Here is a 71,164-nt window from a genome sequence, read left to right as displayed (position 1 = left end):
GAAGGATATTATGATATGAGTTATTATCTTAACCCCCCCCCCCGGCCCAATATTTTAATATATATATATTTTTTTTAAAATTTTAGGTGTACTCTAATAATAAAATGAAAGTAAAGAGAAAATCAAAACGGCCGCACGGAATTGCTGAGCTGGCAGAAAACGACAAGATTGGTCGCCTAATCGGAGGGCGAATCATTACTGCTATCCTGTCAGTCCAGCCTGTGATATTTTAAATCCCTCTCTCTCTCTCACTCCCTCGACTTGATCTACTACTACTTTCTCCCCCCCCCCTCTCTCTCTCTCTCTCCTTGTAACGGCTTCCCACCCAATTTCTTTTCACACCTCCCATCACACCTTTCTCTCCTTCACCGGCTGTAACCTGTAACCGGTCAGTCGGTTACCTCTCTCCCACTCCTTTTTCATGGAGTAGTACACAAAAAATCAAGTAGCACTCCCTAACCCTAGAAAAAAAAAAGAAAATTAATAAAATTAGAAAGAAATTGTACGGATTCAGGTAATCCCACGCTTGCATACACGGTTCCCAAAGCCCAGCGACTTTCCTACAGCCTTCCTCCTCACCTTTAATTAATCAATCCCCCCCTCAAATAAACCCAACATAATTGCTTTGATTGATTAATTTATACGGATTCCATCGCCACTAAATCTCTCTACTACCCCGTACAATTCAACACCCCCGGCCCTCCCGCCCCAAAAAAATAATAAGAACTAAAAAAATTTGCGTCTAACATACCTAAATTTGTGAGTAATTGACAGATAAAACTTAAAAATGAGGGAGACAGTGGCGGAGGGCCGGGTTTGGGCGTTACGGGGGCAGTAGAGCCGAAAAATATGTTAGAAGTGGTCGGTATCTGCTACTGCAACTCGTAGTCGTATGTAGTGCCTACAACCCACCTGCCTATTACTCAAGCCCCCTACTGTTTGGTAGCTCTACACTTTTTTCCCCTCCTACTAACAATCTACTCCCTAAATTGATTCATGGATTATTAATGGGTTTGTTTGGATAGGGTATTATTTGAAATATAATTTGGAATAATTACTGTAGCATTTTTTGTAATGTGATGTATGTGAGATAAAAAGGTGGGTTGAAAAATGTGTTTATGATGCAAGCGAAATATTATTTGAGTTTTTTTATAAAATTATGTACTGTACTAATTTAATGTATGTAAAATAAAAAAAGTGATTGAAACAATTTAATCCCAAAAGATATATAACTCTTTTAGAAAAAAAAATGACAATTCAAACAATATCGTTTTCAATTTAAATAGTAATATAGATCCGAGCAATTGAATCCCTGTAAAAGTTATGAAATTCGTGTATAGTATCCAAACACCTCCTACTTGATTTCTTTTGAAAAATACTACTCTTATGATTAGTTCTTTGTGTGGACAGATTTACCAATCACAAAAAATTATGAATTCCTATGGCACGGTGAAATACTATGTTGAACAATGATAGAAATAATACAAAAATGTGAGTGATTGATGTCTCTATTTGTTAAAACAGAGAGCTTTTAGGTTTTGTTGATATAGAACTCGATTTGTTTAGTACACCTTTGATATTTGGAGAAGGGAAAATCGTTTAAAACACCCCTCACATTCTGTAAAATAACTTTTTTCGTCTCTCACTTTTAAAAGTGTAATTTTACTTCCCTTACAAATTCACATTGATCAAATTTGATCCTTACCTAAATTTCTGACTAGTTTTTAGTCGGAACCCACCATGTGCCTTGCACATAAGTATTTTTTAAGGACAAAATTATCAAATCAAAATTTACATAATCTGATCCATAGTCCCTCACATTTCACAAAATAAATTTTTCATCCCTCACATTTCATAAAATAAATTTTTTTATCCCTTATTGACCATGTGTATGAATAGTTTTTTTTAATATACGTGTATGTGTATTTGATTTCACCTGAATAAGACGAATAACATGTAATATATCTCTATTTGATTTTACATAAACAGGTTAATTGTAATTGTACACATGCTATTTAAAACTAACAATTTTATTTTAAACCCATGTATATATTTATTTGAGTTCGCCATGTGAATTTGTTCAATATTTGTGGTCTTTTCTCTTTTAGTGATAATTTATTTATTGAATTGTATAATAAAGCCATCTAATTAATGAGTCCTAACTCGAATTCTATAGTCATGCTAATGAATTGCAATTTAAATTTGAAATTTCTACTCGCCACTTTTAAAATTAATAATTGAATTATTTGCCTTGTGATTGTCTTAAAATTTGAAAGTGTCAATTACTTACTTTTTTTATCATACTTTTTCTTTGATTATTTTTTTATCCAAATTTAATTCGATATAAACACTAAATAATGGCCAAATTATTTGATTACATCTAAATAAACTAATTATAGTTGTACACATGTTATTCGTATTATTCAGGTGAAATTAAAATATATATATATATATTGATTAAAAAAATTATTTATACACATGATCAGTAAGGGATGAAAAAATTCATTTTATGAAATGTGAGGGACAAAAAAATTCATGTTGTGAAATGTAAGGGACGAAAAAATTTATTTTGTGAAATATGAAGGACTATGGATCGAATTGTGTAAAATTAATTTGACAACTTTACCCTTAAAAAATAATCACGTGCAAAGCATGTGATAGATTCCGACCAAAAACTTGCTAGAAACTTAGGTAGGGACCAAGTTTGATAATATAAATTTGTAAGGGACGTAAAATTATATTTTTAAAAATAAGGGACGAAAAAAATCATTTTGTAAACTGTGAATGACGTTTTGAACTATTTTTCTTTTGTAGAATATCAATATCTTCTTTAAAATATGTAAAACGAAAAAAAATTAATGGCTAATATCGCAAATTCGGACAAATTTCGTGCACTGCTACTACTTTTTCGTGCACACTCTTTTTCTTTTTCGGTTGCATAAGGTCCGAACTTTTGACTTTACCTTTCGCTGCCTGCTGGTGGTGGCATCGGAAAACGAATTCTCAAAAGGGATATTTTTCCGGCCTCAATTTCAGATATTCTCTCCACAACTAACTAACATGATCGGAAACCAGAAACTGAATTAAATAGATGCCCAACTGAATTGTTGTCTCCTGTTTGATGAAGACTGGTCTCTCTTTTTCTTTTGTTTCAATTTCTACCAGTTTTGATCCTTATGAGTCTCATCTGACCGTACATTGCTTCAAGTATTAAACCACCCAAGGCAAAGTCTGCCAATCGGTCATGACCAATATATGAGCTGCAGCATCAAGTCATGAATCATATGATACATTTACCAGTACTAACATTTTAACACCTGGACAGGAAAGTAAAGCACTGAAGATCAACTTTATCGGTACCCCTGAAATTTGGCCTGTTAGCGTTGAATACAGCACATTTTCATCCTGAAACATGCAACTGGAAGCTTTTTTTTTTTTTTTTCTTTTTATTTCTTCTTTGAGTTAGTTCTTGCTTTTCTCGTTACAAATAAGCATCTAGACTACGAAATTCCTATTATTTACAGAGTAACTCTTATATACACTGACAGTGTATATAGTATCATTATTGAATTCATGACACATATGCGAAAGTTAGATTTTAAATTCAAATTTTATATAGTTGTCATTCATCCAATATTGATGGTGTATACACTGTCAATGTAGAAAAAATTAATCCTTATTTATATGCAATACAAAGGTAATTAAGGGTTTCTTGTTTTTCTTTTTTTTTTTTGGGATGAAAATTTTCCAAATTTTGTCCAACTAATAACTGAAATGAGGCTAATAAAGCACCAATTTGGAAGATAAAAACATTTTTATTGCTATCAACGAGTGGCAATGAAATTGCCAATAGCCGTTGTTGAGCTACTTACTACCTTTCAAGTGATATAAATAGCCAGATGAAAAATCAAATAGATAGACTTTGGACTGACAAAGTTATACAAAAATGAACAGAGTGGAGCCCATCCATGATCCATCCTAGTGCCTCATGGATAAATAAATAAATAAATACGAAAGTACAAACTTTTGGGAAGAAAACAGGAAAAAAAAAAAAAAAGAAAAGGGGGTGGGGGTGGGGGTCTGGAAAGTATAGAGGAAAATCAACAAAAAGAAGAGAGTGAGAGAGAGAGAGATACAGAGGGGAAATCGTATTTGAACACCTCACCGTTGCAATGAGACAGATGTCCGTGTCAGGCTCACGGACCATCTTTCGTGTTCTTGTAAGAAAATGTCGTTAAAGGGGCAAAAAAAAGGGTTAATGTCGTAAACTTGTTGGGTTTTGTTTTCTAAACCGGTTTTTTCACAACAGCCGATCCGTCTCTTTCTTATCTGCAAGGAAATCCCACAGACTAACCGTAACCGCAGGCATGTGCAAATGGTACTTTTATCACGTGCTGGAGACATTCATGAAAGGAGACACACGTGCGGGTTGCGTCCTCTATTGGAGCAGCAGAATCCATTTCCCCAAAACGCCACCTCCCACCCCTTCCCACGTTTTAAAGTTTAAAAGGAAAAAAGAGAAAATCGTTTCAAACATATTCTTTGTACTTTGATAAACAATTTTCTCCTCGTTTTTAAAATATTAATTCTACGTGCTTTATAAATTTAAATTAATAAATTTGATCTCAACTTAAGTATTTGTTAATTTTTTTAATCTAAAATCATTACGTGATTTATATGCAATCATTTTTTATGTATAAAAATGTCAGATCGCACTTTTTTAGTATTAAAACTAAATATGAACATAGTCAGATTCTATTTTTTTAGAGAAAAAATATGACTCAGGTCAAAATTATACTTTTTAAGAACAAAAATGAATATAAATCAATTTATTTATTTAATTAGAAATGGGATCTAACATTTTATCCCTTTTTTTCAATAAATACGGTGGGTTAGACAAGAGCTGCCCACTTACTGTCTAGGTTGTATCAATATTGATGCTACACACACACAAAAACAGATACATAATAAATTGAAAAAAGTTTTTGGAATTTTTAGTTTGTATTTTCTTCTTTCTTATTTTTTTTCATTTTTATTTTATTATCCTATATGTTGGATCAGTCTTCCATGGACAAAACTCTCAACATTTGAGTGCGAATCGCGGGCGAATGTGTTTGGATTGTAAATTATTTGAGATATTTTTACTGTATCACTTTTTTTGATGTGATGTATGTGAGATAAAAAGGTAATTGGGAAGATAAAAATATATATTGGAAATTGTAATGGTGATGTAAACAAATATGTTTGGACGAATAATCTCCTGTCCAAACGCACTTCTGGTTTTCACATGAAATACCAAATTCTTTATACGTATTTTCGAGATTTGATATCTCTTGTAAGCAACTTAAGGCATTGTTTGGACAGCAATTGTTACGTTTTTCGTGAACACATTTTTCAATCACCTTTTTATTTCGCATATATCAAATCGCTACAGTAATTTTTCTACAAAAAAATTTAGAAAAATGCAATCTAAACACAACCTAAACTCGTGAGTTCTTCTTTGAGGAGAAAAAAAAAATCTATTTTAACAAGTGTTTATTTGAAGCTTTACTATAGGTATTGTGGTTGTGTTGGAACATTGTTAATGCTTTTCTGACGATGCGTATGGCAGTTTGCAATGTTTCAATGTCGATTTTGGAGATAACATATAGACAACTTTTCTCAAAACAATTATCTCAATGTGTCCAGTGGCAATTTAGATTGACTTTGTGGTATATGTGGGTTGCCCTTTCATGCAGAGAAGGAAAACACACACACATATATACATATATATATATATATTCATGGATTAAAAAAAAAAAGATTGAGCATCGTATCTTCATAGGCTATTATTCTCGGACATAATAATGCTAATAAAGGGAAGGCAAAAGTCAGAAGGGGTTTACCTTTTGAGTTTATGTGACACCAAAAAAAGTTTTATATAAGACAATAAATGCATGTTAGAGAAGATTGAGAGATTTCTTCCTCATTAGCTAGCAATTTATCTAATCCAACGAGAGGAAAATGAAAATCCAATTGCTGTTCTGTTGCAGTTCTTGCGATTCAAATTGCTTCACCGGTCCTAATCTGGCGAGTCGCTGCATTATTGCGGGTGGGGCAGGAACTTTTAAAGCACGTGAATATATAGCGCAGGGGATACAATACAATACTCCATAGCGATTCCCGAAGGGCAAAGGGCGCCGACGAGACGGCAGTGGGGTTTTCTCTTTCTGAGGAACTCACGCAAAACACATGGCGGAGGAGGTTTCCGAGCACCACGTGTCCGACTATTGAAACTCAACCTCAGACAGAGCCGTCCAGCTCAGTCACGTCGGGTTTTTCCCTGTTCAAAAGCCACGTAAGCAAAGTTAGTTGACAACATTGCCCACCACCATCTTGTCGTTTTGTTAGATGACGTGGTACTTGTCACCTCACTCATTTATTAAACCACAAAATTCTCTTTCACCTCTCTCCCCCAACTGGCTCGCGGGAATGTGTTACTCAGCAGTCAGCACTACTGTTCTTTCTTTCCTCCCCCTGCGTTTTTAGTTAAGGCGACGTTAATAATTTATGTAAAGGTCCTTTGGATTCCGAATTTTTCAGAAATTTATTTTTTTTAATTTTATATACATCATATTCTTTTCTATTCTGAAGCATATTTTTCCATCAAAACAACGGGACATTTAAAAAGAAAGAAAAAAAAAAAAGAAATGGGCTAAGCGTCGCAAATAATAAACACATTTGCACGGTGTCTAGCAGCTCATCCGCAACAACCTCGACTTTTTCTTCAACCCCGTGATGCAAAATAAAAATAAACGAAACAAAAAATGAAGATTTTTTTTTTTTTTTTTCAGAGTAAACTGCAGCTGTCTGCTTTTGAACCATCATTGGAGATAACTATGCCGAACAATACTAGCACCAGTGGGCAGCAGGCAAGAAGAAAGGCAAAGGACGACCAACGTCACATAAAAAAAAGGGGAAAAAAGAATGGGGCCATCGCCAGCTATATCGCATTAAACTTTTGGCCGGGAATGATAATAACAGCAGCAGAGAATGGAGATGAAGATTTGTTAGTAATAATTAATCTTTTCCTCCTTTATTGGTAGCACCCACACATCCCATGATTCCCGCTATCGTAAGCCGTATGCATCCTTCCTACCCCCGCCCCCAGTCTCCCTCTTTCTTCTAAGCTAATCTAATTTCTAATCCAGCGCTCCTCCACTCTAACCACTTTGATTAAATCCTGTTCACTTTCTTTTTTGGAATGCTTTCCTTTCCCCTATAATTGGACTGGGCTTCTCTCTCTCTCTCTCTCTCTCTCTCCGGGGGATAGCGATCTAAATGATTAGTTAGATTAGAATGGCTTATTAATTTCTCCGATATTGCATGGGTATTTATTAATAAGGTGTTTTTGCTGGGGGGCAAAATAAAAATTGTCCACGTAATCCGATAAGACGCCAAGAGAACAAAAAAGCAAGGCAAAGCAAAACGCTTTCTTTCTAAAGTGCTGAAGAAATTGCATCTTGTCAATTGATTTGATTGAAGAAATCAATAATAATAATGTATTGGGGCACTTGTGTTTCACAATTTTGACCATTTCTTCTGAATTACTGTTACTAATTATTGCTGGGAAGAGAGAGAGACAAACGCGAATAACAAAATAATAACAAAACGTTTGGTTTTCTTGGAGGTTTTTCGTTAACTCATTCTCTTTCTTTCTTGAAGTAATTTTTTTCTTCTCCCTTTTATCTAAGTTAAGAGGACAGCATAATGCAAATCAACTTGGATATTGAAGTGGCCTTTTTCCTCCTAGCTTCGGGAAAATCAAAGTTCATAACGAATTTTGCCGGAATAAGTCGTACTCCATAAAGTATAGCATAGAAGCCCCAAGAAAGAAATGGTCTTTTGTCATAGTGCCACGATCTATTCAAGTTCTTTTCTTTTTTTTTTTTTTTGGAAGGAGATTTATTCTTTTCTTTTTTTTTTTATTGTCATCTCCACTCCTACTCTATCTACTGGGAAGACTCAACTGAGCCTATAGAAATCGATAGAGACAGAACCATCACCGGACCAGACGGGTGCGAGTGCACCCGAGCCACAAGAGTGGCATTTTTGATAGGAGGCAAGGTTTGAACCTTGCTGGAAAGAGATCTATTCAAGTTCATTGTGCCACAAAATCATGATGGCTTAGCTGGGAGATCTAAAACCCCTTGATCTTCTTGGTCCGTATACATGTCAGAAAAGCAACTACTGCAGTCACAATATTATGGTATTCTTAATAGTCCAACATTTAAAAGCTGCTAGCTTTTGTTCCACTTTTAAATGATCAAAGTTTGAATATCCAATCTGGGGATTTGTTTGCCTCAATTTGCGAAATTATTAACTGAAAAGTATGTGCTAAATGCTTATTATATAGCAATCTTAGTAACTAAAGTCGCATCAAAACAGATGGAAAGCTACCAAAAAGCCGCATTTCAATCCAAAACTGTCATCCTCCAACTGCATACCACCAGACCTCAAGACAGGGGAAGCCGTTGGTTTTTATCCATTTCATTTCTTAAACAAAGACAGAGACAAATATGACATGATCTGAGGTTTCCAGCATAACCACTTATTTCAACCATCTTCATCATGGACCCTTCTTGAATGACAAGGGGATACCATTCTGACTCTGTTTCAAAAGCTTCTTTAAAGATTTAAAAACAAGAAGGTGTGGGAGTACTTTGTATTTTGTAAGCGCCTTGTAATACATGCATTTCTTCTGCATCATCCGGGGTTTCTGTATCCATTGCCACTGATAAATCACACTGAAACACTTTTGAAACAATTAATATTGTGGCAACCATTTGTTTGACCTTTCTGGTCATCGTACTCTACAGTAACTGGCATTTTCTGTTGTGTAAGGTTGGTCTATGTCTTGCATCTATAAATCACCAAAGAAATTCGCGTACTGCAAAACATAATAGGAACAGATGACAGGTCTCTGGCGATTATGAACATGACACACGCCTCACCAAATTGTATCATTAATAAGTATTCTTTTCACTAAAAGGAGAGGTGCTCTAATTTTCTACCTCTCTCGGTAGACATGCGCATCTAGTACCAATTGTAAGAACAGGATTAAAAGCTCGAGGATGGCACTACAGGATTCTAGTCATCGTAACTCATATATCTTCATTCTTGACAATAAAGGTGAAAAAGAAGTCCTTTGAATTTGCCGAGATGTTAGAATTGATATCATACCTTTCTGCTAACTCATATTCGAACCACTCCTGTCACATCCGCCCGTCACACAGTGCCTGGCTAGATTTTTTAATGTACAAAAATTGAATTATGAAAACATAGTAGTGATTTGATGAAAAAGGGTTTCCATTTAACGATGAAAAATGAAGGAATATTCCTTTCTAGTTCGATCAATTTTGGAGAAAATCACAAAAGCACGAGATTTTTATTAATGTAGAAAAAGTGAACTAGGATAAAAAACAAATGAAGATACGGTTGACTAAGAAATCTGAAGAAATGCTTCAGATCTTGCATTAATTAACATTTGCAGTTCCGTACACAGCTTTACCATTTCAACTTGACTATATTAAGTTAATTGTGCTAAGTTGAGTTTCTAAGATGTAGCTTACCGCTAAGTGTTTATCACTGTGGCATGTTTTTTTATCCTCGAAACTTTGGTAAGCTTCGTCAATAAGGCTGTGGCTTCCAGCGTGATCACTAACAGTAGCGATCATTCATCGAGCTTTTGACTTAGTCCACAATTACTTTCTGAAAATCATCGAGGTAAGAACATAGAGCTTTTACCTAATTCGTAATCTGCTCTGGCCAATTTTGTCTCAACATGCATGGGGTTGACTGGCAATTCTTGCATGGTTTTATCGTAACAATAAATGGTCCTAGCAGCTGCCAAAGTCGCCATCAGCGTTATATGTTTAATCCCGTGTATGTCATTGCCTACTTCGGCATGGGGTCATTATTTCTTAGGCAAAGCAAAGAGGGATTAGTTAACAGATAGCAGTCAAAAATGTTCCACTTAAAAAGAGAAACAGTTGTGATGGCATCATTAAAGTTAAAAACATGGTTCGCTGATTAGACAGTTCAAGTCGATAATGGCTTGCATTATTCATCTGATAGTATAGTTCAAAATTCTTTTGCGGGCTAGCGATCGAGGAGCCCAACTCCTTAATTATGTCATCCAATTATTGAAGTGCCATCAACCAAATCCAGAACAGTATCCATATATCAAATGGGATTCTACCATATTTAATTCAAGCGCAAGCCATTCCAAGCTAGAGGCAATCAAACATGACCAATCTCCAACCTCAGACCTTTGCAAGCGTGAGATAGTAAAGAAAAGTTTTACATACAGCTTCCTGCATTTTGTGTCGTAAGATTGCAAAGAAGTTTAGTCGGACATAAAATTTTTTTGTAACTACCATTAATTTTTTTTTATTTTCTCTTAAATTTTAATCAAGAGTCAAGGGGTATTGACTTAGCTCCAAAAAAAAAAAAAAAAGAACGAGAAAAGAAAAGAAAGTGATAGTGAGTTTCACTTTCATGCATTTGATTTTCTCAGTAGCTTCATGGAGAGAGATGAGAGAGTTTCCACTTCCAGTGTAGTACTTCTCACGAGAACATATATTATAATTACAAGTAAAGTTTTGGGCAAGTATTCTGGCTTGTCTTCTTTTCTCCTAGCTCTTATCCTTCTAATGAAGAAAACAAAGGGCATGCAGAAAATTAACCAAGCCGAGCAGTTTGGAAAATGGAAGCCGCCATTAATTCTTCCAAGTTCTCAGGGACCGAAAACTCAAAGCAAGCAAAAAAATATACATGCAGCGTTAAACAAGAGCTAAAAGTCCCACGACAACATGGAAGGGAATTTGTCCAAATGGGTGGAGCCCCTTAATCTTCAGAGTTAGGTTAAGAGTCACCGTCTATCTTGTGAAGAAGGATAGAAATTGGAGAGAGAGCTTTTCTGACGAGATATCAGCTTCCATTTCGTTGTAGCATCTCATTTCAACAGCAAAGTACTTAAAAACCGATGATGACTTCTCACCCGCTACAGCTACACATGCTACCTTTTTCCACGAACACATCCAAATATCAGTGATCGACATTCGACGCAGCCTAATTGGACAGAAATCAGAATAGCTACTTGTTCACCTGTCTTAATTATCTGGCCATATTATTAATCAAGAAATGCATTTATTTCTTTTTACTCCCCCCCCCCCCCCACCTCCACCACCCATTTTCTGGTCTTTTGGTATCGGTGTTGCTTTGTTTCATCCATTAAACTCATAATTGCGCTAAATATACGTGTTCTCGTGTAAATTGATCGAATTCATGTGCTTATGCTACGATTGCTTTTTTTTTTTCTTTGTATGTTCTTCATCTCGTGTCAATTATAAAAATGCGCCAATGAATCAGTTAGGACCAAAGTGCTATGGAAAAGGATCGAAATTTCATGTTTCAATTTGGCTTTAAACTTATATTTGGTGCCAGTCCCACCAAGCTAGGGAGTGATAAGTTGGTATAAAAGCCGGTTTATTGCCTTTTCTTAACTAGGAGCATTAAAGCATTTTGTAAGACTGCTAAAATTTTGTCCATTCGATTTGTGGGCGTTCCGGCTTTTATTGATGACAACCGCCCAAACACATTTTATCTGGACGGGGAATTATTGTCTTACACCCTTTTGTTCTTTGTTGTAATAATTTTGCCCGCAATTCAACTACTAGGGTTTGAAGCTAAGAAGATGGCTTTGCGACTTGGAGGACCGTAGACTTTTGCCATTTGTGGGCCGCGGGCGACTGTGATTTTGATGTTAACTCTGGATCTGTGGGTCCTTATGCGTGACCGCCCATTTCTGACTCCTGTTTGGTGAAATGGGCACGAGTAAATTGAGAATGCATACAAAATTTTTCTGCCAAAAGAGCTTTTTTTTTTTGGCTTGGAATTTTTCCTGCTTGTGGTGGTGGGGCGAAGATTAATGCTGATGGTTCGTGGAGGAAGAAGCCAGGCATGGCAGGCAGAAGAGTTTTGATACAAAATGAGCAGGGGAGGTGGATCCTTGGTTCCATGGTTAATACTTAATACAGAGGATGCATTTTAGTAGTTTTTTTTTTTTGTTTTTTTTGGGGGTGGGTTATGGCACCTAGCGAGCTACTTTGTCGAGATTGTGAATGTAAATTGAGTCTATTTTAGAGGTAAATGAAATTATTGCAGATGCTTTAGCAAGAGCAGTCTTGGGGTACGCAGCAATTCAAACTTTTAACATTTCCATCCAAATCCATGTTTTTTATTTTTCTTTTTGGATTACGACGTGATGCTACAACTGTTCCGTTTGATTTCACGTGTATGACTATTTAAGGTCTTTACGGGAGGCTTTGTCGGCGAACGCTTTCAAAGGCTCTTTTTTTTTTTCTTTTTTTTTTTAAATGAAAAGTCTTAAAATCAATTTTTTTTATTTACAATTTCTCCTACTTTTCCATCTAATCCAACCCTTTCTCAATACCTTTATATTTTCTTAGATACTCAAGGGAGAGTGTAACCAAATTAATTTTATGGATGATTGATTTATGAGGAACAAGAGGCAAAAAAAAAAAAAAAAAAACGCTCCCTGTAATTTATTTTAGTGGATGGATTGCTGCAGATTAACAATTTCCTCAAGAATCTTTGCGTCAATTAATTTAAGCAAGATATTTATACTGGCTTTATCTCAACGCCCACAAAAATGAAAAGCAAAAATAAAAAAAGGTTAGTTTGGACCGATAATAGAGGTGTTAGATCATGCACCTAATTCATGCAGTCGAATTGGCAAGCACTAGTTTGCTTTCTTTAAGTGGTTAATGGCATTTTAATAAATAATAAAAAAAAAGAAGTCGTTAATGGCAAAAACTAATCATTCCTCTGATGATGTAAAAGAAGAGGGAATGGCTAATGTTCGGCTAATGGAATTTCTGTCGCCTTAGTTTAGTGGCTACTGTCTTAGACCGGCGTAGCTTTGAGATAAGGAGGGCCCTAAGACTAAGAGCTCCGCATGCCTGGCAACAGCAGCTGAAAGTTTTGAAAAAGTGCTACTGAGACAACTTAGAAACAAATGAGGCGTCTTTGCTTTTTCTTTTTGATGATATCAGACTAGATACATAGCATTTTGGAATGTGCTGACGATTTTAATCCATAAAATTATGGATTAATCCGAATACATAACGGACCATTTCCCACTGATTTTCCTTTGCTTGGAGTTTTATGATTATCAGTAATATTGACGGGTGATAGTGACTTTGAAGCTGCAAGCCTATGCTATATTTATCCCGTGGTTCCATTGCGGCAGCAGTTGCCATTGGTTTGGTCTAGAATTTTGTTGGTTTTCAATATTCTGTGCTCTGGGAAAAGAGAGAAGAAGTCAAGGAATAATCAACTCAGCAGTGACGTCCCAGATTGCTATATTCGTTCGTTCGTGGTGGTTTTTGGAACCTTCTGGAAAAACTAGAAAGTTGAAAAGGGATTGTTAAGCAAATTAGTAATATAATCTACAGAATTAAGTTGAGATTCTTGAGAATTTTCGGACTTGGGTTGATAAAAATGCAACACTAATTCCTTCACCCTCTTGATTCCTGTCCAACTTCTGGAGCAAGGGTATTCCTTCTGCCAATTTTGCGAGAAATCCTCCGTCGCCTGTGCTGCCTCAGGCAAGGCTGGAGGCCCCTCTCGTCCCTCGCACCCCCCAGCTTCAATCTGGTTCTCCACAGCTTACTCTCCGAGGAGCTCAATGGTCCCCAGTCGTACGGTTCCCGTCCCCTCACCACCCTCAATCTAGCATCATCGTCATCATCTTCGGGGAGCCCATTGTATAAAACTCCAGTGTCAAAACTCCCTTCTTGGATCGACGGCCCACCCAAAAGCCCCAGGACTATCGGTACAACGGAGACAACGGCCCAAGTGCATCCTCAGCTCTTCGCCAAAACGCTTTTAAACAAGGCGATTGAGGAATATGGCCTTGAGGTGGTGACTGGGAAGCTGGAGGAGGTGGAGGTCGTGCAGGGTAGAGCTAGGGCGGCGGTGCTGGAGGGAGGGACAAGGATCAACGCTAATGCCGTTGTGCTGCCTCTCGGGCCTTAAAATTGTCGCCGTTAAGCTCCTTATTTAGCGTGTCTGGGCTTAAAGCCCACAGTATCGTGACGTCTTGAAACCCAAAGATCCATATGCTATGACTCCGCATGCACTGTTTCTGAGTTATTGTATGGCCCAAGGTGGGAGCCCATGGACCCAGAAGTCTATCCTCGTCCAACAGGCGTGCTGTGTCAGTAATTTTCGAGTTCCAGTATACGACCACGAATTTCCAATCGTACCAGCAAAACTGTCATTGGTCATGTATTTCTAAACATTTTCGCATTTTCTATGGACGGTATAATTTTCAATCATCTTTTCATTCCTCATGCATCAATTATTACAGTATATTTTTCTATAAAAACTCTTAAAAATACCGAAAAAACAATCCTAAATTTGTAGTAAACAAAAATGAAATTAGTAGTGATTATTGAACAAGTAGTTCATTCACTGAAGGTGACAATTGCCAGTAATGAGTATGATTACAATTTATTTGGTGTTCCCTGTTGTGTTGATTAAGAAGGTTGTGGTGTTTTTTGGTGGTTAGATTTTTGTCCGGGGAAGTTTACATATGTGGAATGTCAGCAGAGGCTGAGGTTCCGGATGATCCGGAGCAAAGATCACCTGTCCCAGAATCCACAAGGAGTGCTCAAGAGAGTAGCTGGCAATGTATCAAGCCACCTAACGGAAGGTGAAGCAACAGTAAAGGCAGAGCAACCGTGCTCTTTGCCGTGCACGGATGATGGAGTGCCAGTTATAGGGGAAATGCCTGGTGTTTTGTGGGGACTGGACATAGCTGTTGGTGAATGGCCCTGCCACTGGTGCCGCCTTGGCTGAGCTTGTGGTTGGTGGTCGGTCATTCCAGCATTGTTGATATTACCCCGTTTAGTCCATACAGATTTGCTCTTGTTAGGAAGCGGTAGAAAAGGTGCTAGCCTAAATAATTGAGATGTTGTTGCAGACTAGGGAGTGAATCCGTCGTCTCTCTGTTTCCATAGTGGATGTTGTCTTGTTGTACGAATTGTCATGCACGGGCTTAGGCCAGTGTCACTGATCAATGTTGCTGCCCAGCCCAACTCGTTGTGAACATTTAGCCGTAATTAATGCATAGATTCAAGTGAGTAATGGTGCAGTTTAAAGCGTATTCACCATGGTTAGTAAATATCAGTAGTGATTATGGGGGTATTGGGAAGCTGATTTCTCCAATGAAGAAGGGAACAGACACAGCACAGACGGCTCAGTCATTAGTGATGTAATCTAAATTCTAAACTATTCATCAAACGGACATCAGAGCCAAGAGTAGTGCTTTTTTTTTTTTTAAACTGAATCTGTAATCTGCATTTCATCGCTTCTTTAAAATGGGGGACAAGTTAGCTCATAGCTGAAACACGAGATTCAGGGAGCGAAAATGGTGGTGATGGATGGCGTAGGAGAAACGTCATGCACGATGTTCGATACAAATGGACTGGTCAAATTTAATTAGTGTGTTCTGTACTCTCAGGATGTAAAAGTGATCCACTTCCTTTGTGAACTCCTTTATTATTGTTCTTTTAACTAATTTGGCACCGGTTTCTGGTCTTAGTTCTTAAATTAGTGTGTAAGACCCTTTACCCTTTACACCAGACCAGATAATTGAATATCAATTACTACATCACTAGACTCGTACGAGTATTTTCCCATTTTTCAGATTCCAACGCACAAATACCTATTTGTAACCTGATTTGGATGAGGTCTCGTTTGGCAAGTTCATACGCCCGCAACACCGACCAATTTATGTCCCCTTCGCATCCAACTTTGTGTTTTGGGGAATTGGGGAGATTAATTTACCTTAAGTGGAGGGAAAACAATTCATTCTCATCTGTGCAGAATCAGTAATTGTCTCATCAGTAATACTACTATTTAGTTTTCCACGAATTCTGGGATCCGTATATTTATCCGCTCCGCTCGGTAGCGCCAATACCACACTAACAACATATGTTGCTCCAAAATTTGGGACAAATTCACAGGCTGAAACGTCTTATATCGCACTTAAAACAGTTGCCTGAGTTTTGATCTGAAAGAAATTGATATATATTTCTTTCTTTCTTCCTGTGAAGAGCTCGTTGCCTCAAAGACACCATTAGGAGTCCGGACAAAAAAGTCACCACCGAAAGTCGCAAGTTTTAAGGTTGGGTGGTCAATAAAACAGACACTCGCATCACATGATTCAAGTCCTATTTGTTGAAAAGCGAACTTCAATAATCGAAGCTAAGGCCAATGGTTAACTGCATCTGAATCTGATATTGTCCTCTAATGGATTCCCTTAATCCTACTTCATTTCAAGTTCAGGCTACGACCTGCTGAAGCCAGCTTTCCTGGTCTCTTCATTTTCACCAATACTCGTACGCATTTGAAGGCTAATGTACTTGTTAATAAACTCCTACTCCGTAAAGAAGCAGCAACCCACGTGCACTTACATCTCATTTTAGCTTTCTTTTGACTTTGCTTTAATTGGATTAGCCTTTTTGAGAATAATATGCACTGTGGACTCGGTCCTAGTTAAGTCACATCTGCCTTGTAATTGAATATTGATACTTTTGGCTTCAATTCATCATATCAAGGAAAACTCCCAAGTCCCACCATGGCAATAAGACTTTAAGATGGACGTCTCTGCTTTCTTTCTCTTTTCGTACTAATTTCTAGTGCTAGAGAAAGAGAGAATGAGTAGCCTATTGATCCAAATATCTGGACTGATAATTGAGCTTCGCTTGTATTCTTTGTGTCTATATCAGAAGAGACTCTTTGGCCGTTTCAGCATATATCTAATAAATATGACGATTCAAGGGAAGTTGCAGTAAGTGGCCCCTCCTGAGTAGCTCGGTTGGCCACGTACCCTCCTCAGGAAGCGTTGTCTATCTCCCTCACCAGGATTTGACTCGTGTCCGAGGGGATGGGACCTCTCCTCTCAGGTCACAGAAGGATTTAGTCGGGTCGAAAGCCCCAATACCCCTGCGTCCGGAAAAAAAGGGGGAAGTTGCGGTAAGCTACATTGCTCCAATAATTCGTTCAAACATGGTTTGATGGTTTCGGAAGTGGTGTACAGACATGGGCTAGTTGTGGAATGTGCCTTTATGTGTCGGTGCAAACGAATAAACCATCCGAGAATTGGATTCCAAATGCATTCTCTCTCATCCCTACTACGCCTTTTCTTTTCATCCCAAGATTGATTTCCCTTTTACGGAGTCTTTTTCAAATACATGGCGTCATATTATTTTTGCTAGACATTTTTTGATAAATGAAAAAGATACCGGCAGAGGATAATAGTTCGTGAAATTCTTATTGTGGCATCTTGCCGCTCAACAAAAGCTGTCTTAAGCATTGATAGGGATGGAAGATGATGGCCGCTTGACATTGAACGAGTCTCTGTTAGCATGTCACTAGTGTGTTATAAGTCAACGAAGTTATACTAAAATCCACAGGAGTGGATCTGTAGAATCCCGGCTGCAGGAATCTGCAGTTTCTGAATGTTGGAATGTTACAAATTTAATGCTTTAAGAGAGATTTTAAGACAACGTATAATTCTATGACACCGGGCATCCCCGCATTTGTACCCCATAGTTTCATCCCCGTCCTACTCTCATAATTTTGCACGAGCTTATGACATCGAGGATGATTTTTTAGCTTGAGGCTATCGTTTTCTGTCATTTTTTCCTCGAGTACGGTTTGATTTTTTGGAGTGTCTCCATTGTCAATGATTTTCCCTGCAGGATTGTAAAATTTCGTGTTCTAGTTTGTCCTATAGAACCCAAAATTCAATGACTGATGGAGAGTACTTTTGTGTCTGTTTTCCAAATAGTCGTCAGGGAAAGAAAAAATTAAGTATCATTAAGATGGGTTTGGAGAGAGAGCTTGAATCAGTAGGGAAGCTTTTCTTTCCCTTTTCCAATTAACACTTGTAGCTTTTTCCCCTTGAGACAGCAGATCCACAGACGTCTAACACTAGTGATATAAATATATATATATATATATATTTCAGTACTACTACTATTCTCTGCATCAAAAAAGGTGAGCGGTCCACCAAATTAATTTATTAGCCTAAAGACCCTTTCAGCTGGACTAAATGGAAATCTTGTTAAAGGTTTGTCATGTTCCTAATTGACTGATTAGTACACTATTAAAGTAAAAGCTGAAACAACCACTTTTGAAAAGGGCCAAGCGAGGAAAACAGGGGGTATCAAAACGAAGTACGTAGCATTTCACTTTGGCGTATACATAATCATCTGTGGGTCGAATTATAATGCAAAAACACAGACTTTTTGTGTACTGCAACATCTGATCACCACACATCCTGTCCGGGGAGTGGTATTTCCATCAGAAAGTTTTCGAATACAGACCCAACAGACATCTTTGCTGATAAGGAACTCAAGTTTGAATCTTACCACTGGAGCCAAATGCTAAGGGACAATAAGTATTATGATTTTGTACTAAGGTCCACACTATTTTTTGGTGGTCCAAAATTTTATCGTCCGTTAGTAAGTGAAAGAAGCCAAATCATTGAAGTCCCCCAGTGTCTATTTCAAGTGAATGCCTCACTTTTTCTTTTCTGGAATTTATGGACCAAGAAGAGGAAAAAAGGCTAAACGTGACCAGAAAAGGGCATGTCCTGGTGGATGTCCGTTTGCGATGAGGTCGTCCATCTAATTTTTTTTTCTACTCTTACTCTAAAGAGGTGGCCCAACCAAATCGAGAAAATCTACGGGAATTGAACCATTATTGAACCAGACGGATGCATCACATACTCGTATGATTTTAGAGGAAGTCACATATAGTGACACATTGATGAGAAGTAAGGTTTAAATTCTTAACCTTCCACCCGACAATACATGTGGTGGTCAACTCTTTTAGAAAAAATTAGTTAGATCGTCCATCTAATTGGATGACGATTTAAATGGTCTTCGAGAGCCAAATGTCTGTGACCAGTAGCAGGCGCTAGCTCTTAATAATGTAATACATTCCCTAATTTAATGTGTTAATACAAAGTCAAGTTCAGTTGGTGGAGAGATAATCCATCATGCATCAACTTTGACCACTCTTATTCTAGATATCCAGTCTGTGAAAGAAAATGAGGAATTGCGATGCATGGGGCGCGGTAGTCTCGTATCAAGGATTTGTTCCACAAGATTTGGTCAGTGGAACGAGTCAATTGTCTTGAAAATGTTAGTAGATTAATTGAGCGGGTTCTTGATGCTCCAGCCAATTGTTTCCTGATGTAGCTCGTGCACATTGTGCTCACTAAGCACATGAATGGCATTAATTCAATTTTCTACTACTGGCGCTTTCCATTTGGATTGCTATTTTTTGAAATTTTTGTAAAAAACTATAGGGTAAAAAACAAAAAAATTACTATGGTAAACTTAATACATAGAAAAGCCTCTCGTTGTTTCAAAATTTACAACACGATATCCCGTACTTTGAACTAAATTGTAAAGGTGACGGAATCCGTTAAACTTAACGGAATTGGATGAAATGACAAAAATGCCCTGATATAATTAAGTAAAAGACAGCTTAAAAAATCATAGTTTTATTTTCTAGATAGAGAGAATTGAGCGTTAAGAGGTAAAACAAGTATATTTGTTAAAAATTAGGTATAAATTTTTTTTTTTTAGGTTCATTCCGTTAAGTTTAACGGATTCCGTCACATTTATAATTTAGTTCAAAATACGAGTTGTCGTGTTATATATTTTGAAATCATGGGAGGCTTTTATGTGTATTAGATTTATGACATGGAATTTTTTGTATTTTACCCAAAACTATATTACAATGATTCGATATATATAAGGTAAAAAAGAAATTTAAAAATATAATAACGAGAAAAGCATAAAAAAATTTTTAATAGAAAATTGCAATCCAAACTCTAGTTTTCCTAGCCCCTCAGGGTTGGTTTGGATGGCATCGGGGTAACACCTTTGAATCCTGAGGTCATGTGTTCGAGTCGTCTCTCTTATTGCTCTATGTATCCTTGGGGGCGGGTGTACGGGCGCAGGAAGATTAGTCTGTCAAAATTGAAATACTCTTTATGTCGGAAAAAAAAAATTAAAAAACACCATAATTTTCCTAATTTCCGAAAGAGAGAAGCCTACCAAGACTAGGCCCTATGTGTTTTTTCGTCTTAGATGATAAAAAACGCATCTTAAATCAGCATGCTTGAGTTCCATAGCATGGCATATTTTTGGAAAATGAACGTAACAGCTTCGTGCAATAAAACTGTGCCACCCAATTTCTGGAGATTATTTATGAGGGCAGTAATGAATGCCACACCCCTTTACAGCTACGTTTAACGCCGGTGACTGCACTACACAAAAGAAATACAAAGACCCAAATAAGCAAAGCTAGTTCCCTACTGGCTTTTGTCACCAGTAGCTTCATCAGAGGGCACTACTTATAACATTTAATACGAATGATTCCTTAAATTTCAATCAGATTTTCTTGGCACTTTCACAGGCCTGCTAAAATTCAAGAAATCACAGGCTAGAAGGGATGCTACAATATAAACGTGAATACTTTTCAGTTCCGGGCTAATGCTGATGCGAATAACAACAGAAGTACACACCAGTAATCTTTAATTATTTAAGAAGCATCAGCAAAGTCAATAAGTGCGAGTTCTGCACTTTCCAACTCCACCTTTCTGTCACCTAGCAAAGATGCTATCTCCCCCGTCCCCCCCCATTATCTCTGATGTAATCCATTAAAGAATCCTGTGCAAGTCTGTGAGACTTTGTAATTTGTTTTCACCAATCTTTGCAGGTAAGGCATGGCACCAAAATAAAATTAATGATAATAATAATAATAATAAGAGACAGGGAGCCAACAACTATGAGAAGATTACTAGTATAAGATTTAATATCATATTTGTTCTAGTACGATATCATATTAGTATGGTGACTAGAATATTAATTTGTAGATTTAACGTAGCCTGAAGTCTGGAGCGAGAGCATATTGGTGAGGGAAGTTTGGTTTTGGGTGAGCTGTGCGTCTTGCTGCACTTGCTCTCAATATTATACAAACTTCCCTCACATGGTCCCCTGAATATCGTAAATCTCAGTTATTGTTAGTCTCCCCCACCCCTCCCTCAATTGCCCCTCTTTCACAGTTGTTTTAGTAGAAAGTACAGAGATGTGGGATCGCTGTGAGATGACATGATGAGCTCCTCCTCCTCCTCATCCTCTGCCTCCTGCAAAAGCTTTGATCTCCATTTATGGTGGAGAGTTATTGCACTTGTTCTTCTTCTTCTAGAAATTCAATTTTCTGCTGGGCTCAACGTAGATGGAGTTTTATTGCTATCCTTGAAGTACAGCATTCTCAAGGACCCCCTTGGCGTGCTACAGAGTTGGGACTTCCACAATGAGACACCTTGCTCCTGGAAAGGAGTCACCTGTGGTGCACCTGGCTCACCTGAGGCTAACCGAGTCACCAACCTCTCTCTTCCAAACTCTCAGCTTCTTGGTTCTCTCCCTGCTAATCTTGGTATGATCCCCCACCTAACAAGTCTCGACCTTTCCAACAATTCAATTAACGGCTCTCTTCCTTTGTATCTATTCCGTGCTTCCCAGCTTAGAGTTCTTGATTTTTCTAATAACCTGATTTCTGGTCCGCTGCCGGAGAATATTGGAGGTCTAAAGAGTCTCCAGCTTCTTAATCTCTCTGAAAATGCTTTGGCGGGTAATATACCGGAAAAATTGTCTGCTCTCTCTAATTTAACCGTGATTTCTTTGAAAAATAACTACTTTTACGGCACACTTCCTGGTGGTTTTGAATCAGTCCAGTTTCTAGATCTGTCCTTTAACCTTGTGAATGGATCACTGCCCTCAAATTTTGGAGGCAGTGGCTTTCGTTATCTCAACCTGTCGTTTAACAGGTTTTCTGGAGAAATCCCACCAGAATTTGGTGACAATTTCCCCTCAAATGCAACTGTTGATCTTTCTTTCAATAACTTTACGGGTGAAATTCCAGATTCTAGTGTTTTCTTAAGCCAAGATGTGAAGTCATTTTCTGGGAATCCTGAATTATGCGGTCTACCACTGAAAAATTTGTGTCCTATTCCTTCTAGCATTGACACCCAGCCAAATACCTCTGCTCCAACATCCCCGCCAGCAATTGCAGCAATTCCCAAGACCATTGACTCCAGCCCTGCGGCACTGTCCCCCGGTGGAGCTGCTGCACCAAGTCCGCAAAGGGGTGGTGGGATGAGAATCACCACTATTGTGGGTATCGTCGTGGGTGACATCGCGGGAATTGGGATTCTTGCGTCGGTTTTCATCTACCTGTATCAGTTAAAGAAAAGGAAAAGCATCAAAAGCAGCATAAAGAAAGAGGCCGAGAGTGCCAAGGACTTTGACTGGGCATCATCGTCATCGTCATCGGCATCCTCGGGAGAGTACAATTGGTTAAGGGCGTGGACTTGCTTGAGAAAGCAAAGACAAGAAGAAGACGGTGAAGAAACATCACAAGCCACCAATTCAGAAAGTGAGGATCAAGAAGATTTGCAAGGGGGTCAGGAAAATAATGCCAGTTTGCAACAGGAACAGAAAAATGGGGCACTTGTTACCGTTGATGGGGAGAAGGAACTCGAGCTAGAGACGTTGCTTAAGGCCTCCGCTTACATTTTGGGTGCCACGGGGTCCAGTATCATGTACAAGGCCGTTCTTGAAGACGGGACTACTCTAGCTGTTCGAAGAATTGGCGAGAGTGGCATGGAAAGGTTCAGAGACTTTGAGAACCAGATCAGAGTAATTGCCAAGTTGGTGCATCCAAATTTGGTGAAAATTCGTGGGTTCTACTGGGGCGCTGATGAGAAATTGATCATCTACGATTTTGTTCCCAACGGGAGTCTTGCCAATGCACGTCACAGTAAGTCCTCTTTCCCTCGACCCTCCCTTGATGCTCAAATTAGCAAATTGCTCCTCCTCCTTTTTTCTTGGTTAATCTTACATGGTCAAAATAATAAACACTAAGTAAGAGAGTCAAGTTGAGGATCCCTTTGTTTAAGATTCATAATAATGTCACACATATGTGCGCCGACAATAATTTTATGTTTCTGCAAAAGCACAGATCACAGAGTCTGCAAGTTTACTGATAAACCCTTTAGGCTGCTGTTTTATTTAGTAACGTGGTGTTAGGGAAATGTCTGTCATGTGGTTGGTTTGTAATAAGTGGGCATGGAATGACCAGCAATGGCCATCCTCGTGCCTCTAAATTTTTCTCCCCACAACCCAGTGACCGCAACAGCTACAACTTCCACGGCCGTCCGTTCGAATGTGTGCACCAAAATATTTTATCCCATTCCCATATGGACGGTACATTTTCATCCGGGTACGCTGCACAATGAAGCAAAATCTGCTCTGATGAAATTTCGTGAATCTAGTCAAAGTACACTACACATTAAAGGGGTCGGATATGATAATAAAGGAATCTGACCAAAATGAGAGAATTTTGACTCAAGTTTTCACACATTAGTAGTACAAGAATTGTATGTAGCGTAGCATAAATTCTTTTCCTATTACGGTGGAGTGGTTGTATCTGAAGCTTGTTTTTAAATGCACTGAAAGGTGAATAGGCGAACTGCTACTACAAGTCAACCATATCTGTAGCCCGTGGTTCGCACTTCCTCCACCGGGCCCACGTGCCCGATAGTGATTGATACACGTATCCATAAATACTTAATACGCCAGGCTCATTTTCAGTGGTCACTTGCATGGAAAAGGACTGTGCATAACCTTTTTTTAAAAAATATATTTTGGTATAGTTTATCATTTGATTTCTGTGGATCTGTGTCCACCTAATTTGGCTAATCTGGAAACCTATCTTTTTGTTTTGGCTTCTACTAATTTTTAGGGAAAGCCGGCTCTTCTCCTTGTCCTATGCCCTGGGAGATGCGGCTCAAGATAGCTAAAGGAGTGGCTCGTGGGCTCTGTTACATCCACGACAAGAAACATGTGCATGGGAACTTGAAGCCCAACAACATTCTCTTGGGTGTCGATATGGAACCGAAGATTGGTGATTTTGGGCTTGAAAGACTGGTCGCTGGGGATAACAGCTCCAAGGCAGGTGGATCTTCGCGCATCTTTGGTAGCAAGAGGTCAACAGCTTCACGAGATAGCTTCCAAGACCTTACATTTGGGCCTACTCCAAGCCCGAGCCCTAGTACATTGGGCATTTCGCCTTATCACGCACCTGAGTCTCTCCGTAGCATCAAACCCAACCCCAAGTGGGATGTTTTCGCATTTGGTGTGGTTTTACTTGAACTGTTGACAGCGAAAATCGTTGTTTCTGATGAAACAGGCCCAGGCCCAGGCCCGATAACCGGGGCAACTGCACTAGATGATGAGGAGAAGAGTAAGGTACTGAAGATGGCTGATGTGGCAATTCGAGCTGACCTGGAAGGCAAGGAGGAAGCTTTGTTGGCCCTTCTGAAAGTAGGTTACGGTTGTATCTCTACTGTTCCGCAGAAGAGACCAACCATGAAAGAAGTTCTTCAAGCACTTGACAAGTTTCCTTGTTCAAGTTCTTCCTCGTATTATTATGGGCACTAGTCCAATCATAAATTGGCCCAATTAGAGAGGACTGTGTATGTAGATTATTGACTGGTAGGTGGAGGTGGTTTTCTTAGGGAGTGCGGTTGATTGTGAAGATTGGTGATAGGAATTTGTCATGTCCAAAGCCACACTCAGATATTGTTGTCTTCTAACATCAAGTAACTTTTGCTAATTTTGGACTCAACCCATGTTTCTCCCTATGATATTCATTTTCTTTTTTGTAAAATTCCAGTTTTGTCTTGTTGGACCCCGGAGAGTTATTTACCTGTTTTTTTTTTTTTTTATATATATAATAGAGTTATTTACCTATTTGGGGGTTAAAATGATAAGAAAACCAAATACAGAAAAGCAATTGTCTTTGTTTGGATTGCATTTTTCTGTACTTTTTATAGAAAAATTACTATAGCTATTTGATATATGTGAGAAAAAAAAATAATTGAAAAATATGTCCACGAAAAAGTAGCAATTTTTCAAGAAAAATTGCAATCCAAACACACCCAATCATATACAAAAATCTTGTTAGAGTGACAATCTAAAAAGTGAGGGGAACATCAGTGAATCAAATAAGGAATGGACAATGAGTTGAGCGGTTTGAACTCTATGACTCCTTTCCAGTAGTTGGGGATTCGATTCCTAGCTCGCTCTGTCAGATTTGCAAATATCATCACAAATTTATAGGATAATAGGCAAGTGCCACTCAAAAGACGCACGAAGTGTCATCCTTTACAATAGAATAGGATTAAAAAAACAGAAACAAAAAAAGCCTCCCCCTTTGTAATAGAATAGGATGTTCCGCCATCCCCAAAAACCCCTCCTTGTAATATGATAGGATAAAAAATAAAAAAAAAAAAGCTTCTCCCCGTATAATAATATAGGATTTCCCCTTTTCCAAACCTCTCTTTGTAATAGGATAGGATTTAAAAAAAAAAAATTAAATTGTAGTTGGGCTTTTGGACTCGAAAAGTCTTCGGGTATGTGTTTGTAATTTGACCAAGAACAGTATGGGAATTGTACCAGTAGCTTTTTCCGATGGTTATGTCACGGGCAAAATGGCACACCTTGCTAGGTGGTTTTAGACTTAAAATGCACTTTGACATAATTGACTAGATACGCAATGCGGATGAAGAGATCGCTTAAAGGTGACGACTAATGGGATTTTATTTAAGATAATCCTCTTATTAAGCATCCCGGACAAGGACTTTTAATGGCAGGAATGGGTTTATGGTAATTGGCATGGATTACGTGGGAATTATGTTTACTAGATGAACAAATTTGATGGTTTAATGATGCATAAAGCTACTATAATGGCACTAATAAAAAGAGTTTGGCATCCTCCTAAGCGCATCATTTTATCGAGGTCAAGGGATTACGAGAAGAGGATAAAATATACTCCACTACACTACTAGAGCTCAGTCCTCCAATATGTATAGCCACAGGACTTTTATGGCTACTGCAATGAGGAAAGCAAACATGTGGAATTTCTTTGTTGTTGGTACAGTTTAATGGGTGGTGCAGTTAACGCCTGTTTGAGGAAAGTAAACTAGTAGTAATGGGACGCCACTGTGTTTTGCATGTACTGTAATATTTACCAACAAAAACTTGATCTTTTTAGGTCACCATTAACAGCATTAGGGAAACGTGGAAAGAATTAACCCGTCTTTTTGTGACCAACTATGAAAGTATCCGGCGGCCGCCATATCTTATCTTCAAAGGAAATACATCTATAGCAATTTTTCAGATAATATATTTGATGTAAACTTTCATACAACAAAAAAAAAAATTACTTGCATACATGATCGTACATAGCAATAAGATGGCCTTTTTTTTTAAATCTTAAAAAAAAAAGACAGGATCATTTTTAAATGTCACGTGAGTGTGCTCGGAACAGTAGATTATTTGGAATGATTTTTTTAAAAAAAAATACTGTAACAATTTTTTGATATGATAAATATAAGATAAAAAAATAATTAAAAAATATGTTGACAATAATGCGAGCAACTAAGAATTTACCAATAATCTACAATCCAAACAAACCAACTCGATTATGGAATAAGACCCATTGTTTGTTTCCGAGAGAGGCATCCATGAGGCTGGGAAAAACAAAACTATCAGTGTCAAAATCCCAAATGGTGCCTAATAAACAATGGGCCAGACTGAAGATTGCTTGACTTGTTGGGCCTTGAGATCATTACGGCCCAAAACTAGTATAAAAACCACAAGAGTCTCTCAGTGTCAAAAAAAGTAGTCCACCTATAATCATAATCAAATACTAAAAAGAACACTCCATCCCGCTCTCCCCTCATTTCAAATAACACACGCGCACCCACACATCGCCGATATCGATTCAGGAGAAGGAGCAGAGAGATTCGAAGAGGAATGGCGACGAACATAGGGATGATGGACTCGGCTTACTTCGTCGGCAGATCGGAGATCTTAACTTGGATTAATTCCACGCTACATCTCAATCTCACCAAAGTCGAGGAGGTACACTACTTTCCCATTTCCCTCTCGACATGCCTTACGAACCCTAGATCCTTTTCGCCGTTCTCTCTCTCTCTCTCTCTCTCTCTCTCTGTTGCTTTTTTTTGCCTTGCAAATTGTGAATTTTCGTAAAATCATTTCTACACAGGCATGTACAGGTGCGGTCCAGTGCCAGCTGATGGACGCCGTTCATCCAGGAACTGTGCCGATGCACAAGGTCAATTTCGATGCCAAGACCGAGTATGAAATGATTCAGAACTACAAAGTCCTCCAGGACGTTTTCAACAAGCTCAAAATCACCAAGGTCCTCTCTCCCTCTCCCCCTTTTGCTCTAGTTTTTAAGGATTTTTTTTCTTGGGGGAAAGGTCCTGTTTGATCTCATAGAAGAACATATTTATTGTCTCCTAGAATATGAAATTGGACAATTTTACAAGGTTCTTTGCTTTTCCTTTTTTGGTGCTGAGATTTGAAGATGGTAGCAGTTTCGTTTTCTCCTAAAATTATGTTTAACCAGTTGATTAATAGTCTTTGTTTGTCGTAGTATAGCACATTGAGGTTAATAAGCTGATCAAAGGAAGGCCTTTGGACAATTTGGAATTCATGCAGTGGATGAAGCGCTACTGTGACACTGTTAATGGAGGATCTATCAACAGGTTTTCTCTGAACCTGACTGCTCCCTGACCTTTCTGTCTTACCTCAATTGAGGAAAACTATCTCTGTGGTTCACTCTGCTGTATTCATTTCATAATTTCTGGTATATCTAGCTGCTTTATTTCTTCTTCTTCTTCTTCTTCCTCCCTTCTTTTGGGGTAATGTTGTATCATCTCTTTTCTTTGTACTGTTTATTTGGTTTCTAATTTAAAGATCTCCTAAGAATCAATGCTCTGTTCCCAGCATGAATTTGGATTGTGAATTTGCTGAGCTTATGGGATGTTTTATTTTTGGGCTGTACGCCAATCATTTGATAAGCACTTTGTGTTTGCTACTTTAGTTTTCTTCATTCTCAAGTAGGTTAGATCTGCCACTACGTTGGTATTGTGTGTGAGTATTGTAAAATTAGTAGCTCGTAAGTTTTACTTATCACCAAGGTACTTGAACTCAGAATTATGCAAAACAAAACAAGAATGTAAACATGTTGCACATACTTATATATTTATCTCTGAATCTCTGTAATTGCTCAGAAATAGTTAAGCTACATGACACTACTTAATCATGTGGTCGGAGCCTCAACTATCCATGTCTAATTGAGAATTTCATTAGCTGTTATTTTAAAGGACTCCGACTCAGCTTTTGACGAATGTTTTTTTTTTTTTGTAACTCTTGAATGTCAAACAACAGTTACAATGCTCTTGAGAGGAGAAGAGAGGCCTCCAAGGGTGGAAAAGATACTAGCAAGAAATCTGTTCCATCACAGCCTTCAACTAAAAGTGCAGCTCCTGCTGCTGCCAAACATGCTCCTCACAATGCTCGAAGAAGTGATGCACCCCATGTCAATATTGCAAGTCAAGCTGTCAAGTCCTCTAGGCCTTCTTCAAGCGGAGGGTCTTCAGTCTATTCTGAAGCCGAACGAACTGCATATGAACAACAGGTACTATACTTCATCCATTATGAAAATGATTTTGATCTGAAGATATTGAGACTTCAAGGGGTAATGACTATGTTCTAACGCAGATAACAGAGTTGAAATTATCCGTGGATAGTCTTGAGAAGGAGAGGGACTTCTACTTCGCCAAGTTGAGGGACATTGAAATCTTGTGCCAGTGCCCTGAGATTGAGAACCTATTTGTAGTATTCTCCGACCATCTTTATTTCAGCAATTGTACAAGCATAGGGTTTTGTGGTTTAAATGTTTCATCTGATAGCATTCTATGTTGCAGGTGGTTGAGGCAATAAAGAGGATTCTATATGCTACAGATGATGATGCTTCAGTGGTTGCAGAAGCTCAAGCTATGATATCTCAGAACCAGCAGCAAATAGAACCATTGGATACCATACCTGAGGAGGAGGAAGACCTGCTGAAACTAGAAACTCAAAAGAGGAAAAGTTTCATCAATGTTGATGTGGATGCAGCTGCAAACAGTACCTTGTCCCCGAGGCAAAGGATTTCTGATGCTTCTGATGTCCATTGCAGTGGATCACCCCTGGTGACATATTGATTGTCTATGAGAATTTGGACTTCAATGGTGTACACAATCTAGCAGCTATGCTAGTCGTTGTTGTCTGTTCAAAAACTACTTAGTGTATCTCAAAGTTTTTGCTTCTTTTAGTTGCAAATAGTCCTACTTAGAACATAAAGTAGGAACAACTGTCTGGGTATATCTTAGGGACATGCTGCATAACTGGAAATATATTTTTGTAAGAAGAGGTCCTTGAGCACTTCATTTAGGATTTATTAGCAGAATAAGGCTTACTTCCATGGTAGCTCTAGGCGATACCTTACACCATTTAACCTAAGGTCTTAAAAAATGCAAGGGGAAAACAGTAAGTTTTTAACCAACTTCAAAAGCTAGCTGATTACTAGCTAGTAGTTACAATTTTATTACATGCCCAGAAATATGTTCAAATGCCATCAGGTGAATTTCATGAAGTGGTTGTATAACGCTGGCATTTTGGAGCCAAAACATAATAATAAGAGAGAAACGAGCGAATTAAATTCAATCTATTATGTAGTATCAGTTGTTAGGCAAGCCAAGAGGTTTACTGGTGCAGAACCCCTTGTGATGACATGGTTGTGATTTTGGTCTTGGTCTCCTTTCTCCTCAATGCAACGCAATGAGGATGGATGCTTATGGGGTCGGAGTGGAGGTATTGAAAAAGATAATGAAGGAGCTGGAGAAGCCAAATGTCTCATCTTGGCAAAATTATTTTGTTAGACCAACTTCCTGGTTAATGGCAAGTACATCTCTTCGCATGACTATAATCTTTGGCTGCCGCTTTGAAAAGCTATAATCTTTCCATCACAACTATGTAAAACACGGAAGGGGAAAATTTTTGAAAAAACCTTGGCCATAACTGAAACGCAGTAATCGCCTTCGGTTGGTTGCTGCTAAATCCTAAAGACTTTTTCTTCCTTCGACTGCCAACAGATTCGGCCAATGCACGCATTAATAAATGGCAAAAATGTTTCATTTGGAACGTTAAAAACCCAAACAAACGCAGTCAAGACCTCGTTTTCTAAATTTAGGACAACCCATCACCAACGTCAGCAGTATGAACCCATCGGCGAACAGGGTAAGACTGTATGTACATGTATCCATGTTGGACAGCATGTTTCACTAATAATTTCCGCATCGAATTAATTTGTTGCATAAATGATTTATTTAGGTTCTTGTTGTGCTAGGAAACTGGCGCTGTAAATGCACAAGGTCAGGTTGAGAGGAGGGTGGACTCAACAGATTATAGGTCATCTGCCGGAGGAGGCCTAGACCAGAAGCCAGTGCAGGTCATACATCAGCATCATGACTCATCCCCGGATTCAAAAACTAGTGGCGGTGTCTTGGCCAATGCTGCTGCTTCCATTGCCTCAACCTTAGAGTCTGCCAAGGAGGCTATCTCTCGGAAATAACTTCACAATAGGCCCTTTTTTTTTTTGGCACTTCTATTGTTCTACTTCATCTCTGTGTCAGCTTTCGCTTGTTTATTCAGGTTTAGTTCTAGTTCAAGAATTTCATGTTTGATTGGAGAGTGTTTTTCACTACTCATCACTCCATCTCCAGGACCAAGGATAACGCCTTTTTTAAATACACAAGTGAATTATTTATAGTAGAAGATGGCTTATGATTTACTATCTGTTTTCCCTTGCTGTCTATGGAATGTTGGGTATCTTTGTTTGCTCTCTCTAATCAATCTGATTACCGAAAATGTTATGGACACGTCACTTGTTATGACTTATGCCCCCAATTCATTTGCTCGTACTTTGGTTGGCATCCGTAGACTGGCAGCCATGAACATGCCTATATATTAACATTAATGTATTAAACCCCTTGTTGATGCTTTTATTATCAAAGGTCAGGATTGACGATTATTAATTCCTGAAGAAGCTGGCCAGAAAGGCCTCTTCGTTGCTTTTTTCCGTGAGCAACCGATTCACAAAGTGATGTAATTCTTAATGCCAAGGGAAGGAAAAAACAATGTAGCACGTAATCATGATCCCCACAAAAAAGGATAACCCTCAAGCGAGATGATCCCGTAAACCACACACCAGTATCAGCATATGGTGATGTAGAGCAATATGGCGCTTAATAGAAGTCCAAGCGAAGAAAGCAATCTTGAAAGGAAATACCAGCCAACTAGTTTACTTTTATGTGGTTCTCTTCATCCAAAAAAAAAGTGAATCCGATTCCCTGCAAATTTGGGCGTCATTAGATTCTATAAACGTCCAACTCAAAGAGCGAATCTCAGCTCATGTCACTCATCTGGACTGGGATTAGGCTATTCCAGGAATAGGTCAAATCGAATTTTTCTTCACAGCCGAAAGCATAACAATTCAGTGCCCTTTATTCTACCTCGGCCCCTGGCTGAATCCCATCCACCTTTCCTCTTTATGCTTCTCAGCACGTTCGTCAATTAAATACAAGCAAGAACAGAAAGCAATGCATTTTCTGTGTGTCTCCACTGGCATCTTCTATTAAATTTTTCAAGTGAGTGAATTTGGACAGCTTAAAGTACGACGTACCTAATTTTATTTTTCTATTTTCCTGATTATTTGGTACAGAAATGGGTTTGGCAATATCAAGGTTTGCAAAAATGCTCTTTGCGAAGAAAGAAATGAGGATTCTGATGGTTGGTCTTGATGCCGCTGGCAAAACTACTATTCTGTACAAGTTAAAGCTTGGAGAGATTGTTACTACCATCCCCACTATAGGTATCTGCTTGGAACTTCTTACAATCTTGCTGTGTGTGTTGTGTATGTGTTTCAAGTTCATATGTAAGCACTAGTTACATGGATTGCTAACTAGGATGTTGTATTTATCCTACACAAAGCTCTCAATCTTCCCTAATTAAATTTGTTTGCCCAGAGGGTGCTTGTAAAACTTGAAAATTGTATGATGTATCTGGTCTCAACGGTTTTTTGGGATCAAACAGGCTTCAATGTAGAGACAGTGGAATACAAAAACGCGAGTTTCACAGTATGGGATGTAGGAGGGCAGGATAAGGTACTTTTTCTTATCAATTACCTAATCTTTCTTTACTTATGAAAATCAATTGGCAAAAATCTTTACTAGCCAAGGGCAAAACCCATGCACGTCTTATGGTCTCCTCATGCACGCATGCGTTACAAATCACTGCTATCTGCATATCAGGCATGCTAATCACACATCGAAAGAGCTTCTCTTACTACTATACTCATTCATCTACAGATTCGACCTTTATGGAGGCACTACTTTCAGAACACTCAGGGCCTTATTTTCGTAGTTGATAGTAATGACAAAGAAAGAATTTCAGAAGCAAGAGATGAGCTCCATCGAATGCTTAATGAGGTACGTTCTGTAGAACGCTTAACACGAATCGACTATCCTACACGAAGTGCTTACCCAAAAAAGTTTAAAAAAAAAAATCCTCCACGAAGTAGTTGTCATGAGATTCATGCCCACAATTTGCTTCTCTTTTCCTAGGAGGAACTACGTGATGCCATCCTTCTTGTCTTTGCCAATAAGCAAGATCTCCCAAATGCCATGAGAGTTTCTGAAATCACAGATAAACTTGGCCTCCACTCACTCCGTCAGCGCCGCTGGTATGCACGACTAAACCTGTGCAATCGATCTGCCTAAAGTAGTGCTGTTTAGACACATCAACAATTATGTGCACAAAGAGAAACTATAAGACTACATAAAAACACCATAACACGGTTCTAAGAAATCCTGAGGAGTTACTCTATGGGATTTATCTTATAGGATATGACTGATGCAGGTATATCCAGAGTGCCTGCGCAACTTCGGGTCAGGGACTCTACGAGGGCCTAGATTGGTTGTCTAGCAATATCTCAAGCAAGGCAAGCTAACTAACATGGCATCTTGATTCTCTAGAATTTTCCCAATTAAACTGAATACTTAGATCCTACCCGATCCCCATTCCCTAACAAATTATGCACTACCACTAAGCGTGTTTTGTATTTGCCATTCAGGCATAACTGCAGAAGCTGTCAACTTGGCGCCTCCAGAACTTATTTCCTTACGTCTAGACAGGTAATGAATCACAAATTCCTGCTAAAGAAATTTAGGATGCAGAACGGGCATGAGCAAGTGAAAGCATGTAAAATTTAGATTTTAAGCCCTGTCATTTTGCGTCGAGTAAGTGTAATGCAGAAGGTCTGATACTGTGTGCGAAATGGCATCTTCTTCTGTTCCTATTTTTCTTTTTGCCTTTTTTGCTGTGATGGTAATGAATCACTTCTTAGCCCCTGCCTGAACTAGTTTTGTTCGCACTTAGACACTTAAGAAGTGAAACTTTGATTGCTTGAAAAGGCACGCCTAAATTTATTCAAGAAGCACCAAGCTGAAGAACAAAATTACTCAGGCAGTTAAAAAGCAGACGTTTCTTGCCACGTATACATATATGTCAAGAAATGTAGCCTGGAAAAATGTAAGCTTATAGGGAGCAAGTTTTCGTTGGAGAATTCAATTGTGATTTGTATGTGAAAATCCGGATAAATGTTATGTGTGATTAAATGTATCGAAAGCTGATACAAAATGCAGCAAGGGCTTCAACTAAATTCATAGAAATGGCCAAACCACTGGCAAATTAACCGGGGTGATCTGAATTTCATCGACGAAGTTAGGACAATACATTATCTGGCACAGCTGCAATATTTTAAGAATCTGTGCAGCCGAACAAATAAACCGTTGAATGATCCTTTTTAAACTGAACCTGGAAGGATTGTCAAGCTATGTGATTCTGGCAAAGACCAGACAACCCGGAACAATTTCGTTAAGATGTTGAACAAGTTATTTTAGATTTTCATACTTTAAAAGGTGGTGTGTCCAAAACTGAAGTTTAAGAACTAAAGTGAAATAGATTTCATATTTTAGGGGCAAAGATTCCAACAAGAAAGCTTTAAAATTTGAGATGGAAGTGCATTTATAATTTAAGGGTTCAAAGTGAAATTTTACCTATTATCCGAGCATAGACAACAATGAAGGGTGGGGGAGAATAAAGCAACAGTGATTTTTTTTTTTTTTTTCTAACCACCAAAGAAAGATCACGTTGAAACAAAAATTAAATGGCCATAAATTAGGAAAAGGGAAATAGAACTAATCTGCCGTGGCACCGGCAGTTCAACCAACACACTCTTAAGGATTCCCAGCCCCCCGGCAAAAACCATACAATGGTGCTGCAAATGCGGTAATTATTGTGATTAAAAATGCACTCATGAATATTATCACATGTTGCAGAATTAAATTAATTCTGTGGAGAAAAACTTTTGAAAAAGAAAAGGTGAAAGTTCGATATAATGGATAAAACAATTGCGGAGTTATAGAAAGAAATCTATGGAGAAAAGAAAAAGAAAAAGTAGTCGGAAATGGCGCCGATTTCGATACCACAAAATGCGAAGTTTCCTCACTAATTCACTATCGTACAGCTTGCTCTACGGCTTTTTATTCTTAGCCCATCACTCCTCGGTTCCCAATTTTTAAATTTTAACATTTCCAATTTTAAAGAGAATTGTTCAGTGCAGTCAACTTTTTTGTTAATGACACCTTCACTATCATTTTTAACATAAGATTTTTTTCAGAATTTTTTTGGCAGGAGAGAGGGTGAGATTTAAAGAAGCTGAGAGATAACAGCAGGAAAATTTGACTGCAGGATTTGTAATCAGTGAGATTTCAATTTTAATTGCTAGACTGAGGTCTTCTCAATTTTTATTTATTAGACTATATGATAAAATAAATAATAAAAATATCATTAACAAACAGTGGAATGTGATTAACATCTTTCATGCTTAATAACGATAGGGTCGATCATGTTCAACTATACATAGATTACAGGCGAATATATACCATGCTGATGCGAGACAAATTCCGATTCCGACGAGTGATTTTGCTCTATAATATTCAGAAGGTATGCAGCGAATTGTAGATCCACCTGTGCAGGATTTCAAAATTGCACTGAGAAGAAGGCGCGAAGAAAGTGGATGACAGTTCCCGCCTTTGCGCCAGATGGCTTTGAACGGGAAGGAACAAATTCACTGCGTCAACGTACAAGTCAATGCACCGCGTCTCCGTCTCGGAGGGAAGAAGGCAGCGGAGCACGTTGGTCTCCCGAAACAACCTGTGGAGCCAAAAAAAAGGCGTGGACTTAGAAGCAACAAAAACCACGGTTTCATGGGCAGAGGGACTTTTCCTATGTCGACCCTCGGAAAAGATTAATAAATTAGACAAAACAACTTTGCCTCCCAAATGTGTTGTCTCGTGATACTCTACATCTCAACTTACAGCTCATTAACAATTTTTTTTTCTTTTCTATTTTTTGGGAACGCACAAAGGTATGTAGGAGTAGAAGGTTTTTGTAAATGGAAGGAAGGACGAAATTTTCGGTTGTGTTTGGATTGCATTTTTCGTTATTTTTCATGAAAAAATTACTGTAGCGATTTGATGTATGTGAGAGAAAAAGGTAATAGGGAAATGTGATCACGGAAAACCGACAATCCAAACAAGGCCGTTTCTTAGAGTTGCTGATGTGTAGTCTATGTTTCTGTTGTCAAAAGACACCTTCTACCTTCAAATAGGAGTATGAAATAAATTCACCTTATCCCATGGTTAATGACGTTTAACGAGAGCCCATTAAAGTTAAAAGCTAATGCTAAAAGTATGATGGAGAAGACTGGCTTGTTAAGCATTTTTCTATCCCATGGTAAAATGGATGTAGATGTTGCGATTCTGAAGAATCAACTTCATTTGCATAGGAGTCATACGGGTGGGACTACATTCAACTAAAACCATTACTAAATTTCGGTCCTTAGGTACAACATTTATGGAATATATGGACTAGTTTGTATAGAACTTAAATGATCGTCCAGCTTTCTTTTCAGAAAACTCTGCGAGTTGGTGAAATAATAATAGTAATGTGCTGACACGAAAGCAAGCTGTGCTACAATTCCCTTGGAAAAAGTTTAGATTGAAATAATTTCATCTGTTCGTTGGTTGAATGTTCTTCTTATCTGACCATTCTACTACTATTATTGAAGAACCCTTTTTTGTTTGTGAATCCGCATCTCATGTTCCCCCCACTGTTTCTTTCCCCCAACTCCATGCTTGCAGTTTCACCGTTTGATATATCATATCAAAGTCTTGGAAAGCATTTATATGTATATATATATATTTATATGTGTGTGTGTGCATAGAAGTATTGCTTTGACAAGTACTCCAATTAGTGAGTGGTTTGGGATAGTAGACTACTTGGAATAATTTTTTGAAAAAAAATATTACAGTATCTTTTTGATGTGATGTATATGAAATAAAAAGGTGACTAAAAAATGTGTTGATAATGCAAGTAAATAAAATTTGGTAAATAATCTGCTATCCGTTATCATTCTCATAGTCAAGAGGAGAAAAAGACTAGTTCATGGTAAAACGTGATTCCATCAAACACGTGTTAGCTTTTTAGAAATTTAAAGTTAGGTTGAGGAATGACTAAATGCAAGAAGACTATACATATGGTTGTCTGCATTTAAGGGTCTGTTTGGTTGGAAGTAAAATGTTTTCCTTGGAAAAATATTTTCCGTGGAAGTAATTTTCCATGAAAATCATTTCCCTTTCATCATTTTCAGGTGTTTGGTTAGCTTATTGAAAATATTTTCTTACTTCATTTTTCTGGTGTTTGTTTAACTTTTGAAATATTTTCACTTTTATCTCTATCTTTACTTTCTACACATTATAACTACATACTTCTTCCCATGCAAAATAAGAAAATTTTTCTCATTGTTTAACTTTAAAAAATCTTGGAGAAATGTATATATGAATAAAAAATATCTCCTTAAGCAATAAACAAATTGCTAGCCATTTAGTGTCAAATATCAATCACATGCAATGTTTATTGTGACATATATCTTGCACTCTCACTGCTGAAAGTTTCTCTAGAAAAGAATATCCATACATAATTAATTACTAGCATAGGATGAGCAGGATGAGATTTTTTTTTTATTTTGAATATACTAGGGGGAGGGTTGGGTTGGGTGGTACGGGGGAAGGAGTGTAAGGAAGAGGTCTTGGGTTCGAGACCTTCTATTTACACTAAAAAAAAAAAAGAACATATTACAAGATGTTTTCAGTAAGTTTGGAACATACTACAGGCGGGATGCATGCATTTCGGAAAACAACTTCAATAAGTTTGGAAGGGAAGTTGTTTTCCATAAGATGAGTGAAAATATTTTACATAGGAAAATGTTTTCAGTAACTTTTGTGCAACCAAACACGGGAAATTAGGAAAATATTTTCCTGGAAAACATTTTCACCCGAAACAAACGGACCCTAAATGGTAAATTAGATAAATTAAGTGGACTAACCAGATACTTATTGGACACATGTTAAAAGAATCCTCTTAGTATTTGAAAGTTCATGCATTTGTACTATGTGGATATTTTCTTTAATGCCCCTATAAGAATAAGATTATTCCCCAATTAATTAACGAATTAAAAAAATTCTACGACTAATGCTAAAGTTTAATCTCCTTTTGCTTTTAGTTTTTACTCTCTCCTATGTAGCACAGCTCATTAGGAGAACTTTCACGCCCGCTATCTACTGCTTAGATAGAATAGCTTGGATCTTATTCCTCATTTTTTTCCTCTTCGTATTCTTAGATCGGAATTTTTCAGATTAGCAAAATCATATGCCAAACATTTTCTCTGAGGTTCATGTAATGTTAGGTGCTAATGTAATAAACTTGTTAGTATATAACTTTTAAAATCAAGACGGGACATGATCTTCATAATTTAATGCAGTAAATAATTTGATATGGAAAAGAGAGACAATAATAATCATTTTTATATACAAACTAAAATTTGAATGTCCTATCATAAAAATGAAAAAAAAAAAAAAAGAACTGCATGACAGTGAAATCATATTTAAATACGTACCATCTTTTCTTTTCGGGTAAAAATCGAATGGATATTTAATTCCCACCATATAGTAAGAACTCATAAAATTATTTAACATCATATCGTTTAATTTTTTTTTTTTAAAAAAGTTATGATATTTTGTTCGCTAAAACTCGAATTAGAATCACCTCAAATCTAATCTAATCGAATAGCATAGCAATTCTTGTTATTAAAAATAAAGAAAAATGTTATTTATACTTCCATTTTTGTTATTTGCACTTTCATCATTAGTTTGATCATATAATCTAATCAATTAAAACTGTATAATTAAAATGATAATGGAAGTGTAATTAAAAAAAAACATAGAAGTGTTAGTACTACTATTGATTATTGAAGCCGTTTGCCCATGGCATGCTAAAGTCAGAAAGTTGCGAACCTGCAAGGCTGTAACGGAGGCGGGGCTTCCCAAAGTGGTCAGACTGACCGGTCAAACAGCAGAGGAGTACGTATTTTATTTTATTTTTAATAAAAAGGAGGGCAAGCAGGCTACTAGTCTTCTTCTGTACCAATGGTCGATGCTCGAAAGTAATAATGTACTATTTACGTACTATCATTCCGGAATAATTGGGTGGGTCCAATTGAATTACAGTAGCTGTTAAGTTGAAAAATCATTTTCCTTAAAAAAATCCATCATTTTGCTGTTGATGATCCTCAACCATCATCAGGCCATACCGGTACCGGCCTTAAAAGCTGAAAAGCCCTTGGAACAGGGTCTGGGAGGACCCCCCCCCCTCCTTCCCCCCCAAAAGTCTCTATGGACAAGCCCTTCCCCACAAAATCAAAAAGGGTGGACAAGTCCATCAATATCCATATTTAAAAACCTCCCAAGTCCCAACCAACATCACATTCCTCCTTGAGCTGGAATTGAACTCCTCTTTTTCTTTTTTTTTTTCTAAGTTAAAATGTTACAAGCCTAGCTCAAGGAGCTACCACGTATCCAAACACACCCCACAAGGTGAGGTACCTATTGGCTCGCAAGAACTATTGTCAAAACCATGACTCTCTCTTGGGTTCCCACTATAGCCAAATTATTAGACACCTGAAAACCCACAACCATAGAGTGGCCAAACAAGTTAATCAGGAATCAGATGAACTTTTATGGATCAATCAAAGATATCATTGGCCGGCACAGCATATGAGAAAGAATCCTTTTATGCATGCAAAGCATAATCAGGGAAATTCCTTGTATTGTGATTTCACTCGTCATCACCTCATGAACATCAAGCACAATTATGACTGACAATTACGCATCTGATTTCAAAAGAGAAGAGCTAATTCAGGGACTTGAAATCTTTTAAACTGTCTCTCTTATTTTGGTTTGGAAGTTTTATCTCACCATTGTGATCACCCTTCTTTCCCGAGGTCTCTTCTGTATTGTCACGATGAAGCTTGAATCATCATTTCACAGTCTTTTTGACTGATTCTCAGATTCATAACCCACTCTCACAAGGTAGTTGCCGCATCATGTTTTTCACAGAAGAGCTAGCTCTTCAGTCCGATAACATGTTCTGGTTGCATCTAATCATACAGATTATTCTAGCCTCTCTTTCATCCAAAGACACAAGTCCAACATTTTATCAAGCTTTATCCCAACCCATCCCTCCCCCAACCTATCAAGCTTTGATTACTACTAGAACCACAATTTTTCTACATAAGGTCAAAGCCAGCAAGAAAAAGCATATCAGCAACTACTGAAATCCCACTGGCCGACAATCTATTCCTGCCTCCAAGAATAAATCTTTCTACACACAATTTACTTAACTAGTTACAAGCACATAGTCTAGTGCCAACCTGTTCTAAGTTGAAAATTATGTCACTCCATTAATTAGTCCTTTAAGGAACAACCAAAGACTTCCCACACCCATCACTGTCTATGATTCTAACCAACCTTTTGTGTAGGTGTCATTTATGTCTCATGTGAATGGGTGAAAGGAGGATAACAGGCAGATATAAAGTAACTACTATGTCTCTGCTTAATGTCCTTTGCCATTGATGCTAGTCTATGAAATTATCAGAACTATGGATACAATGCAAGAAAAAGTTTAACCAAGCTCTCTTTCAATTTCAAGATTCATTCCCTCTAGCAAATAGTTTTCTGATCCATTACATGAATTTGGCCGGAAAATCAGTCAGATATGAGAGCATTCCATAATATTGCATGGCATTCTAAGAGCGCACATAAAAAAGAGACCATATGTAGCGCCATCCTCAGTATATTAGATAAATATTGCCAACAGAATCTACCAACAACAGCGTGAGAGTTATAAAGGACAATTATCCAAACTCACAGACAAACTGCTAGGTGAACTTATAACATCATTAACTTGTCCTGAACTCTGCTTCTCTTGAACATCTGCTTCGATGGTGATGCAGAAAGTACCACATCCCACGAATCATTAGAGCTGTCGCAGCTAAAGTATGCATCAACGACACCATTTGGGCTGCCTGGTATCGGCTGATGTTTGCGCTTGCCATTTTGGTAATGCTTGTTTCCTTGATCATCCATTATCTCCAGGATGAGTTTATAGCACTCATTTATGGTCTCCTGCATTAATTCAAATGAACAATCAAGATTCACCAATTGCAAATTTAGTACGAAATAAGGATATCGAAATCTGTAAATTGCAGAAGCAAGGACCGAAATTATCAAATTAGCACCCACCTTGCTAACCTTCAGAGCATCCATCAGCTGATTCTGATATTCCATTAATCTACAAGGATCAATGTCTTTAACAACGATCAACATTGTAGCAGAAGCAATCACAGATGGCAGATAATGCACAAGCTTAGCATCTGCATTCCAAGTAGGTTCATCATATAATGTATAGATTACTTCACCATAGAAAGAACGGATAAATGATCCATGGTTTCAATCCAAAGCAATAATGCTACAAGGACTTGATCTCCTTACCAGCAATGACAGAGAGAAGGAGGTCCTCACACCTCTTAAGAAACTCCAAATTCCTGTTAGTCATCAATCCAAATCTCCTCACGATGTGGTCAATGAATGAAAGAGGTGTCACCAGCTTCATCTTCCATTGAAGAGTAGACAGCACCAGAAGTTCCATTCTCTGAATGGTCTTCGCCTCAAAAACAAATTTCGCACTTTCCACCTTATGGAAACAGAAAAGCAACACGGCAACAAATCAAACACCCCACATTCCAAAATCAAGTTATAAGTACACAGAAAACAGAGAGAGCAGTACTGATTTAAAAAATTACAATTGAAGTACATACTTGAAAGTCTAACAGAAGGGGCACTTGGATCTCCTCCACCTTGGCAGCAATAGAAAGACAAGCGACAGCAGCGAGTTGACTCATCCATGGCTTATCCCTCTGAAAACAGAGGCTAGATATGAATCTATCATAGTAACTCACAGCTAAAACAGCAGTCATCGGGGTAAAACCATAATGTCCAATGACCCTTAACATCCATCCAACACCCTCTTTTCTAGCCACCATTAAAAGCCCATCTGAGTCAAGATTACTGCTCCTATTATTCCCCAAATGAGCCTCTTTTTCTTTAGATAAAAGAGAGACAAGCTCCTCATCTTCCCAAAATAGGTCATTTTCTAATAAAGTTAAGCTCTTTTTGTCACAGTAGTAGTAGTAGTCACTCTCATCTTGTTCAAAACCAAGCCCACTTCCCAAAACCTCATCAAAACGCTCTTCCTCACAGTAAAGGCCATCAAAGATTAGATTTTGGAGCTGGATTTGTGGTGGCTGTTGTTGAGAATGTGAAAGGGTAACCATCTTCTTCTGATGAGAAGAAGACAGTGAAGGCTATTCTCATTATCTTTAGGAGGAGAAGCTCCTCATACTAGTAGTACTCTAACCCAATCTTGGACCCAGTAACATATCTGCCTCTTTCTCTCTTTTCTGTCCTAGAGAGAGAGAGAGAGAGAGACAAGGGTTGGGGGCTTGGGGTTTGAGGAGGGGTGGGGGTGGGATACTGGGCTTGGTAACGAAGGGTGGCGTATACCAAAGAAAGGAAGCGCAGGATGGATTTTATTTGGGATAGCTTTCACGCCTGTCCTTTTTCCCCCCCTTAGACTTCTCTCTCTTCCTTAATGAATTTTCTTTCTCAATTTTTGTCTCAGTTTTTAAACTTTAAAGTGTGATTCGGAGGATTTTGGCGCTCAGCCAAGATGGGGATAGATACTGGACCAGAACCACAAGCATGTAACTCCTTGTGTAACGGCACATTCGCCCAAGCCCATTGTAGATAATTCCACATCCTCCTATTTTTGCCAATTAATGGTAGCGGACTATTACAAGTCTTTAAATTGAAAATAGAGCATGAAAACTTTGATAGTACACTAAGGATACTGTACCAACTAAATATATATATCAAGAATATATATATGAATAGATACATATGTATCTATATATATATATATATGATTGTGTGTATATACACACAGTTTAATAAGTGAAGCATATTGCCACCAACAGAGTGAATCTTAAGTGAATACCTACAAGGCATTTGAACAAATTCAATTCGTTTGGTTTGGTAGTCTTCAAGACATGACGCTCTTGATATTGATAACAAATAGCCATAAGTTTCCTAATTGCAGTCAGCCAAGTAAACTCCGACCCTGTTTGACACTTGAGTTTTTTGCCAAGTTTATCTGTTACAAGTTTTTTAAAAACTAAATTACAGCAATCTCAAAAAACTTCTCAAAGTTTTTAAATTATACACTTCAAAATATTCAAAAATTACACACTTAAAAAAATTTTAAAAAAACTTCTACAGGAAACTACAATAAAATTTTAAACAAATACAAAAAAAACTCACTTGCCAAACGGGACCGTGTTGAACTAAATCTTTTGATCAAGGAACATAAAAGCATAAATTGCACAATGATCGTACGTATTTGGTAAAAACTTAATACTAGTAAACACATTCCAATCACCTTTTTATCTTTTCAAATTTCAAGTAAAATAATTGGCTTCACAAATTTTAATCACTTTTTTATCTTTTCAATCACCTTTCTATTTCACATACATCACATCACAAAAAGTGCTACAGTAATTACAACAAACCCATTGTAAGTGCAAATCAGTCTAAGAAAGGTGCCTATAACTGTTTCCCAAGTAAAAGTGAGACACAAGATTTCTAGTCTAAGAAGGTTTCTTTTGTGGTTTTAACAATGAATTAGCTAACACCAATGAATAATGGTAGTATCACATCTCAGATTATGCGCCTCTAATGGCTTGATTAGGGAATTAATCATGGATGGATTTTTTGGAGGGAGTGTGTAGAGTCTACGGTCTACACGTGATTGAGATGGGCGGGGGGTGGAAAGCTATGGGGAGAAACTCAAAAGGGTTGACCATGTCCAACCCGGTTTGTCAATTGTCCCCGTTTGTCTTACACTGGACTGGGGAAAAATTTTGTGGGGCTCTCGATTTTCAGGATGTTTGAAGTTTTGAGGTTACCAACCTAATTACTATATATTAACGCTAATGTGATGTGATTATCAACATCAACCGTTCTATTTGAACTATGCTAAAAACATCAAAAGAAGCAATTAAAATATCGTTAAAAAAATTTAATTTTGAAAAGAACAAAATCACAATCACCTACTAATTCTGCTCATATTAATTAGCACGAGAATCTACAAAACCTTCAGTGCAATACCAAATGAGACCAATTACCCCAGAAAAGAAAACAAACACTACAATTTTTTAAATTTTTTTAAAAAAAAAAACAAAAGGAAAGAAAAGTTGTGCTCCGCAGGGGCTCAAATAGAAGTTTGGGCGGAAGCTGAAAAAAAATTGCTCATGCTTAGTTAATTTCGATGAAAGGGTAGATAGAAAAATTGATCTAATTCACCAAACATAAATGTTGAACTTGATTCCTCCATTCACCTGCCCCGATTGTGATTGCGCTATCTCTCTCTTTTTATCGAGAAAGCTTAAAGTGAAGAGAAATCATCTGCCACTGGCCATTTGGTCCAGTGGTCATCACTATTAAAGGTGATGCTGGAGGTCAGGGGTTCAATCCCTGCCTCCCATAAATTTGCCACAATTTGTGGCGGTCTTAATTGACCTTCATCGATGGAGTCTGTACTCACATCGAACCCCCTCCCCTTCCCCTTAGACTAGGCTAGATTAGGTTATAGGACATCTATCGTTTCGACAAAAAAAAAAGAAAGAAGAGAAATCATCTAATTTAAAAGTATGTTTTGACGCATAATTTGAATTTTTTTTAACTTTAAAACATGAGACTTGAACCTTCAACTTACCAATCAATGAAAGATTCTAAATCTATTTTTGTGGTTAACTTATCTAAAACAAGTTGGTTTCAACATTGCTCCCTCATTCTCCCCACCTCCAAACAAAAAAAAAAAAAAAAGAAACGAAAAAATGCGGTATAAATGAGTACATTTCCCATGGACTCAGCGATGGAAAGACCGCTGCCACCAAATTCAAAGCTTTGAAACCAAGTAGTCAAATCAAATGTGGTCTCCTGCAAAATATTTTAACATCAAACATAAACAACATTAAAGTTGAAACTTCGCGAGTTAAGCCGCTCCGTATGCTTGTACTGACACTGCAACTAAAAAATGGGAAGATGTACAGTATATATATACATATGTATGTATGTATATTTATTTATTTTGGGATTTCAAAGAAGGAGAAGAAGAGATCGGGTTTAGCAAAGGAACAGAAAATCAGTAACGTCTGTCTCACGCGAAGATATGCTCTCGGTAATAGCAGTAGTAGACTGCTAGATTAATACTGCTAAAAACCATCAGTCACCTAAGAAAGAGAAGGACGTCCTTCATATATTCAGGCTCCCTGGTTTTGTTCACTGATATTAGAGGTGGCAAAATGGGCGGGATGGGCGGGATTTGCTTGGGTTTGTGATGGAACCGGGTCATATGGGTTTGGGCCCAATCTTACCCATATGTATTTTGGGACTAAGTTGGGCGGGATCACTTTGGGATGGGTTTAGATTGATCCCGCCCAATACCCAAATCTATTTTCTACATATTTTTTTCCTTTAATTCATTTTTATTTTTTATATAATTTTAATATTTTTGATTTATTACTTTTTTTTTAATTTTATTAAATAAACATGCAAGTGCTTTATACTCAGGATTCCCATCAAAAATTGGATTAACAAATAAAGGAAAAAATAGATATACAGTCATATTCCAACATATATCAAGATGGCCAAGGTACTTAAGGTATTGAATATTTATTCTCATCATTGTCCGAAGATGACAGGTCTAAATTGACTGAAATGTTGAAAATTCTTGTGGATAATGACTAGGAAAACTACTAGATTATATTCTCTAGTATGACTGTAAAAATTGTTAAAGATAATTTTTGAATCTAAGACTTCGTTTGGATTGGCTATTTTTTCAAAAAATAAGTTTTTCAAATACAATGTTACAGTAATATACAATAACTCAAAAAACATCCCATCCATATTAGTATATCAAATATTTCAAAAAAATTTTATAGTAAAAATTTTTCATATACACTGCTATAATAAAATATTTCAAAAATACCCCCCAAAAATAGTTAAACCAAACAGAGCCCTTGTTATTTGAGCCCAATGGGTACCCAAGTATTTCCCAAGTATTCCCATCAATTAATGGGTACAATTGGGATTTGTCCCATTTTAAACCCAATATCAAAATCCAATACCCATCCCGCCCAAAGTCCCCATGGGCATGGGTAACCCATTGGGACTTGGGACAAATTGCCACCTCTAACTGATATATATATATATACATATATATATTTTTGGTCAATCGCGGTTTGCATATTCCACACTTACTTCTATTTTTATTCTAACCTATTTTAAAAAGGAAAGTCCAATTGGACTTGTTGAGAAACCGACGGGAACTAAATCAACTTTAGGCCAAACGGTGCATAGTGCACATGCGATGCGTAGTGCATTCGTGTGGATTTAAGCCACTACAGTGGGCACATGGTGGGAGGTAATGTTTGTATCCTTAACCTTCCACCACATCAAGCCTTAAAAGACTATGGTGGTGGCCAATTGATTGATTTTGTTGAGTGATTGAATTAGGTAAAATTGAACTCTTTTTTCTTGATAATAGACTATAAAGGTCACGGATTTCCTGTTATATCCAGTACTACCATGTTTCTCGTTACGATATATTTGGCAATTGTACGTGAAAAAAGAAAGATAGACACTTCATAACTAACACTTTCTCATAATTTGTACCAGATTTCATAAATTTCTTTGCAGTAATGACACCTTTTTTTTTTGAGAAAATAAAGAGAAACGCAATATATGGAATTATTTAGTCATGCAAATTAAATAGGGAAGAGTTTCTCAACCCACCAAGGGTACGTAATGTAAATATGTAATGTAACACTACAGGCTCCGAGATAAACAAGCGCGAGCCCATATTTGGATTTAACTCCTAATCTAACTAAAGGGCAAGGATATTGGGAAATTTTCAAAACTGTGTCATGGGAAGTTTTGCTCATCAGCCACATGTAATTGGAAAAAAATAGTTACTATATACTGAGTTGTTGAGACAATTGACCACCACTAAAGTATCATTGTCGTACTAAATCATGTAAACAACATTAATCATACTCACACTCTGTTATCGCACCATTCTTCGTTGGCCAGTACTGGCCAAAGTCTAACAGTGAAAAACATTTATTAACAAAGCCAAGAAATTGCTACTATTTGGCTTAGCTGCAGGGCATAAAGCATCGCACAATAGGATCATGTTGTATATGTAAGGGAACGGAACCCCTCCATGTCTTCTCCAATAATTGTTGGCCTTTCTTTCGTCGGTCTGCCAAACATAGGGCCCGTACGTACGCCTCATCCTTTCCCATAGCTTGCTGCTGGAGGTGGTGGTTGGTTCCTTTGCCAGTTGCCATTCCTTACCTCTGTTGCTCTGCACAAATATTGCCATTATTATTATTGTTTCGTTAGTACCAAGTAGCAATTAAAATCTCTTGGCCAGGCTCCATTGCATTTGCGACCGTCTTGGTACGTTCGAACTAAAAGCAGGCTCAGACGGGCAGTGGCCACTATTAAAACACCCACTATGGCTGTGCAAAACAAGTTACTGTCTTTGGCCACTTAGTAAGCCACTTACCAATTCATGCTAAAGATTCTTTTTCGAGGAAATGAAAATGTTATTTTTTTTTGTCGGACACGATAAATCCTATGATATACCTATTCTTCTATAATGGGATAATTCAGGGGGACTAAACCACCATCGACTCTCGATGAGAACTGAATCACCGTCAGCTCAAACGGATACCTATGCACCCCCAAAGGGGTAATTCGACAGGAATTAAACCACCACCGACTCAGATGGATGCCTTTGTACCCATTGGGGGAACATTTCAGAAAATTATGGATTAAAAAATGTAGGTCAAGAAATAAACATAAGGCACTTTTGATTGCCAACTACTCCTGTTAGAAAATGAAAATATTATGAGGGATATATATTTGCATGATATCTAGAAGAATGTACCGTCAGATTTTTCATTCTCCATCAAATCTGAAGTGAGAAGTTTGAGGGAAGAAAATATTAAAGCACTAGTATTGTTGTTTCGAACAAAGGGCAAAAGTTCTTCTCTTATTACCTTACTTGTAGAAAGTTTCTAACAGGCTTTTCGGAAAGGGATAACTTCACAAACCTTCCTTGAAGTTTCTAACAATTTCATCTAGCTCCCCTTTGGTTTAAATAATTACACTTATTTCCCTTAACATAGTAAAGTACCTATGATATCCTTCACTTAGTGGACAATTCACGGTTTAAGACAATGATTTACAAAACCCCCAAAAAAAATCCTGTGTCTCTATCTCATGTCCATTTCTGCTTCTCTCTTTTTTACATGTTACGCTGCTATTCCCTCTTTTATTATCTTGAGTTTTATGGGTATTAGTAAATTGAAGTTGCAAAATCAACACACAAAGAAGATTATATGTCAAGCTAAAAGTAAATGAAGAGATTTGCAGTGATAGAGAAATAAATAATGAATTGATGATTAAAATAGGAAGAATGACCAAAAATGTGAAAGTCATCGCATTTTATCTGTTATCAAGATTTTTTTAAAAATATCAATAATTTGCATAAGGATTTCTTTTGTTGGATTAATAATTGTTGTTTATGATTTTGTTGTGGAGGTAAAATTTATTCTCTATTTCTTAGATGTTAATATTTTTAAGGACAAGATTAGCTTAGATTAGTATTGGAAAGGCGTTGGGGCATTGAGATTTAATTTTTGAGAATAAAATTGATTATCAGGTATATGTGTGTGTGTGTGTTTTGACGTGGCACATATTGATGTTATATATGCAATTTAGGAACTTTTAAGTGGCTGCTCGAAATTGGAATTGGAATTTATGCTTGGGCGGTTGTTCAAAGGATTAGGATAGTAAATTTGTGTAAAATATGAAAGAAAGTGATCGAGTATGCTTTATTTTTCTTTTTTAGTATTGTACAAAAAAGCAATTTAGGGTCTTTGAAAGAAAATCTGGATCGTTGGACCAACATCGTTATATAAACAGTAAATATAATGGAGGTAAATATAATTTTTAAAATTTGGGGAGAGCTCTCTGCAATTATTACAGACTCAAGGAAGGTTTGTGAAATCATTCCTTTGGGATAAGAGGAATTAGAGGGAGTTAAATCTCATCTCCACCCCAAACATCGAGTTGAAATTTTTGCACTCATTGGGATTAATTTTCATGACACGTTAACTAAACCACATAGGTGAAAAAACTATTGACTCTCTGGGGTAGAAACATCCATTGTCTAAATCCACGGGATTTAGGATTCAATTGCCCTAGTAGTTACAAGTTTAAAATTTTACGTTCCTCCAGAATTTGTATGGGCTGTAATTGTTTTCCTTCCACCGTTTTGAACTTAGCTTTTTCCCTTCTTTTTTAAACTTTTTCAAATAAGAGAAGAGGGGAAAAAAAAACTCGATCTTCCACCATTTCTGAGATGGAACTTTTTTTTTTTTTTTTTTTTACCAATGCCCATATATGCTGCTTTACAACTCTAAATACTCATGCTAATCATTATTTATATCTTGGATTTGGTTTTTTACCAATTCAACTTGCATTGTGCCATTTCAAACAAAGATTTTCACCTATGCCAAACAACTCAATTGTTTTGAACAGATAAAAAGTAAATCATGTCAAAACCCAAACAACTCAAGTGGCAAGGTTTTATCGATAGAAAAGGACAAATAATTCAAAGGGTAATGTTATTTTCACTCCCACAATTTAGTTTATCATATAATGTAATAGATAAAAATAATAATATGATTAAAATGATTGTGGGAGAGTGACTAATAAAAATGGTAATGCGAATAACATTTCTCTGATTCAAAATGACAACTCCCACGTCTATAAACATTTTTGCTTTCCAACGCAGATACTTTGCATAGAAAAGGTTTTTACTTTTTCTTATGGATTTTCATTGAATGATACTGACCATGCGCTTGAATCCAAAGGCCATATTCCAAAACGCACCAAGGTTTAATATTCCGTTAACAATGCAATGAATTACCGTTACTCGATGAATTTTGCCTTTACTCAGCCGGTCCGGGGAAGGACATCATGGTACACAAATTAATAATCCACTCAATTAATGACCCTAGTGAGAATCAACCAGACCAAATTAATAGTAGTAGATGATTCTAGTACGCCGTAGCGTGTGTACCGCTTCCTATGCTTTTCATCGTCCATCGTGAACAGAAGAAAAGAAACGGAGAGAGCTCCATGATTGTTTGTTTCTCCTTCGTCACCACTAAAACCCGTGAACAGTTGGAGCTGGTGCCGAAAGGTAAAGAGTAAAGATTATAGTTACAGGTCGACTAATAATTAGCAAAAGCTATTGCTATTATTGCATCCAATGAATGGGATCCCAGCAGTCGACCTCCGATAGTGTCAGGGTAATTATTGACAAGCGATTCGCAGTTGCACCTTCATTACTGCCATTATTCATTTTCGCAGCTCTCACATTCTCATGTTTATTATGGTTCGACCAAAAGATGGAAATTTTGTCATCAATTCAATTGTGTGTTTGTTTTCTGAATATATGTACAGTGAATACCTGCTCTACGTCACATATGGATACAGCTTAATACGCCGTAGCTACTCCAGAATTTGGCAAAAAGTACACCTCTACTGCGCCAAATTGATGACCTAAATTACATTTCCTGGATTCGAAGAGCTCATGCAAGTGTTACTCTAAGAAAAGTAGCACATTATGCTGATTAATAGCTTGCACAACTCTCGGGAAATCTCTTGCCAAAATTAAATGTGGGGGATTGGTTTATCTTCTTTTTTTTTTTTCAGGTTATGAGTCAAATTTAAATGAATGAATTTATTTATTTGCTCAAAATTAGAAAACATGGAATCTCTAAAACAAATTACACATGAGAAAAGGAGTTGATCTTACGTTACATATCGTCTTCTCTTCTCATGATATAGTAGTATATATGAACTTTGACTCTCAAGTGTCAAACAAGACCGGAGAACCTCCTTCAATCTCAGCATAAGCCATACACATTAAGTATTGGGTATATTAAACTTACAACTGCATGCCATGGTAGGTACATTATATGAGGTTTTAATTCCCTTTTCATTACTCTCATGGCTGATTAGTGATAACGATTACTTTCTTAAAAAGCTGAAGCATAACCAAGCATTAAAAGGTAATGTATGTGTTCGATTCTGCAAAGAATTCCTTTAAACCCGTGCAAGAAAAACCCAGATATACGGAACATCTGGAAGAAAAAGCTTAGTTAGGCTCTGCCTCCTTTACTTGCCAAAAGCTTAAGTCCAATATGCGCTTTCTGTCGTTTCTCATGTCAGTTACCATTTATACACCAGTCACAATACAAAAGGAACCCTATCTTTCTTCGCTGTACACACAAAAGGTCCTCTGAGTGCTCTTTCTACTTCGCTCTGCATTCGAGAGAGAGAGCGAGACAATGACAAAGCTATGATATTTCCATATAGTTTTTGTTTCAGTTGCGTAGTCTACGATAAAGGAGCTGAAATGCCTGCAGTTACAGTGATTTTTAACAAAAATAAAAGAGATTTCTACTTTGTAAAAAGTGATGCATGGAGGAGCATTCATAGTCGTTCTGAATGATATATATAATTCTAGATACGTAGTAGTCTTTCTTTTTCTCGTCTTTTTTTTTGGTGGCTCGACCTGCGAGGTTGCGTGCCATGAACTGGCCAGTGGTTGAGAGACTTGAGATGGGTGATGTTCAATTTTTCATTGTTCAGCATTGTCGTCTTTTAGTGCCCAACTTCATTAGTGTTTGCTTTTTGCTTCATATATGCTACTTGACTTCTGCGCCGGGCATTCCTTTTTGCCCTTCTGGCTTTACGCAGAATTCTATGCCATTTTCAGCATTGTAATTGTACGGGTGTTAGTAGAACCGTAACGAATTGAATTGAATCCAACTTTGAAATTGCCGGTATCTATTCAAAGTTCTGGGTCCAAACTCGAACTCGAGCTTGAAACCTTTATGAGATTAATATTTAAGTTCGAGCTTAATTCAATATCATATTCGGTAGGTTTGAATTCGATTCAAGAGCTCGAAATTTTTATTTATTTTCTACATTTTAGTATTATTTTATCAATAATAAATATATAATATATATAATATAATAATAAATATATTATTAATATAAAATATTTATGTATATTAAATAACATATATATATATATAACTATTATTCGAGTCTTAACGAGCCAAATATGTAAAGTTCAAATTTAATTTAATACTTTAATCGAATTTTAATACTGATGCAAATTTGAATTCGAACTCGTTCAAAGTTGAATTTGAATAGAGTCGTAACGAATCGAATCCGAACTATTCGTTGAGGGTTTGATTTATTTACGGCCCTATGTGTTAGTAATAGTGCTTAAGAGAGACATTTTTACAAAAAAAAAATTCTCATGTTTCTGTCCGTAAAATTTGAGTTTATCAAGCAATCACAAAATAATTGAATTGTATTCTTTGCAAAAAGAGGTATCATATCCCATTAACTTAGATGGTCTGTATTACATGCAATTCCCCGTTATTTTGGAAATAACAATTGACAATAGCTTAAAGCTAATCATTTTAACCCAACTTTTCTTTATGTGTGATGTGCGTTATACCGATGATATTATCATCACTTTTCATCTAAAGGAAGAGGAATGAAAAGGGAAATAGGATGGGGATTCATCTGGGCTTGCTTCAATCTTCAAAAACAAAAGCTAATATTCGACTGTATATCGAGCTTAGAAGCTGACTACAAGGCAGGCGCAAACTATTTAGTTCTCCGGTTTAAGACTTGTATGAATTCTTACTGTGATGGGCTAGCCAGCCCACCTCACAAACAAAAGTTTCCTGGGGTCATATAAGCGCTAGACCCACCGTGTCAGTTCTCTTTTCTTCGTCAATCGTCCCATATCCGAAAATACGACTAGCCTAATTGAGAGAAGAGAGAGGCCCAATTGGTACCCGGCATCTCGATTTGGCACAAAAGCAAAATAATAATACTAGGAGTAATAAAACTCCCGATTTGTCTCTACCCGTAAGTTCTCTCTTTCCTCCCAGTCAAAAGTATGTTGAAAACTACAGAGATGGAAAAATGGCTAGTTTGGTCCTTCATCTTTTGCATTTTGACCAATTTGATCCTTATCTATCATGACGACCATTCTAGTCCCTTATCTTTACAAAAGCAGGCCAATTTAGTATCTACTAGGAGATGTTCACCGTGCTTGCGCACGGTGGTACAGTGTAAATATGCCCAAATTGAAGGGGCAGTGAACATGTATTTCAGAAGCAGAGAAATTATTTACTTCGGTTGAAAGTTTTTTTGGATTCCTAGCATGGTTATAGAAATGTCTAAGAAGCCATGTGTTGTGGGTAATTTTTTCAGCAGGAGAGTTTTTCTTTTGTTAAGTATAAGGTGGCAAAGAAAAAGAAGCTGCAGAGAATGGAATAATATATAAGTGAAAAGAATCCTTATAGTAAACGCTTGAAAAAAAGAAACATGATGCAGGGAAGCTGCTATTTTTTATCGATCTAAATTGATTCATTCTTCATGATGGAGTAAACATGGAAACTGTGATACCATGAGAACTGCTTTTTTACACCATATCTGTCAAAGATTAGAACAGTGTAGGTGTAGCTTGATTCAGGAAGGAAAACTAAAATTTCACCCAGTTCAAGTTGGTGCTCAGCAGCAAAAATGTCCCAGTTATCTATAAACTGCCTTCCATGCATGGTAACAGTTATTGTTTTGTTTCCAGTCCTCAGAGTAACAGAAGGTGTTTTGTCACCAAGTAAGCAGTGAAGCGTAAATTTGGAAATTTTCTGGTGGCACAGTCAACATCGTTAACATTGCTGCAGAATAATCAGGGGAAGATGCATTTAAAAGTAAAAAAAAAAAAAAACTTACAAATTTATGTCGAGTGTTCCCTGTAGCAATCTGATAGAAACACGCTCCTTCAATTAAGTTATTTGCAAAATCTGGTTTCATTGATGATAAAACTCGCTGTCGTACAATTCTTAGCTTTCTATTTACTGCGAAGAAGATTATATACATATGAGGCAAGCAAGCAGAATTTTCTGAAAAAAAAATGAATAATGAGTGAAATCAGACAAAAAAGAGCAAGGCTAACATTCTGATCCAAAGGATGGCTTTAGATGTAGAATATTAGGTAATGGATCTGTCCATGGCATGCGTGCTTGCTGACGGTCCTCTGAGAAATGAATCACATCAAAAACTAAACTTCCAGAATGACGGAGCAAGAAAGAATCACTCTGCCTGAGGATGTTGCTGCGACAAAATTCCTGCCATCCATCTCCAAACCACTGTCTGTTGAGTTTAATGATCCATGTTTTGTAGCCCTCACGCAGAGTAATTTGATTGCACTGGTGCTTAATGAGGATTGCTTGGAACTAAGGAGGAAATATCTAAAATTTGCAGAGAAATTCAAGCATTATGAAAGCTGAGATAAGACGTATTTGCAATAACGACAGCCAATTCAGACAACAAGGATATACCTGGTCAGGCACGTTCAATCTGAAAAAAAAAGCAGCATGAATGAAATGTGGTATTTCTTGCTGGCAAATTGGATGAGGCAACAGTCTGGGGGGACTGCATTTTTTTTTATTCTTAGCTAAAAGTGAAATGCAATTTCTGCCTCTTTACTCTATGTTGCAGTAGGTGTTTTGCTGTTTGGGTATATATAGGAGAAGCACGCAAGACCGAATAAGTTTGTTGTGATGGTGTCGGGTGAACAGTTAGATGAAATTAAGTGATTGAGTTAATACTTGAAGGTGTCCTATTGATTATAGAGAAAGCATGCTTAAAATTCTTGGGACTCATTAACTATTTAATGACAACAGTTGAACCATTACTGGTCATTGGAAAACGAAACATGTAAAAATCACAACAGGCACATTAATGGTGCTTTCATTTTTTTGGAGAGGACAGATGAGGTAAGTTGGAATAAGATTGCGATATAAAAAAAATGCAAGGAGAGTTTTGCTAATTGTAAAGTAATAGAAGTATTGAGTTATGCTGGAAATATAGACAAAGGCAATTGCTGCATTGAACAGCAGATCAATGCGAAACAATACTTGCAGACGCGCCACAACACAAGACATTACGAAGGAGCTAACAATTGAAGCACTCAATACTGCAAAACAATAAGCAAGAACAACTAATGGATATAGTCATTCTGAGGTTGGCAGAGCGACAAAATTACTGCCTAGGCCAATACAAAGCATAAACCGATGCAAAATGAGGGACAAAATCAGATTTCATAGACCTATCAGTAACCATTCACTATGAGGCATTTGGAAAAGAGGAGTTTGAGTTACACCATGGATAGGCGCTTTAATTCAACTTAGGCTTTTTGAGTGCATTGGCCTCGACAGTACGCAGGTCAGTTTCTTGAGTATCATCAGATTCACTGAATCTCTGAATGAGAGAAGTTTTAGCTCTCGAAAAGGAGCATTCTGCGGGCATCTTTGCTGGAGGAGAGTCTATGTTGGAATACTCTTTATAGTGCTGCATTGTATAGCGGCGTTTTCCATCTGCCAGTGGGGTCTGGACAAGCTTCATGTGAGCTATAAATATTTTTGATTTGAGCTCCTGATGTAGCTTCTCTAATGGAACCTCTATATTCTGCAGAATGATCAAAAAGACCAAACATTGGGCACGGCTAAATTGTATCCATATTTCGTTGCTAGATATGATAGAAAGCTGACCTGATTAAAGTGTTCCATTACTTCAACAGTTGTAAATGACAAAAGCTGTTCAGCTAAGTCACCAAAGAGCGTAGCTGTAATGGTTCCAGTGGCATCAGTTAAGTCGACATCTGTTTGGGGAAGTTTCCAAATCAGTGATAGATATAAATAAGCTGCAAAAGATGCATCTGAAAATGGAAGTAATAAGCTGCACCACGTAAAAGACCTTGGTTGTGCTTTTATATTTTTTCTTGCAAGTATTACACATAAAAGTAACTCCATGATCAGCAGTTGTCAAGCGAAAGCATTTTTCACAACTGCGAAGCAACGATTAGCAACGAGAAGCAAAAAAGATAAGAAGCTAAATAGAAGAAAACCTACCTCTTTCTTCCGAGTCAATCAACTGCGAAGCATTGGCAAGAGATGCCGGGTCAACAATGGTTTGGTCTTCACAGGTACGAGAGATGCGTTTTTTGCTGTGCTCTTGAACCCGCTGGATACCAGGATGCCATCCACATTCCCCGCGAGGAAAGAACAAAGGATACTACAGAGAGTCATAGCAAGAGTAAAAATGCTTGATCTTATGGCTTGTATCTGAGTGACTATAGACTTGAATATGAGCGGAAGCATTTGTGGATTCATCACCATCTCCAGTCCATATTGCTGCAACCTGGGAAGCGATTGGGAGATTATATACATGCTGATCCAGACTCACATTGCAGTTGAGAACGATCATGTGATCATCAAGATTCGGCACGCTGCGTAGATCTTTAAAGAACTTGGCATAAGTGTTGTCTGCAAGGATACGCAGAAGCAGCCTGAGAGTAGTTTCTCTTAACTTAGGAGATCCATCAACTCTTCTGGCAAGCTCTTCATCGGTATCAAAGAAGTATAACTGAATACCAGAAGCCTTAGCATCGCGCGCCTGTAATCCTTCGAGAAAATGATAGACCTGGCCTTGGAAGCGAAATGTATAAAGGCCATTTTTGTTCTTAGTTAATTCCTTATCATACTTTGCATCCAAGGATGTAAAAGCAACGTTATTGTTGTAAGTGCGAGCATTTCTCCTAAAGTGTTCACACTCCTCGTCCTTTCCAGTAAACAAGCGACGAAGGTCATAAGGCATTGACGAGCTAACAAGGCTAACTCCTCCTCCGGAACAGCAGAAGTTAGGAGGCTCCATATGGAATCGCTGAGCTCCACAATACTGACAGGGCGGAGCATAAGGCAGGGGCAAAACTTTTTCTGCAATCTTGTCCAGCCGAGAACGACTTCTTTTGGTAACCCTTTTACGTTTACCTTATAGAAAAGTGAAGCTCCAAAAATTAGCGGTAGCAGAAACAAAGGACAAGAAAGTAAAAAGAAGCAAGCCAGAAAAGAGTACTTAGAGCACAACCGAAAGTGAGGAACTGGACAAGACCAAAGGAGCCATAACTTAAATGGCAGCGGAACAAAATAAGGAAGCAGACATACCTGTATTAGCAGCTTGCGTTGGAACAGCAAGCAATCCAAAGAGAGACGAAATAGCTATTTCAGAAGCGTTTGGCGTACTGGATACAGAATCGGCTAAAGATGCTAGTCCATGAGCATCTATAGCAACTCCGTCTTGCTCGACAAAGTGACTTTGTCCAGGAGCTGGACACTGGCTGGCTGAAGCATCAGAACAGACGACTGTTCCTACGAGCGTAGAAGTTGTTTGCTGAACACCAGTTCCGCGCCTTCTCTTTAAGAGGCGAGTTGCAGATCTAGGAACAAGAGGAGGAAGGGTCACATTTTTTTCCCGTGCAGCATTAGCTTTCCTGCGGCGCCGCAAGAGATCTTCCTTTTTTTCTTGTGGCATTTCGGCATAGCGCTTGCGACGCTTGGCATTTCTATCCATTAAGCTGGCACCACTGAAGTAAAGAATTCATGTACTCCCAGACAGAAGGCATCCAGCAGCCATAAAACAGTAGAACACCGGCAAGGCAGGGACTACATGTTTTACTTTCAAACCACACAACGGCCGTAGCAGACAAGCCATGCAAGCGACTCGATAAAACTAATAGCAGCAAGAAAGAAATAGGAAATGGCAGAAGAAGAAAGCAGGAAAACTGGGAAAGGGAAAACAGAAGTGGGTAAAAAATTCTACAAAAGATGGAATAAGCATGAAGGCTAACCAGCAACAAAAAGATTGGATGATGATGAAGATTAAGCAGCAAAGTTCACACAGTGGAGGAGCAGAGAGTACCTGTAACCGTAGGAGTTGGAACGCACAACCTGCATGCAAGAAACAAAAGAAACGGAGTTAATGTAAACGACACATGCACTAAGCTAAACAATAGCAGTTCATGTATAAAGAAATAACAAAAATAGTTCAACGAACAAGGACACATGCAATGAGGAAAAAATAAGTAAACAAAACCAAACACATACAGATAAGAGGAATAGCAGCAGCTTTAAAACACCAGCATGGAAAAGCAAGCACGATACTAAGTTATTGCTAAAAAAATGGAATAGGTGACATGCCAGTTGACATAAGCAGTTCTGGAACTGAACAGCATGGAAAAGCAAGTACGAAGCTAACAAAGTCAACGCACACAACATAACCAGGCTAGCCGCGGGCAAACGTAAACCATCTAAGCAGCAGTCACCATGGAAAAGCAGTATAGGGACAGGAACTAAGCCCACCAAAGGAAAAACGCTAATCAGTAAACAACCGAAACTGATCGCAGATTGATAGAAGCACAGCCTAATTAAGCATAGAAACTGGATAGGCAGAAAGTAAGAAACATTATAAAAAAAGAAGCGTAAAGTAGAAATAGAACGAGGACACGAGGACCTCTTCCAGCTAGTAGAAGCAAGGAGTATATTGATGGCGAGAGTAAGAGTGCAAAAGATGTAACAGAACCAGGGAAGGCCAAGGAGCTAGTGCAAAATAAGACGGAGAAGAGGAACACAGGGCCAGACGTCTGCATGAAAAAGTACAAAAAAAGCTACTATCCACCCCTGTTCATGAAAAGCCGGGCCGAAAGGGTCCATGAAAAGGCGTAAACAGTGAGCGTGTGTTTCAAATCCGAGGAACCAGTAAGAAGTGTATTTTAATAGGAAGCTAATGATCACTTTTCCAATTTTAACAGCTCGATAAAAAACACGATGCTTAGCAAAGTTGCTATAATAATGTATAGTCGTCCTGCATAGCTGCCGTGTATACTCGAAAGTTATTTATTATTGTTTGACAGCGATATGTTATGGTTCTAAGGTCCTATTATCCGCTTTTAATAGAAAGCTAATCATTACAATCCCAATTTTAACAGCTCAATATAAAAAGCATGCTGCTTGGCAAAGATGCTATAATTAGTGTTGGGTTCCAAGGACAAAAGACAGAACAAAAAGAAAAAGGGGAAAAAAACAGACGTTGGGTTCTTCCAAGAAAAAGTAAGAAGAACAAAAAAAAAAAGATTTCCAATTCAAAGCAGCTCAATATAAAACATACACTGCTTAGCAAAGATGGTATAATTAGTGTTGGGTTCCAAGGACAAAAAAGACGTTTGATGGAGGACGACGGCAACTTTCAGAACAACAAAAAAAAAACAAACAAAGAACAAAGAAGAAGGACAAAAACAAAGACGTTGGGTTCTTCCAAGAAAGAGGACAAAAGAAAGAAGAAAGAAGAACGCAAAAAAAAAAAAAAGATTTCCAGCTCAGGCCACTTTGACAACCCGCACGTGAGCAAGACATGGAGGACGACCATGCTTTGGCACCCCCTTCCCAGTTTATATACATTCTTTAAACAATGAAAAATTAAAAATTTTTAATGGAATTAGTCATGTACGCTTGTCATGCACATAGTTAGAAATGATAGTTTTGGTTCATTATATTTAGGATCGTATCCAATTTCTCTCTTATATGTCTATTAGAATTTTCTAATTTCTCATTAAAAGTCCTTCATTGATTTTCTATTGTGAAAATAAGAGTTTAAATTACTGAAAGAACAAAATTAGACACAATCTTATAGATTATGTAACAAAACATTCATTTTAGTGGGTCACATGCCTTGAACCTGACTAATTCCGTTCGAGATTTTCAAAATTTTCCACTTGAGATCTTAGATGGACTTCCTTTTATAAATACAAGGGACTAAAATGGTTGCAGTGATAAATAGGAGACTAACTTGCTCAAGACTCCAAAAATGAGGGACAAAAATGACCATTTATCTCCTAAAGAAATTCTAGGTCGAAATGGGGAATGGTCAGTCACTTCGGTTGGCGAGTAACAATTCTGGAAATGTCTTGGCCAAGATGAGCTTCAACTTGCAAGTTGCAACCAAAACTCAGGTACTTCTGCAGCCTTAAGACTTAGGAGGGGGGTTTAAAGGCAAAACTTGGTCACGATATCACGGAAGTTTCTTATAGTAGACCTACTGTAGCTTGGTGGGATTTTTTGCCCTCCACAAAAAGAAGTATATTAAGAAAAAATAGCTAAAAAAAAAAAAGGAAACAGCTATTATTATTTTGATAAGTGAGTGCTATTAATGCCACAATCCATGTTTTAATTCCACAGCCATTTTTGTGCAAAACAACAAAATTACTCTTCGGAGGAATGATTTTATCATTTGGAAATAACATATGGGCTATTAAATTTTAGTATTTGGCTTTGCAGATACATATGCCTATTCCTTGTGCCAATGGGCGTACATCAAGAACTTTTCTGGAGGGTGCTAGGTATGTTATTGCTGAAGAATTACGGAAGACTTGGGTTTGTTTGGAGCTTTCAAATAATTTTCGCTTGTATCATAAACACATTTTTCAATTCAACTTTTTATATTTTCAATCACCTTTTTATCTCACATACATCACATCACATCACAAAAAGTGTCACGGTAATTATTTCAAACAACACTCCATCCAAACAAAAAACCAAAGGAGGAGGAGGAGGGACGTCGTGGAGTCATTAATTTGTGGTGGTATATTCACCAAAACCAACCCTCTGCCATCATCATATCCGCCTGTATGGTGTTGCAGACTTCAGACCAATATTTATGCTGATGGGGAACAATGGAACATCCACTCCACACCACTGCACTCCAGCCTATTCTATAATCATGCATCCATGTCGTGGCTCACAAGTGGATGCAGATATTTCTCCCTCAAGCCTTTGCAATTCTTCTACATCTTTCTTTTCTTTTTTTCTTTCGGAGTTTTCCATTTTTGATGGGATTGTTCTAATTGGTCAACGTTTTGGGCAAATTATGTGGAGAACGTTTGGGATGCAAAGATTTATTGCTCCACCATTGAGTAGTACTGGGGATGGCAACTGAACATTGAAAGCGCTCGAATGCCAAAAGCCCTTTTGGATTGTAAGTAAGGATTTAATACATGTGAGGTAAAAAAATATATTAAAGGATGTGATTACAGAAAAATGTAAAATTTTTTGAGAAAAAAATTACAATCCATTCTCAACTTTTTGATAAGCCTGACAAACTTAATTTCAAATCTATGCGAGTTAACAATGACTTAAATGGATGCATTGTTTTTTCAATTATTGGTAGGTTAAGTAAGAAACCTCATATGTTCACTCAAGAAGCTGGGCAATGTTTAATATTCTATTGCATCCAATTCTGATGGTCTCTATATTCATTCATACATCATTATCCAGTTGAATTTCACTAGTAGGATGTAGGAAGTACTACAAATACATTCATTCATACATCATTATCCAATCGAAATTTCATCCATGCATCGTTATCCAATCGAATCTTAGTAGTGGGAAGTAGGAAGCACTACAATTAATTAGTGCATCTGTATTCACCTTTGATATCATCACACTTAGTAGTACCAATATTTGGAAAAATTAGATAGCACTAATTACCTTTGATATCATCACACTTAGTAGTACCAATATTTGGAAAAATTAGATAGCACTAATTAATTGTAGTACTTCCTACTTCTCCAATACCATCACATTTAATCATTTTATCCTATATTATGAATTACTCCCTTTGTATCACTTTAATAGGTTTGTTTTCCTTTTTCCATCCATTCCAAATAATAGTCCACTCTTCAATTGAAGAATGTAGTTATTTGATGTAGATTGTTATTGAATATAATCCAATTCATTTAATGTAAAGTTAATTAGTCATACTCCATTCAATGTACATGTATTTTAGAAAAAATAGTGAGCTAAACTTATTCTTCCAACAAAATTAACTAACAATTCTTATTTCTTGTGAGAAAACAAATCAAACCTATCAAAGTGAGACAGGTGGAGTAAATAAAGAGACAAATATATTTAAAAATTTTAAATTATTCATTATCTAATACACTAAATTTAAAGACGTTTAAATGTTTAGTAAATATTTTTATTAAAAAATAAATACTTTTAAATAAGTTATCGCATCCCGCACAAATTCGTAATCTATTCGACAATTCTCATCAATTAACAAACTGCCAAAAGGGATGCAAGTCTGTCCAAAATGATCGGAAACGGGTAAATTTTATATCATAATTAGGACGCCCACTTAAGATTTACTACAGGGCAAAAAAAGACTGAAAGGTAGGATTAGCGGTTGGGTTTAGATTTGTTTCCACCAGTAATCAAGGATTAGTAGCCAGCCTCAATCACGTTCGTTAGTCACCATTTCGTTTTCTCTCCGTTGACGCGCGTACTCGCATTAATGTGTCGCACCTAAATTCTAACCACTCAGCAATTAATCGGCACTTTCCTTAATGAGTACCTTTTTCTTTTTCTTTTCTTTTCTTTTTTTTCTCCAAAGCATCAGCAATTCTCTCTCTCTCTTCAACACTTGATTAAATCGAGGGAGGTCATTGGATGTGGAGCTTTGTGAAAGCATCTGCGAGAAGAATAATCAACTACTCGCCTTTTCATACGAGAAAAAGAGAAAGTAAACAGCTCATTGACAGAGTCGGTCAATTTAATATTTGCCGTTTAGTGCTGTTAATGGGGAAGAATAAAGCGATAAATCACGGAATGCCACACCTTTCTGTATTTTCTAATTGATTTTCGTTCCTTTTTTTTTTTTTTTTTGAGGTTATGGTTTCTAATTATTGGACTAAAATCTTTTAGTAACGACAAGTCTGGAAGGACGTGTGTCGACATTGAGCGTTTGTTGGCCTTCACTGCTGAGGAAAAGAAAAATGAACCGATTAAAGTGAGGTATGGACCGTATGGTCCAGGGAACCAACGAAAGGAAATATATATATATATAAATAAAAGAAAGGAAAGAAAGTGTCGAACGACGATAGGGGCTAAATTGCATTGTTCAAAGGAAAGCTGTAAGCGGACGCGTGTTCGTTTTAACGTGTTACTCAGTTTTCTTTCTCCCCTTCCCACGTTTAGCACGTACGAATGCACCGATCTTCTCATCCAAAATTCATTTCTCATCGGAATGAGTATGATTCCAGTATTGAGGGGGTTGGGGTTTGGGTAGATAAGTCCCTCACAGGACTCCAAAAGTTACCGACTTTTGGAGTTACTGTGGGAATTAGATTTATTTGCGTAAATTCTTACTTCAGTAAAAAAATGTCAGAAAGAGTATGATTCTAGTAGTATTAGGCAATCGAAATTATAATGGAATGTTAATTTCTTTTCCAGCGTTTGATATAATCATATTGAGAAGACAAAATAGAATGGAAAATTATTATATTAACTTAAATGCCTTCAATATAAGGATTAATTTTGCCTCAATATTGAAAGAATGGCAATTATATAAAATTTAATTTTGAAATTCAACTTTTGTACATATATCATGGATCCAGTAATAACAGTGTATACACAATTAGTATGTACGAAGTTTACTCTAAATATAACATAAAAATATTTCTTCTTTCATTTTGTTTGACACTACCATCTTAAGGTACATGCCTAGTTTTTTTGAGTTTGATTTGCAGCAAGAACAAATACATTGCATGGATATCTGGTTTAGAGATGTATGGCTTAATAATAATGAATTCACTTTTTTATAACATAAGATTGCAATAATTAAATACTAAATTAGCCAAACTTAATAGTTAAACTACATGCATGTCAATTCCTATGTCCCCTTGATTTACTTCCATCCGACCCTTAAAATTATTTACAAACAAAAAAAGTGTACTTGTCACTTAGCTGAAGGTCAAGTAGCTTTTTTCCCCCCTTTTTTTCTAGAGTGCATATGAATGTATTTTGGCATGTTATTACTTATTTTGAGTTGGCAAATACCATCACATAATCTAACTTTGTAAATAAAAATATGTTAAAAAATTTCATTAAATACATTATTTGATAGTAAAAAGGGAAAAATGTCATTTGTTAATAGAACAAGAAATCTTTATGACCAAAATGTAACCGACATTTATTAATTCACAAATAACTTAACACTTGACACGTATATAGAAGATAGAGATGTATAGAATGGTAAATTTTGACGCCTACAATTAAAGTGTTTCTTGCTATAATTTGGATATTTCAATATGGAATATGAATGGACTTTCTCTAGAATTTTGTAAGGAATGGAGTTCCGAGAAGAAAAAAAAAGTTGAAATAGGCTTCTTTAGAGAAAAAAAATCACCCAACAAAAAAGTTACACATCGAACACTAGAGTATAATGAATAAATTGAAAAGGTTTTTCATTGCAAACCTTTTCGCGTATCAAACTAGGGGTAGACTATTTCAATTGTTGAATATGAGTGCAATTTCGTTTGTAATTACAGTAATTTTTATCTTGATCGATTTTTGCTTTGAAATTTCACTTGTAATTATGAAATCTTCTGCTGATCAAATTTTGCTTTGACAATTGCAGTAGTAGATAAAAAATCATAGCGTGGAATGCTTCTGCTTGTTCATCTTTCTTCTCGCAACTACTTGTAAAGAAGGCTTCCATTTTCAGAGAATTTGCCTGGAGAAAAATCTGTCCGCATTTGAAATTCAAAAGTTACTAGATACACACGTATATCAAATCAAGTTTACAAAGCAGTTGACAGGGTCTATTCCAGCCAATGATGACATGTCGAGCCGCAATATACGAAGTCTGAACTAATTTCCACATATTAATTGATCAACCCAACCAATTAAGTGCTCCAAAGACACATGATACAAGGTAGGCTTAATGTCTTCTTTTTTTTTTTCTTTTCTTTCATCGAGGATTTTCTTAATAGAGACCGGGACACCCGTTACTATACATAAATTACTATCAGCGGTTTGTTTTGATAGAGTATTATTTAAAATAATTATTACATTTTTTTTATGATGTGATGTATATGAGATAAAAAGGTGATTGATAATATAAAAAATTGAATTAAAAAATATGTTTACGATACAAACGAAATTTTATTTGAAAAAATTTGATATTGAAACAAAGATAGGTACACATGTTAGCGTAACAAATATACACTCTCAACGAGTCAATGAGCATTCATTCACCAAACTCTTTTCTAATAAGATTTATGAGTATTCTATAATGGTAGAAGTAGCACAATTAACAAATTCACAATGTGGCGTTGTTGAGCCCAATTCATTTTGTTTGTATGCATCTTAGTTCTTCGTGCTAAAGTACATTCATTTTGATAGGGTGGATTGATAGTGACAGACTTGCGTAATAATAAAAACATCATTAATGCACCTAATATTCACATAATCTAATATATATATATATATATATACATACTAATAATTATTATTCTCCGTTACAGTTATGTGCTTTCTTTATTTAATTTTGTTTACATCCAATGTATTTATTTATTTATCTAATTAATTTTATATTTTTAAAAATATAATATTCAAAATATAGTTTAATGGATGCTCTCCAAACAAACTATAATAATAATAATACCCCATAGTTTTAGAGAATCAAATAGGAAAAATCCAAAATAAACTCACAGGGTATTCAAGTTAACCGTGTCGTGTTGTCCCAAAACTTCACCGGCCATTTTGAATTGAAGCCTTCAACAAGGGATGGAATTGGTCTCCCCTTGAATAAACTCGATCTGCCCGCCTGCCTTTCTGCGTTTTTTCTGAAGGAAAAAAGGTGAATGCAATCCAAAATGACGTACCGTATGACTTAAGTGGATGGTCCATCTCGTGTAGGCTGTATCGTAGGCTGTCCGTGTCGATGATTCCTGAGAGAGTCTAACGACCTGAAAAATAGAAAAATATCTCTATTAGTAGTATTAGCCTCCACGACCAAAGCCAAACCCATTCCCCAACAAAACCCTTTTGACGGGTCAAATGCCCCACCCTACCTTCTCTTTTTCTTCCAACACCCCCCGAGTAAAAAATCCGTATGTTTTCCCACTCTTCAAATGAACATTCCGGCTAGACCCAATTTCAACTCCTTAAGAAGCCCATTGCCCAATATTTTCTATTCTATGTGCGAACTGGATTTTCTCAAAGCCCCCGTATCGGGAAAGGAAATCAACGGAGTCTATCCACCCCATCACACCGCCGGCGTGTTACTTCCACCGTCCTCGCCGGACTATTAAGTTGATAACATATGACCCTAGACGCATAAGCTCTTCGTTTTTTCTCTCTCCGGATAATGGGTCAGTCTGCTTCTGTACATGTATACTCACCGGGTGGGTCAACCCCGACTTCCAGCCACTGCCGCTGCATCACCGCTAATCAACCGGACGCCGTCTCTTCCACCGACGTCAGTGCTCAGCTTACTCTCCCTATTTTCGGGCATGAGCAAGATTATACCTCCGAGATTCCCGACGAGTGCTTAGCTTTAATCTTCCAATCCCTCAGCTCCGGCGACCGAAAAAGCTGCTCCCTTGTTTCCAAGCGATGGCTCCTTGTCGAGGGTCAGAGCCGCCACCGATTATCTCTCAACGCCACCGCCGATATATACTCGCAAATCCCTGCAATATTCTCCCGCTTCGACTCCGTCACGAAGCTCGCCCTCAGATGCGACCGGAAATCCTCAAGCATAAACGACGACGCTCTCGCCCTCATCTCTCTCCGATGCCGAAACCTCACGCGCCTCAAGCTCCGTGGCTGCCGTCAAGTCACCGATCTAGGTATGGCGTTTATCGCCAAAAATTGCAAAGTATTGAAGAAATTCTCTTGTGGGTCTTGCACGTTTGGAGCTGAAGGCATGAATGCTTTGCTCGATCATTGCTCCTCTCTCGAAGAATTGTCCGTTAAGCGCCTCCGTGGTGTCAACGATGGTGTCGTTGCCGCTCCTATCGGCCCCGGAGCCGCAGCTTCATCGCTTAAATCCATATGCTTGAAGGAGCTTTATAACGGGCTGAGCTTTGGTCCGTTAATTATAGGTTCCAAGAATTTGAGGACTTTAAAGCTATTGCGTTGTTTGGGGGATTGGGATAGGCTTCTGGAGACGGTTGCGAATAGAGAAGAGAATAATTTGGTCGAGATTCATCTAGAAAGGCTTCAGTTGAGTGATATTGGGTTGACAGCAATCTCAAAATGCTCTCATTTGGAGATTCTGCATTTGGTGAAGGCGTTGGACTGCACAAACGCGGGTGTTGTGGCCGTGGCCGAGCATTGTAAACTTTTGAGGAAGCTTCATATAGATGGATGGAGATCAAATAGGATAGGTGATGAGGGTTTGATTGCAATTGCTAAGAATTCTGCGAATCTTCAAGAATTTGTTCTTATTGGTCTGAATCCAAGTTCTGTTAGTATGTCTGCCATTGCGGCGAATTGTAAGAAGTTGGAAAGGTTGGCGCTTTGTGGGAGCGAGACGATTGGGGATGCTGAGATTTCTTATATAGCTGAGAAATGTGTAGCTTTGAGGAAGCTTTGTATCAAAGGATGCCATGTGTCTGATCAGGGGATTGAGGCTTTTGCATGGGGTTGTCCGAATTTGGTGAAAATTAAAGTTAAGAAGTGTAGGGAAGTTACTAGCGAGGTTGCGGATTGGCTGAGGGCAAGGAGGAGATCACTGACTGTGAGTTTGGATGTGGAGGAGACTGAAGTTGAGACAGTTGAGGTGAGTGCAAGTGATGCCGGGGAGCAAGATGATGGAGCAGAGTATCCATCTAATGTGAATGGAATGACAAATGCTGGTGGTGGTGTTAATTCTGATGCTCTGTCAAGCAACAATGCTGGTCGATCTTCAGCTTTCAAGTCAAGAATTGGCTTTTTTGGGGGAAGGAGCCTCGTGGCTTGCACATTTGGGCGGTGGTTAAATGGTAATGGTAGTTCTAATGCTGTCTTATGAGTCATGTAATGAACTCTTGATTTGGAGAAACTCTTGCTTATTCTGAATTATTCTCTGTAATGCCACAAGTGGTGTTTGACTCCTACATTCGGTTTTGAAAGTTTGCTTGTTCAAATGTCTTGTTAGTTGTCTGTTTAAAGTGGTTCAAAAATGCAATGAGACCCTCTTGCCTTGAAGCAATTGTTTGTGTGGCATTGCATTTAACATCTGTGTAAGAATGTTAAGCTGAAATTAATGCTTATTTCTTTAAGGTTAGCTCTTGAGCTATATGTTTGCTGTCTAAAGCACCACATTTGTGCATTCCTCCTGGTTCAATTTTTGGAATCTGGACTCTTCTTTAATTTGGAAAATACTGTCTCTCTCAGGTTGGAGTTTCTTATCGAGGTTCATGTTGCTCTTCAAAAGTATGTCTACAAGTTCTTAAGCTTCTTCAATTATTTGCTTTACTTTCCAATGCAAATGTGGTAGCAGAACCAGCAAACGTTTTGTACTATCCTCACTGTTAACCTTGTGTTTCAGTTTTCTTCTTGGCAAATTCTCATTCTCTTCCTTTTCTGTAAAACAAAAAAAAAAAAGAGAGAGAGAGAAAATAGTGGCCTTGTGTTTCACGTAGATATTTCCAGTACTATTTAATGTGAAGCCAACTGATATGCATCATTCTCTAGTTGTCACTTGTACCAGTTTATAATCAAACGATGCATCTTCTTCTGTGGCTTTGTAAATATCATCTTTGATTTATTTGACAACTTATATATCAGACTATTCATTCTTGAAGGTTTGCAATTGACTTTGATTTTGGGGTCTTCTTCGCACAGCTGCTGCTTAATAAAATGTCTGCTAAGGATAAGCTGCTTGTAATTTTGTTTTACATTTCTTGTTGAGTTAATGGTGATTTCCAATTGTTGCATCATATTGCATATACAAGTACGTTTTGTTTGACATATTATCAACTGTTTCCTGTGGTTTGTGTTGTGGTATAACTTTGCTGTGGTCTCTTGAGGTGATGAGCATGAACATTTAGTATGTGAAAGGCAGTTATGCTTTGGTGATTTTTGTTTATGATCTTGACTTTTATTATACTAGCCCCTGCTTAGTTTTTTATTTGATTTTCATTTTGCGTTTTGTGATGTAAAAAGAATAAGTACTACATTTAATCAGATGTAAGTTGCTGCGCATGGTATCCAATTGGTTTTTACTAGATCATATACTAATTTTGAGAATTCTTGTGCATACCTATCATTTTTACTGCCTGTCCCTGTTTTTGACTTGGTTGTTGATTTTAAGGTTTATATATATATATATATATATATATGTATATATATAAACCTGTTTTGTAGCTCTAGGATTTACAATAGAGTGTTCACATTATTTGACTTTGAATGGGAAGTCTTCTACTGGACGGCCTATTCTATTGAGGTAGAGTGGACTCAGTTTGGAAATCCGTCCCACTTATTCACCAACTGAAAATTGGCATATCTGCCTATGAAAGATGTTTTTGACCAGAACGTCTCATTCATGAGTCTCATCCGCCGAACCACTGACTGGTTCGACTGTCGTTTCATGGAGTTTAGCTTTAGATCTTGCTTGGCGGTGTGTTCGTGGTGGAATATCTTGTAGCAATGTCTTGGTGGGATAAGGATTAGTATTTTCCTCTCTTTTTATTAGAGGTGGCAATTTGTCCCAAGTCCCAATGGGTTACCCATGCCCATGGGGACTTTGGGCGGGATGGGTATTGGATTTTGATATTGGGTTTAAAATGGGACAAATCCCAATTGTACCCATTAATTGATGGGAATACTTGGGAAATACTTGGGTACCCATTGGGCTCAAATAACAAGGGCTCTGTTTGGTTTAGCTATTTTTGGGGGGTATTTTTGAAATATTTTATTATAGCAGTATATATGAAAAATTTTTACTATAATTTTTTTTTTGAAATATTTGATATACTAATATGGATGGGATGTTTTTTGAGTTATTGCATATTACTATAAAATTGTATTTGAAAAACTTATTTTTTGAAAAAATAGCTAATCCAAACGGAGTCTTAGATTCAAAAATTATCTTTAACAATTTTTATAGCCATACCAGAGAATATAATCTAGTAGTTTTCCTAGTCATTATCCACAAGAATTTTCAACATTTCAGTCAATTTAGACCTGTCATTTTTGGACAATGATGATGATAAATATTCAACACCTTAAGTACCTTGGCCATCTTGATATATGTTGGAATATGACTGTATATCTATTTTTTCCTTTATTTGTTAATCCAATTTTTGATGGGAATCTTGAGTATAAAGCACTTGCATGTTTATTTAATAAAACTAAAAAAAAATTAATAAATCAAAAATATTAAAATTATATAAAAAATAAAAATGAATTAAAGGAAAAAAAATATGTAGAAAATAGATTTGGGTATTGGGCGGGATCAATCTAAACCCATCCCAAAGTGATCCCGCCCAAGTTAGTCCCAAAATACATATGGGTAAGGTTGGGCCCAAACCCATATGACTCGGTTCCATCACAAACCCAAGCAAATCCCGCCCATCCCGTCCATTTTGCCACCTCTACTTTTTATGCAGACGTTTGTGAAAATCTCCGCCCCGGGGGGGGGGAGGGGAATTTGGGGGCTTATGGTTTATGGAATGCTGAATTTGGAGTCGGTTTAAACGACTTGAGCAATGAGCCTCGAGTTTGTTCCTTGCTTGAAACCGACCACTGTGATGAGCCCCTTGCAATTATACACGCTCACATTTTTTTAAAGAGTCTTTTGCTATTGACAGAATAATGGATGTTTTTCAATTATATTCTGTACATGGATTTGGATAGAATTATTATTGAGCAGCTGGCATTTGACAAAAAAAATAAAAAAATAAAAATTGAGTAGCTAGTTTTATCTTGGCATCTATATCTGGGCCCTCTCTGTCTAAGTATATTTGGATTGAAGATCTTCTAGACGTCGAGCTTAAGCATGTCAATGGGTAGGATCTGAATTGGATTCATTTGATTCAGATTTAGATCCATTTAATTTAGTTAGATTCAAATTCAGATCCAAATCCTTTTGGGTCTGAAAAAATAAATCCATATCCAAATTTTTATGTATTTGGATATCCAATGGGCATCCATGAGTATTTTTTGAACATACTAAAGTAAAAATATATTTAAAATGTATAGAGTTCATAAATGATATAAATACAATCTAATTTTTGTTTTCAAATAATAAAATTAACATCCAACAAATTGAATGCAATATTGTGAACTCAAAGAAATAATTATTATTGACTATTTCTATATATTTTCCAAAAATTCAACTGCATTTACCTTCAATCTTTTATTTGTTTGCTTTTACTTTTTTTCCTTTTCTTGAAAAGTTTGTACTAATTACAATGACAATTAGGATTAGTTTTTAAAAAAGAAAACAACCATGACATATATAAATATTTAGTCTTATTAAAAAAATGTAATTTTGTACCTCTTTTTCTTATTTAAACCTTAATGTTGGTAGATGTCTCGCAATCCAGTATTA

The 71,164-nt window shown here is 37.3% G+C and overlaps 6 protein-coding genes and 1 pseudogene across 8 annotated transcripts; 6 read left to right on the top strand and 1 right to left on the bottom strand.

Annotated features, from left to right (window-relative positions):
* Positions 1-13,567: 13,567 nt before the first annotated feature.
* On the top strand, positions 13,568-15,212 carry LOC113701554 (D-amino-acid oxidase-like; annotated as a pseudogene).
* A 6,054-nt stretch (positions 15,213-21,266) lies between these two features.
* Positions 21,267-24,909, top strand: LOC113701878 (probable LRR receptor-like serine/threonine-protein kinase At4g37250). Its single transcript, XM_027222759.2, has 2 exons — positions 21,267-22,977; positions 23,962-24,909. Exons 1-2 carry the CDS (start codon positions 21,267-21,269, stop codon positions 24,657-24,659), a joined length of 2,409 nt encoding a protein of 802 aa, XP_027078560.1. The 3' UTR covers positions 24,660-24,909.
* Positions 24,910-26,914: 2,005 nt separating this feature from the next.
* LOC113701379 (microtubule-associated protein RP/EB family member 1C-like) lies at positions 26,915-29,409 on the top strand. Its single transcript, XM_027221994.2, has 6 exons — positions 26,915-27,146; positions 27,292-27,447; positions 27,690-27,796; positions 28,482-28,731; positions 28,815-28,928; positions 29,021-29,409. The coding sequence occupies exons 1-6, from the start codon at positions 27,039-27,041 to the stop codon at positions 29,297-29,299; spliced, it is 1,014 nt and encodes a 337-aa protein (XP_027077795.1). The 5' UTR covers positions 26,915-27,038; the 3' UTR covers positions 29,300-29,409.
* Positions 29,410-30,297: 888 nt separating this feature from the next.
* LOC113701951 (uncharacterized) lies at positions 30,298-30,879 on the top strand. Its single transcript, XM_027222866.2, has 2 exons — positions 30,298-30,374; positions 30,484-30,879. The coding sequence occupies exons 1-2, from the start codon at positions 30,354-30,356 to the stop codon at positions 30,706-30,708; spliced, it is 246 nt and encodes an 81-aa protein (XP_027078667.2). The 5' UTR covers positions 30,298-30,353; the 3' UTR covers positions 30,709-30,879.
* Positions 30,880-31,618: 739 nt separating this feature from the next.
* On the top strand, positions 31,619-33,544 carry LOC113701268 (ADP-ribosylation factor 1-like). Of its 3 annotated transcripts, none has more exons than XM_027221836.2 (6): positions 31,619-31,746; positions 31,858-32,007; positions 32,229-32,299; positions 32,504-32,623; positions 32,759-32,877; positions 33,054-33,144. In XM_027221836.2, exons 2-6 carry the CDS (start codon positions 31,860-31,862, stop codon positions 33,142-33,144), a joined length of 549 nt encoding a protein of 182 aa, XP_027077637.1. In that variant the 5' UTR covers positions 31,619-31,746; positions 31,858-31,859. The 3 variants fall into 3 exon arrangements, with proteins under 3 accessions (XP_027077637.1, XP_027077638.1, XP_027077636.1); XM_027221837.2 differs by lacking the exon at positions 31,619-31,746 and adding an exon at positions 33,268-33,544 and having other exon boundaries at positions 31,753-32,007; positions 33,054-33,135; XM_027221835.1 differs by lacking the exon at positions 31,619-31,746 and having other exon boundaries at positions 31,753-32,007.
* Positions 33,545-40,432: 6,888 nt separating this feature from the next.
* Positions 40,433-42,127, bottom strand: LOC113701004 (cyclin-D3-2). The gene is made up of 4 exons (XM_027221442.2): positions 41,473-42,127; positions 41,147-41,348; positions 40,898-41,028; positions 40,433-40,780 (listed from the first exon to the last, which is right to left on the bottom strand). The coding sequence occupies exons 1-4, from the start codon at positions 41,986-41,988 to the stop codon at positions 40,544-40,546; spliced, it is 1,086 nt and encodes a 361-aa protein (XP_027077243.1). The 5' UTR covers positions 41,989-42,127; the 3' UTR covers positions 40,433-40,543.
* Positions 42,128-65,631: 23,504 nt separating this feature from the next.
* LOC113702111 (F-box protein SKIP2-like) lies at positions 65,632-67,906 on the top strand. The gene has a single exon (XM_027223109.2). It carries the CDS (start codon positions 65,993-65,995, stop codon positions 67,637-67,639), a length of 1,647 nt encoding a protein of 548 aa, XP_027078910.1. The 5' UTR covers positions 65,632-65,992; the 3' UTR covers positions 67,640-67,906.
* Positions 67,907-71,164: the final 3,258 nt, after the last annotated feature.

This window comes from Coffea arabica, chromosome 7e, assembly GCF_036785885.1.
Source record: "Coffea arabica cultivar ET-39 chromosome 7e, Coffea Arabica ET-39 HiFi, whole genome shotgun sequence".
Lineage (NCBI taxonomy): Eukaryota > Viridiplantae > Streptophyta > Magnoliopsida > Gentianales > Rubiaceae > Coffea > Coffea arabica.
The sequence above is the reverse complement of the archived record's forward strand: the minus strand, read 5'-3'. Positions and strand labels throughout refer to the sequence as shown.

Bases quoted from the DNA above. Each gene is read 5' to 3' on its own strand.
- LOC113701951 (XM_027222866.2), top strand. From the start codon at position 30,354: ATGAACCCATCGGCGAACAGG. The intron at 30,375-30,483 runs GTAAGACTGTAT...TTGTTGTGCTAG, and splicing joins TGAACCCATCGGCGAACAGG to GAAACTGGCGCTGTAAATGC.
- LOC113701878 (XM_027222759.2), top strand. From the start codon at position 21,267: ATGATGAGCTCCTCCTCCTCCTCATCCTCTGCCTCCTGCAAAAGCTTT. The intron at 22,978-23,961 runs GTAAGTCCTCTT...ACTAATTTTTAG, and splicing joins TCTTGCCAATGCACGTCACA to GGAAAGCCGGCTCTTCTCCT.
- LOC113701379 (XM_027221994.2), top strand. From the start codon at position 27,039: ATGGCGACGAACATAGGGATGATGGACTCGGCTTACTTCGTCGGCAGA. The intron at 27,797-28,481 runs GTTTTCTCTGAA...GTCAAACAACAG, and splicing joins AATGGAGGATCTATCAACAG to TTACAATGCTCTTGAGAGGA. The intron at 28,732-28,814 runs GTACTATACTTC...GTTCTAACGCAG, and splicing joins GAACTGCATATGAACAACAG to ATAACAGAGTTGAAATTATC.
- LOC113701268 (XM_027221836.2), top strand. From the start codon at position 31,860: ATGGGTTTGGCAATATCAAGGTTTGCAAAAATGCTCTTTGCGAAGAAA. The intron at 32,624-32,758 runs GTACGTTCTGTA...CTCTTTTCCTAG, and splicing joins TCCATCGAATGCTTAATGAG to GAGGAACTACGTGATGCCAT. The intron at 32,878-33,053 runs GTATGCACGACT...TGACTGATGCAG, and splicing joins TCACTCCGTCAGCGCCGCTG to GTATATCCAGAGTGCCTGCG.
- LOC113701004 (XM_027221442.2), bottom strand. From the start codon at position 41,988: ATGGTTACCCTTTCACATTCTCAACAACAGCCACCACAAATCCAGCTC. The intron at 41,349-41,472 runs GTATGTACTTCA...TGTTTCCATAAG, and splicing joins CCCTTCTGTTAGACTTTCAA to GTGGAAAGTGCGAAATTTGT. The intron at 41,029-41,146 runs GTAAGGAGATCA...CTTGGAATGCAG, and splicing joins CCTTCTCTCTGTCATTGCTG to ATGCTAAGCTTGTGCATTAT.
- LOC113702111 (XM_027223109.2), top strand. From the start codon at position 65,993: ATGGGTCAGTCTGCTTCTGTACATGTATACTCACCGGGTGGGTCAACC.